Source organism: Empidonax traillii, unplaced genomic scaffold (assembly GCF_003031625.1).
Source record: "Empidonax traillii isolate 1590-97213 ecotype Southwest subspecies unplaced genomic scaffold, ASM303162v1 scaffold798:size368312, whole genome shotgun sequence".
In the NCBI taxonomy this organism is placed as follows: Eukaryota; Metazoa; Chordata; class Aves; order Passeriformes; family Tyrannidae; genus Empidonax; species Empidonax traillii.
The window spans coordinates 32,422-104,510 of NW_020955991.1; the positions used below are offsets into that span (position 1 = coordinate 32,422).

The 72,089-nt window shown below is 42.6% G+C and overlaps 2 protein-coding genes across 4 annotated transcripts in view; both read right to left on the bottom strand.

The window, feature by feature from the left end:
* The window catches only part of DDO (D-aspartate oxidase), an 8,809-nt gene extending 3,412 nt beyond the window's left edge, over nt 1-5,397 (bottom strand). The window contains exons 1-4 of the mRNA XM_027901556.1: nt 5,321-5,397; nt 2,291-2,498; nt 1,985-2,093; nt 1,010-1,186 (exon numbers count right to left, since the gene is read on the bottom strand). Coding sequence (XP_027757357.1) covers nt 1,010-1,186; nt 1,985-2,093; nt 2,291-2,462 — 458 coding nt within the window. The 5' untranslated portion in view covers nt 2,463-2,498; nt 5,321-5,397. The remainder of the gene's footprint in view (nt 1-1,009; nt 1,187-1,984; nt 2,094-2,290; nt 2,499-5,320) is intronic.
* A 7,633-nt stretch (nt 5,398-13,030) lies between these two features.
* SLC22A16 (solute carrier family 22 member 16) lies at nt 13,031-47,615 on the bottom strand. Of its 3 annotated transcripts, none has more exons than XM_027901553.1 (9): nt 47,462-47,576; nt 46,093-46,205; nt 29,165-29,641; nt 26,390-26,507; nt 23,961-24,510; nt 21,971-22,098; nt 21,481-21,590; nt 20,877-20,976; nt 13,031-16,034 (listed from the first exon to the last, which is right to left on the bottom strand). In XM_027901553.1, the coding sequence occupies exons 3-9, from the start codon at nt 29,599-29,601 to the stop codon at nt 15,822-15,824; spliced, it is 1,656 nt and encodes a 551-aa protein (XP_027757354.1). In that variant the 5' UTR covers nt 29,602-29,641; nt 46,093-46,205; nt 47,462-47,576; the 3' UTR covers nt 13,031-15,821. The 3 variants fall into 3 exon arrangements, with proteins under 3 accessions (XP_027757354.1, XP_027757356.1, XP_027757353.1); XM_027901555.1 differs by lacking the exons at nt 46,093-46,205; nt 47,462-47,576 and adding exons at nt 34,797-34,980; nt 36,087-36,188; XM_027901552.1 differs by lacking the exon at nt 46,093-46,205 and having other exon boundaries at nt 47,462-47,615.
* Between the last annotated feature and the right edge of the window lie 24,474 nt (nt 47,616-72,089).

Genomic DNA, 72,089 nt, shown 5'->3' on the forward strand with positions numbered 1-72,089 from the left:
CGGGAGTACTCCCATCCTGGCTGGCTGCTAGAACAAGAAATGCTTTTTTCACATTTTGCACTGTGATGAAAGGCATCCAAGTAACCAGCTGAGCTGGCTGGCAATTTGTACCTTGGTGTCAGTACACATCTCTTTACTTAACCTCAAATCAGTTTGCAGACTATTGCTTTCTCTCAATCAGAGACAGCTATTTGCTCACTTTAGAGGTACTTACACGGATTAAATACACATCCCAGGCGTCAAAGCCCTTTTAGATCTGCATCCTATCTCTCCTGCCATTCTCCAAAATCCATGTATTTTTTGGAAACTTCGAAATTTGGAAATTAGCAAATCTTCTAACTTTACTGTCAATCCAGGCATGAACTCTGAAGCCACAACTCCTCAGAGTGAGTGCATCACCAATTTTATGCAGGCAAAAATTTTCAGGTTTGTTACAAGATGATACTATTTAACATTTTTTTTTTCACCTGACTGGATTAAGAAATTACTCCAACTGTTGACCAGATTTGAGATTAATTAGTCCAGCCACTTCTTAAGTGCAAAGTCTTCTCAGATAAGACACCTTCCTGGACATGCCTATTCTCTCAGGGGCTGGATGTATCTTCAGAAACAGAGGGATATTATTTGGGAAGTTTGACAAATGAGGAGCACCCAAACATTTTCTTAGGATATGGCAGGTTCCTGATGTACCTTCAAGGTCTAGCTGGCCAAGCATGGCCCCTGTGGTTAGGTTGGTCCTTTGCCCAGGGTTGCTCACACTCCAAACCCCACTGTACAAACACATTGGGAGAAAGCAGACATTGCATAAATGGGGCCTTTCACATTTTTGAAAAATTGGGTATTAATTTCCTGTGCTTCTCCCTAAGGAAGAGCTTGTTGCATTTTCCCCAGTGGCAAACAGCATTTTTCCAGCTTTGTTCAAACCTAAGGTTCTCAAGGAGACCTTGTGTTGCCCCCAGTCCCTCTGCCTGAGTTTCTCTCCATGTGCCCAGCCTGCAGCAAAACCCACCTTTTCTCCAGCCACAGCAGGTAGAATGGACAGTCACATTTCAGTGTCGTAAAGGCTTGACCAAATCGGTACTGTGGGAACTTCTGGAGTTCTGCTTCAGACATTGGTCGAAATCCTAGGACAGCATCTGACCAGAAAGGTAACTCTTCCTTGGGAGTGCTTTTAAAGACCTGCCACCTAAAAGGACAGAGAGAAAAACCTAGAAAACTTCACTGCTAGCGCTCTGCTGTGTTATGTGTCACATCAATCTTAGCACAAACCCAGGAGCTGAGGAACCTGCTTCTGCTCATTGGTACAGCTCTGCAAGGTTAACAGCAACAGGGAAACATTGCTGCCTGCTACTGCAATACCTGCCGAGACAATTAGGCAGAGCTGAGCTTCAGGGTGACACTGGGGTAAATAAACTGCAGAGAGCTCTTCCAGCAATAGTGCATGTACAGAGTCCCCACATACAGTGTCCCTGCCACAACTGCAGACACCTGCATGGAGCTGGTAGGGCCACTTGCACACCTGCTCATGGTTCTTTGGGTACCCATAAAGCTAGAGTGCCCAGTCTCAGTACTCCCGAGAGGTGAATTTCTGTGTATGTAATAGGCAGCATAGAATACTCCCAACACAGACCCCCCCAACTGCATCCCTGTACCTAGTTACTGAAGCTGGAAGATCCTCCTGTCCTATTCCTATGAAAACCACCCCAGATACAAGCAATTGGTGGATGACAGTGAGGAAAACATCAGTTATTGAAATATAATTGGTGCTGGTCATTCTTGAATGGTTTTTCTGTGCACACCTATGCATGAATTTTGCCTAAAAATACATCATATCTGAGCAGTTGCAATGAAGTTTCTTGGGAATACGGTCACAAAAGCTAGTTCATGAAGGGAATGCACCTGAACTCCAGCAAGGAAAACCTCTCTGACTGCTCCAGAACGCAGCACAAACATACCAAAGGCTGCCCCGGGGGGTCATTCTTACCCAGAGACCAGGTGAATGCCAGCCTCTGACGCCTCGGCTGAGTTGCTGATGGCAAAAAGGTAAGTGAAAGTCTCTTTGAACCACTGCTTCTGCACGTGAATCGGTGTGCCTGGGTGTGAATGAAACCAAACATGCAGAGAGGAATAATGCAAAGAATAGAAGTGTACAAATGAGTGTCAAGGATATGGGACAGGCAGGGAACTCAGTTCAAGGTACTTGTCTTCCTGAGCCTCAGCGCATCGCTGCACACCCGGACACATGGCTGCTCAGGGTGCCATGGGCAATGCCATGGTGAACCGCACGAACCTGGGTACGTGTGAGGAATGAGCATCCCAGCAGCAGCATCACTCGTTGTGTTGGGGCTGAACTGGTCTGAAAGGACTGTCACAGAGCAGCTGGGACAAGTCTCCACAATGCACAGTGCTGTGGACAGGCCGACAACTCCCGCGCCGACCACTGCGACCTTGGGTGATGCCATCTCCAGGATACAGAGGCAGAGGACAAAGAAACCTACCTGCATTCGGAAAAAACATATCACATGTCACTATTATCCAGGCTGCACACCCTCACCAGGCTATGAAATACCCACACAAGATGTAACTTAAGCCCCCCGGAGCAACTCATTGAAGGCTAACTGCTGCACACAACCAAGGCTAAGGTAGGATTAAAAAAATCATCAGCCTTTGATCCGATGACAGATTTTTGAAAAGTACTTCATCCTCCGCACAGGGGCAAGAGAGAGATCTGTACATGCACCATTGGTGTTCTGACTGGTTTGTGGCAAGGTTTTTTTAATAAAACCCCAGTCGAGTTTTCAGTTGTGTCAGGTGCAAAAGTTATGGAGCTCTGGAGAAACTGGCTTTTTGGCACTGTAAGGAAAAAGGTTGCTGGATCTCCAGCAATGAGAGCTGTTGCTACCTGGGCAGCAGAAGCAAATCACGCAGGAGGCAAAATGATTACACTGAGCAAAGGGTCCAGCCATTGCGGGAGATGCTTTTCCTTAACATTCATCTTAGTTCTCCTGCTCCTGGGGGAGTGCAAGGCTCTTGCTCCGCCTCCGAGCAATGTGTTACCTGCTTAGCTCTGTCCTAGAAAACAGGAATTTTAAACATAATGTATATTTTCACGTGGTACAACCTGGCTGTTTACACGCCCACATCCAAAAACTGTTTGGGCCATGGTGCCTTGGAAGGAAAAGTACGGGAAGAGAAGCTACCTGTGTTATGCGGAGTTTTGTGCCCCTAGTGACTGGAGGTCTCCAAATCCATTCTTGACCCTTGTAGCTGCCAGCATGGCCCCAGTACCTTGGACAGATCTGTGGGCATCCAAGGTTGCCATGCTCTCTCAGCAACACACAGTGGTCCCCAGGAGCCAGCCAGTCTCGCTGCCTGAAGGGCCTGTATATTTGCCTCTCTCTGCCTTGCTTTATAAGTTGCTTTATGCCCTGGAGCAGCTCCACTCCACTTCACTCCTCAGAATTTTCGACTGCTGATTGCTACTCCAGGAGGTGCAGCATTTCTATTTTCCCTTGTCCTGGCCAAGTTTTGGAGCTTGGCACCTGTCCCGGTGAGTGGCGCACAGCTCTGGTCGGCAATCACCTGGCTGCCCATCCCAGCGAGATGCCAGCCTGTGTGCCTGGCCACAGCCGGTTCATAGTTTTCACACTGGTGAAGGCATGAAGTAGAACTGAACCATGCAGCTCAGTGTGCTCTGAAAACTCCCAGAAGCCAGGACTAAATGGGCCCAAAAGAGAGAGACTGGGCAACCTCAGAGATGATAAATCCTTTAGCAGCTTTGAACCAGGTGAGCTGGGATGCACCTGCTGGCTCAGGCACCCCGTCAAGCGGTTACTGTCAAAAGCTGAGCAGGGACCACAGAATCATAGAATCACAGAATATGCTGAATTGGAAGGGACCCACATGGATCATCGAGTCCAACTCTTAGCCCCACCCAGAACCATTCCCAAGAGTCACACCTTGTGCCTGAGAGTATCATCCAAATGTGAGGTTTCGTGCTGTGACCACTTCTCTGGGGAGCCTGTTTCAGTGCCCAACCACCCTCTGGGTGAAGAACCTTTTTGTAATATCCAAACTAAAGCTCCCCTGACACAACTTCAGGCCATTCCCTTGGGTATTGTCACTGGTCACCACAGAGATCGGTGCCTGCCCCTCCTCTTTCCCTCACAAGGAAGTTGTAGACTGCAATGAGGTCTCTCCTCAGACTGCTCTTCTCCAGGCTGAACAGATCAAGTGCCCTCAGCCACTCCTCATACAGCTTCCCCTCAAGGCCCTTCATCATCTTTGTTGCCCTCCTTTGCACTCTCTCTAATAGCTTTATATATTTCTTGTATTGCACTGCCCAATACTGCACACAATATTCAAGGTGAGGCTGCACCAATGCAGAGCAAAGCAGGACAATCACCTCCTTCAACAGGCTGGAAATGCTTTGCCTGATGCTCCCCAGGACACGGTTGCCCCTCCTTGCTGCCAGGGCACTGCTGACTCATATCCAACTTGCCATCAACCAGGATGTAGGGGAATAATCTCCTTTGGCTGTGGCTCTATTTTTTCCCTGGAGCATACTGTCTATCAATATTCACTCTTGGAGAGGATGCTGAGTGAGATGGACCTTTGGTTTTGTGCTCTTATGATTCTGCTTTCTCCTATGGGACTTCCTTACCATTGACTAGAAATCCAGCCTCACTAATTGCTTTCTGAGAACCTTTTCTGGAAACCAGTGCCTGCAGTTATAATGATGGGCTGATTTCCCATCTTCCTGGGGCTTTTGGCATATTTGATGTAAATTTAGGCAAGACAGACTGTGTGGGATTATGATAGGTCAGGTTTATTTATGAGATCCCTGCTCATAACTCTTCACACAGCTTCTCACTTACCCCTGAGGTTTTACTACTTAAAATTTCATGTCTCTACTAGGTAGGAAGGGAGAGAGGAACAGTGTTGCTCTTAACAAGTGTTGCTTGTCATTGCATTGCTTCTGCATCACAGCCAAGGGTTGTTACAACCCATATTCTTCCTCTCAGGGCAATGCTTAAGTTTCTTCATATTAATTATCACATCTTCTTTCACAAGCTGACTATAGAAGTGCCCACACAGAGGGGAAAGAGGATACAATGTCAGTGGGCAAATGGACCCTGAACCACAACTGCTGGCCTGCATGGCTGACACCCAGAAACTCAATCTGGAAAACTGTTGGGGGAAGGAGAAGAGAAATTAAGAATATTAGTAACAAGAAGGGGGGGGGGGAATGATAATTCTGTAATTACTTAGGAAAATTGGTTCTGGTAAATATATTTAAACACATTTTTTACTAACAAACCTTCTCACTCAGCACTGGCAGCTGTGGAAGTAGCGTGTGGCTCTCAGCACACCCAGTGAGCCTCCCAGCAGTCCATGGACATGGCTGCCCTGGAACATATGTGGTGGGTACATTATGCATCTGCCAGAGATGTGCTCTCAGTTGTCCCTCACAACTCTCCTTTGCTGAAGCCCTTGGATCGTGATGGAGATTGAATTTCTGGACTGACCTCCCTGTCCCCAGGGAAGAAAGAGGAGCTGTGGCTTGGTGGAGGCTCAAGTTTCAGAAGTCCTCCCACTTTGGATAGGATTTTTGCAGATGAGACGGTTCAATATCAACTGATCCCAATGTTGCAAAATCCAATGAGGGCAGGAAGGGGCTGCTGACAGTGCTGGAGTCTACAGGAACACCTCAGAAGGCCACGACACACCCGTTAAATGCAGTGTTTTTCTAGCACTTTACTGCTGTAGTTCAGGAGTACATCAGCCTTCATGTGCTAATGTGCCAAAAATTAACTGGGTGCAAAGCAGAGCTACACACAGCTTGCACCAGCAAGTGCAGCTCAGGCTTTGTGGAACCATTGGCCATGCTATGAGTGCAAGGCTCACCTATGGCTCTGCCCTGGCAGCACAGCCTGCCTGTATCTTCATGGGCAGGGGGCACAGGAGGAGAAACTATTTTATGATGATGTGGGAACCCATCCTAGTCCAAGCAGAGGGACACTTCTTGTCCTGTCAGACAGGCCTGTACTGAGGGTTTTGCAAAAATCAGCCTTTAAAAGGCATATCGGTTGCAGTAACTGCTAGGGAAGGAGGCACATGGTATCAGGTACTGTTTAGCTCTCTGTCCCTTCTTAGTGTCAGAAGAATAGGACAGAAGCCAGAGAGGGTCACCTGGAGCTGTGATTCCCCAGCAATGAGGACACCAGCTGCCTGATGTGGGTTTCATGCCCCTGCCACCCTCCTGCTTCTCCCAAGCCAGAATGAATTCTTTTTAAAAATACTGAGATATTTTGTGATGTGTCTTCATCTCCCGACTCAGGCAACAGGAGAGAAAGCCAGCCTCATGTGACACAAGGGGGTCCTTATTCTTTCTTGCCTCCTATAGCTGTATGTCATCACTAAGTGCCACAAACCTTCAGCTGTAATGTCACCTTAGCAGTGGATAACATGATCAATATGGATAAATATACCAGTCTCCAGCATACACACACACACACACACACACACACAAGCATGCACAGCCACTGCCAGCTGCAGCTGCAGCCTGCAGACACAGCAGGCTGACCACTCCGAGCTTGTGTCGCAACCCGTTTGGCCTACCAAAATAAGCATATTTACACGCCCAAATAAACAGTGGAAAAAGCCCAGCTGAACTGTTGACCAGAAAATGGAACAGGAAGTAACTGAAAAAAACCAAAACCTGCTATATATAAGTTCTGTGGGTTTTTTTAAACTAACTCTCACCATAATTAAGTACTGCCATACTTTTTTTGAATTGCTTAAAGCCTGTGGTACCAGGAGAAAAAAGGCTCCAGCCTTTCTGAACTGCTGGAGGGGCTCCTCACCCCCCATGGCAGCTGCAGCCACTGTCCCTGTCAGTGCCTGCCATGGAGCACTTTTTCCCTTCCTTTTTTTTTTGCTGATCACTTTTGTTTATTCACTTCCCCAGTTTACAAGCACCCCTTGGTGTTGCTTCCCTTCGGATGAGCCCACAGAGGGTTTTTGCCAGGCAAAAACATGGTGCTCACGATCCACTCTTGGGCGTTTGCTGAGGAGGAAGAAGTACTGATTTTGTCCTTTTGACTCTGGCCTAGTCCCTTTTCTGCCATTTCTGCCATCTGTGAGATTTACATTCGGGAAGTGACACAGGAGAAGGCGAGAATGCTCTCTCTTCAGCAAACAAGGGCCCGCTGTCAGAAAGCAGGTGTCACAGGGGACCCCGGGCCGACCAGGGAGGCCTCAACTTGCCCTGCACGGGAAACATCCCTAAGGAATGCTAGGTTATACCGCCGCCTCGGCTACCTGCAAGTCGCCTTCACCAGCAGCACCTACACGCCGAGCGCTGCTCTTGCTTCCCTCCCAAACCGGAGAGCTCTGCGGTCCCTGCTCCCCCGGGGGCGGGGGCTGCCGAGCCCACCGCCTGTCTTTGCGGGGACGGGGCAAGCAGGGAGAGGCTGCGATCCCGGATCTGCCCCCCAGCCAAGCCCTGCGGTTCACCCCTCCCGCTCCGCTGCGTGTGCTGAGCCCTCCCGGCCCCGGCTCCGGGAGCTGGGATGGGCCCGCGGGAACTCCCCGGGGGCAGCGCCCAGTCCCTGCGGCCGCTTCTCCGGCCCTCGGCAGCAAAAGGGCTCCAGCATCCAGCATTTCCCTCTTCGGCTGGAAGTACAGTCTGAAAACAACCCAAGCGGGGAGAGCAGGCGATACCTGGCGAGGAGGAGGCCCCCGGTCGTGCCTGGAAGAGCCGCCCTCCCGGGCAGCGCGGGGACGCGTGCGGGAGCGGCCGGAGCGCCTTGCCGGGGGAGGTGCGGGGGCTGCCGCTGCCCCCCCTGCCCCGGGGCGCCCCCGGGCCGGGCTCCGCGCCCCGCCGCCGATGAAGGAGCTGTTTGTGCCCGGGCAGAGGCCTCCCCCGGCGCTGGCGGCGCGCCCGGAGCGCCCGGCGGCCGCGCGTTGGCCCTGCCGGGGCCGGGGCCGGGCCCTCCGCCGCCTGCCAGAACTTTCCCCCTTGGATATTTCCCCAGCGCGCCCCAGAGGAGGCTCAGCAAGACCCGCTGTGCTGCAGGGAATACATTGTCCTTTTTTCCTCCCTCACAGGCAGTTATGTTCTGAGCGCTTCTGAAGCTGCCTCAGGGTTGCCACAGCGCTTGAGCAATCGTGCGAGCGGGCCGGGAGGGGAACTCCAGCCGTCGCAGGTCGGCGAGGGACGAGTCCCTGCCAAACCGCAACCCCCTAATGAGCACAGCCAGGCAGGGCTGTTTTCAGCGGAAAAACACAAGTTTGTCAAAAAGCAAACCTCTCTGCAGGGTCGCTAGGATGAAATCGTATAGCATATACCCCGGTTTATCGCCTCCAGGGCATTTGCCGTTGGCAGGACGTTTTGGCTAATGTTTGACGGCCTGAGCAGGACAGTGTTTGCCATCCACTCCTCCTCAGCCCCGTCGAACGGATTTCGCCATGGATCTTCCAAGCACGTGCCTTTTCTTCGTAGCCATTTAAATACAGACCAGCAGACATCCGAAGGATATCTCTATGTACAGCAACAGTGTGCACAAAATTGGGCAAACTGTTCTCTCCTCCCAGTCTAGCTGTGTTAAATGCTAAAACTAAAGCCATGATACATTACACATGAGTAGGCATAATGCCCCCAAATTATAGTATAGTTTGATTTTTCTGAGTGTTCTGAAAATAGGGGATTAAGACAGGGAAAGCAGCAGAGGAACAGAAGTTTACTTGTTTAGAAATGAAATTTTTGATGGGCTTGGTGCACTGATTGTAAAATGAACACTATTCTAAGTCATTGCAGGATATCTGCAGTAACTTTGGAGAGAATCCTTTCACATATGGAAATTTTCCTCAAATATAAATGGAGGTCATAGTGCCAGCTAATATTAAAACTGCGTGCTACTTCTTCTCCTGAGATTCTACTGCTTATTGCTTATAATTTTGCCAGATTTGAATGATTTGGATTGAAATGTTCTGTGACAGATGTTTGTACAAGGCTGAATATTTCACAGAATTCCCGATGTATCTTTTCCTGAGAAAGAGATGCAGAAAATTCAAGCTGGTTTGGGATACCAAATCTTATAATATAACATAACAAGAATCTTCTTTGGGCTAAAGTATTTTGGAAAGGTGAACACACTGTGTTTTGCAAAAGCACCCATAAATAAAGTGCAACATACTTTAGGATGAGGAAAAAGCTTTGTTCTATGTAATCTAGATGTGTGACTTCCTACCACAAATGCTTATTTATCCATGCAGGCATCTATAGAGGGAAACAATTTCAACTCTTTAGTGCTGCCATTGATATTCATACCTCTGCACTTCCCTGAAATGAACAGCACAATATAGAGCCTCTAATTCCCAGAGCCCTGATAAACTGAAGATCAGCCAATCTGTATTGAGGCCTTCAAGATACGAGAAGTTTTTTGCTACAGATGTTGATGGGAAAGATGGGAAAAAGGACAAGAACAGAGAAGAAGATCTGTGTAACAGCCCAACTGCTAAAGATCCCCTGGATGTTTGTGTATGTATTATTCTGTCTATTGTGCAAAGAATGTCCTTTTGAACTAACAAATAATTGGATGAATAGTATTCCAAGTGCAACATTCACCTATTTGTAGTTTAAGAATGCTCCTAACAAACTCTGATTGTATTGTATGTGAGTGGCTATTGTATCCTTTAACTTCGTGCAAGTCATGATTTGGGCACTCAGGAAGAGAGCACCAGCCTTCTGGCATAGAACAAACACAGCCCTAATTGTACTTGGAGCTCTTTCTGAACCGTGACCGGCAGTGGAATTCCAGCTCAAGCAGGGCTGAAGAAGTGTTTCCCTTTACCTTCGCTTTCCTTTGCTTTGCGTACTTTCCTGAATAGAGCCATAACGATAAGCAGAAACGACCTCTCTGAAAACAGAAGTGCTGACCTGCTTCTAATCTCGTGAATGACAAGGATCATTTTTGTTCCACTTCTTTAACCAGTTCAAAGATCAAGTCCAGCATCAGTGTCCACGGCAAGTTACCATTTCAGCAAAGAGTTTAAGCTGTGCCTCGTTTTGCTGTTTGCCCATTACTTACTTAGTTCTGGAGAAATTCTCTCAATATGAGGAAGAAACCAGCAGTACTGACATTCCTTTTGAAAAGCTTTGTGAAAATATTTACTGAGAGATTACCCAGTCATCTCTGGTTCTTTTGCTATGTTCATGGTGACCTCAGTCAAAACTTCTTTTTATTCTCACCACTGTGGAGAGAATTTTTGCAGGAATCAGCCCTTGATGTTGTTTTTTTCTTATTCCTATGCAAGTCTGTTCATCCCCACATGTAACATTATGAGGCAATGTTAGCAACTAAATGCCTGTAAGCACTCCATAGAGGGATCCTACTCATCTACAACAAACACCTTAGCATTATCCAAGCCTGTGTGCTAGACAGGAATTCAGAGAGAGAAGAGTTAGTTTGTCACTGAATGACATATTTCCCATTACTTGTGATTATTGATAAACCTAGGTTAGTAATTTCTTTGAAAGAGCTTGTTTTGTGCACAAACCTCTCTGCAATCACTTTTTATATGCCAGTTATATTACAAAAAGGGTATTTCCCCTTTTGAGGTGTATACTTTTTAGGCTTGATTTTTCTCAGCTTGATTGAACTCAGTGCTCTTGAAATCAGTGTATCAGGGATGATTCAAATTTCTCAACTTTAGCAAACAACTATTTGGACCATTCATTACTGTTACTTTCAGGGAGGAACATAAATCACCTGGCAAGGACATATTAAGCTTTCAAAACACAAATGGTGAAGCAAAGTGATGGGTATAACTCAGAAAACATAAGATTAATAAAATAAGCCTAGAAAGTTGAGTTATTTGCACCAATTAGAGGAGTGCCATGATCTAGTAATCACAGTGGGGCTGGATCAAGGGTTGGACTTGATGATCTCAGAGGTCTCTTCCAACCCAGTTAATTCTACGGTCTATGATTTAAGGGAAGTGAAGAATAAATAGGCTCCTGAGAAAGTCTAAGGGCCAAATAATGAGGAATAGGGCTATAAATTGCTGCAATTCTTATTTTCCTGGCACTGCCTGCCCACTCCAGTGCCTGCATGAGGAAGCTGCAGTTAATCTTCACGTCCACTGAACACCAAGTGGTTACATAGACATTGTTCTGTCATTTCTGTAGTCATCTACTCTCTTCTGATAATTCATACCCATTCTACAGTATCTGCAGCTATTTTTGTCACTACTGAATGTGTCTGAATGCCCCAGTCAGCTTATACAAATAAAGGCAAAAAAAAAATTAATACTCTTTCTGTAACTAAAATGCAAAATATGTCACATTTTTCATGCGCATTCTGTCATAGCACCATCTAACGCATTACCCAAACCTTGGTTTACACCTGCAAACACAAACAGGGAAAAGACATACAGATGATACTTGCTAGCCTAAACCATAGATGGTTTTCACTGTGGAATGCCAAAACACCAGCCAGGCCTCTATAAGATAAGGGACTGTGAACCAAACGGACAGTTGCTGATAGGAGTTCATTAAATTAGGTGAAGGTATAAAGATCAAAAAATGTATGTCTGACTTTATTCTTGCCCATAATTGCAGATAATAAATACACATTTTAAAAAACCCATTAAAATATATTGTATTAAATCCACAAATTCTGGGCAAACAAACTCCTTCCTGTGAATACGTACTTCCCCCATGTTACCAAAATGCACACTCTACCTGGTACAGAATCTTGTACAAAATTATTAGGCTACCAGTATGTAGCTATGCTTTAATCTTTCTTCCTGTGAGAGGTAACAATGCAAATACCAATTGACAGCATTTACTAGAATTTTCCCCGATAGAATAAATTTGTTCTCTTGTGAACACTAATTTTTTTTCCTTAAGTTTTTTAGTTTAATTTCTCCCCTAGGAATCTGTTCTGGGATTCAGACAAGCATCTCTAAGACGTTTGAAAATGGCATAGGATGAATCCAGAGCCTCCTTTTTTGCAGGCACGAATGCCTTCCTGGCATGAAGCTTCCATGACCTCACCTTTTCCTCAGCCCTTGCAAAAGGCACTCACAGACCTTGCCTGCTGCTGAGCCCAGTGCTGTGGAGGCTTCCTAAGGGACTGCACCTAAGGAGTTGGTAAAAATAAGCTGTGAAAGATGCAGGAGAATGCCAATGAGTCCTGCACTCCATCCCAGAGCTGGGATGTCAGAGCATCATCTGTTTCCACAGAGGCACTACATAGCCTTTTTTTCTCTACATAGTTGTGTAAACTATAGAATTTCGCACATAGAAATTGAAGGGAATTGTTAAAGTAGAAAATACATCTTTCACAGAGTTTTGAAATAATTATTCAAAATATCAAACTTATTTACTATTTTTCATTAGTTATTTAACTAATGATAATTGTTCTTATTCCTATATTTAACCCAGAAAGTATGTCCTTAACAAACTGCAAGACTGTCTAATAAAACTGGATATGAGATTTAGGTCAAAAACTTTCGTCATCATGCAAGAGTGACCAGCAATTAAGACAGGTAAGAATTCAAATTCACTGTGTCATAAAACCATTATGTAACTCTAGAGACACAGATCAGCACAATAAATTTGCACTAAGGTAGAGGTGACAAATACAAACATAAAAGAACTTAAGAACACAGACGAGAAACTATAAAAAACAATTCCTTTTATGAGCAGTGAAATGAAAAGATGCCCCACAGTTACAGAAGCATTTGTTCTCAAACTCAGTGCTCTCTTGCAAGAGGATTTAGAAAATCTATGAATATTTAAAGGAAAGAAATCAACTCACCCTGATTTTGCTACATAGTGCATGACTAGTGTTAAACATATTTTTGTCCAGATGGAAAAACTAATCAAACAGAAACGCTAGAGACATACAGACACATGCTGTTTCCTGTTTTTTTACTTCCTTTATGCTTCTTCAGGTTAAAGAATAGGATACCCCAAGGCATCCTCTAAGTTATTGATACATAAAATCACAAAAAGGTGTACCTGTAGATCAACAAACTTTTTATTTCCAAGGAAAAAAAAGTAACATCATTAGTTCAGGGAAATTCAGGTGTCATTTGAATCAAAGACCAAATACCAACTGACTTCAGTGACAGAAGGAACTGGCTTTTGGTCTGAAAAGCCACCAAGCTACTTGTGGTCTAGAAATATAATTAAAGTTTAGTTTGTAAACAGTATCAGTATCATTGTGCATTTAAGTTTTTTTCTGTTTCTTTTCTTTACCTTATGTATACTGATTACAGATGACCAGGTCCTGAATCCCTCAAGCCAAAGGAACACAGAACATTCATTGACTGTTCGTACCAGGGTAACACGCAAATCAGTTATTTGGCAAGTAAGGAAGTAGAAAAATTATTTTAATTGTTCATCAGTACTTTGTTAGAATTAGACTATACTGCTCCCAAAATTCATGACTAGTGAGTTTTAAGATAGATGTACTATTAAAAGAGGGAGTATCACTGTGAAAGAACCCCAAAATAAGGAAAGAACTTGGAGCTCTGTATGTGAGAAGGGTTGGTGTAATGGAAGACAGTACCAGTTTATTTCCTTGTTAGGTGTATTGCATGATATTTTCTTTTTTACCATGGTTAAATCCTTATTTAAGGCAGGGCATGCAGGGTTTGGCAATAGATCTTGCAGATAAAGATCTACTGTTCTGCTCTGATAAGTGGAGGGAGATCTTCCACTCTGAAAGCAGTGGAAGAATACTAGGTCTGCTCTTCAGCAAAATGAAAAACCACAGCATGTGAGTAATCCGATCTTCAGTCATCAAAGTATGTATTCAAGTTGTTCTCTGAATAATGATGGGATTAGTCACGGGGGTAAGGTTAAGTGCTTTTGCTGAACTATCATATCTGGACATAAGCCAGAGTATTCTGTGCAGGTCTTCTTGGAGGTTTTCTCTGCAAACACTGGAACACCCACAGAACTGTAGGGAGCCTAAAGATTCTTTTCTATGCTTTCTATATAATTATCTCACAGAGACTCCCTGAACTTAAACTTACTGAATTTTGCTTGCTTCAAAGCATGTTGATCCTTGTATAGGATATTATTTTGTTCTAATACCAGGACCAAAATGCTACTTGATACTCCAGGACAGTGCTGTGAAGAATAAATCTATTATAAGGGGATATAAACCATTATTCTGTTTTCAGAAGTCATTGGAACTAATGACTGTGTGGATATAATTGAAAAATATGACCATTAATTTCTACAGCATACAGAATATTCATCTGTAGTAACACAGATACCTTATTTTGGAGTACATAGCAAAGAAGCAAACAAAGGCTTGTTTGGATGAGATCATACCATGAGAGTAGGTCCCTAAGATGCTGATTTCAAACCAGAGAAGAGCAAGTTTACACAGCCCAGATAAGAGAGGGCTGTCTGAACCTCAACACGCAGAAAGCTGGTGTTCTGCTCCCCTCAAACCAAGGGTGGTCAAACAAAGAGGATCCTCAGGCAAGGAAGAAACCCCCAGGCCTGGAAGTAAACTGAAAAAGGGAAGGTGGGAGAGAAAACAATAAAAGTAGCATCCAGAATGATGCATTCCTATCTATCAGTTTTTTATGGTCCACAGTCATAAGGCAGAAACACTGCACCAACAAGTAAGGGTTGATGCACACCTGAGGTGTAGCAACAGTGGGATATTTACAGACACTTTGACTAAAACTACTAGAGTAACTAGTAACTCTTCTACTGATCAGTGTCCTCCAACTACCATTTTTTAGATTATATTTTTCTAACTGATTTTTTGGGGTATAATAAGGAAAAAATGAGTACAGATATTTGTGTGGAAACCGTGTCTACTAAAAATTCATTGATAACTAAGTCCACTTCTGTGCAGAGAGCCTGAGTAAGAGCCATATGCCATTTATTCTTTTTCACTGAAGACTGTGAAGACCTTGATGGAGGCATTTGGCAAAGTTGCTTGTGTAGCTCTTAAAAGTTATAAAAAATCTGAGGCTAGATCTGAGCTGAAATAAGTGAGAAGGGGAGCACTAAAATAACGGTCTGGAATGAATACGACTTTTAAAGGGATCAGGCAGTTTAGTTTTACCTAAACTGTGACAACAGTAGATCCAGTGAACACTTTTTTTCTAAACCACTAATAAAAATACAATTGCCATTCATCAGAATGAATATACAAGCTATTTGCACATTTTGCAAACTTAGTATTGTTTTTTCAGTCAGAAGCTGTGCCATAGAATACTTTCTTCTGTTAGCAGTGGCACCATTTCTAGTAGAAAACTTGAAAAAAAAAAAAAAAAGAGAATAAATTAGTTGAATTTTAAAAGTATTGATATGACTCGATGCAATGTTAAGGTTTCCCTCTTGAATTATAACTGAGTTTACTGCTTTGAAGTCTCAAACCTGTAACTGTCAGCTGCAACAATGAGAGCAGACAGGGCACTTTATGGTAGGTTTACAATTCTAACTGCAGAAAATGTGAAGCAAAGGATTGGCATAATTTTTTTATATACATGTAATCAGGTAGTTTCTGACATTTGGAGTAATCATTCCAACTGGTCACAGCAAGTCAGGTTTTTTAAAGTCTGGGTAAGTTTGACAAGGGATCTAGATATCCTATCAAATTTTCTGCAGTAACTCAGTCCCATGGAAAAGGTTTCATATACTTGCTCTATTGAAAAGGCAAGACTGGATACGAAGTAAAAGGCACAGATATTATAGAACAGTCACATTTCTTGAATACAAAGATCTTATAAATTAGAGAAATATTAAAATTGGGAACAGCCATTTTGCTGCTGCTTTATTTCTCCGTGCTGACTGTTTCTTGACCAAACATCTCTATCTTTTCTGATGCTGCACCACCGTGTGCTGGAGGAGTCTTTCCTGAACAGCTTTTCTTGCTTCTTCCCATTTCTGTAGCTTCCACCAATGTGTTAGTCAATGGTTTTCCCAGCGTTTCTGGAAGCATTATGGTTAATATTCCACTCAGAAGAGCCATGATTCCAACAAGCAACTGGAAGAAATAAACAGTAGCTGTAAAGGTAGAAATGTCTTTCAAGTTGTTTGTAGTTTTGATCTTGCTTGAGAGCATGTTTAAAATAAAGCACAAGGAACTGTAATGTAAAGATCATAAGTCTTAAATATTGCCTGTATAAAATATCTACCTTTTTTTTGTTGATTATGCAGCACAATCAATGAGCAAATGAAGTGTTTTGTTCCCAAGGGATCAATACAGTGCAAACAGGAATAATTCTGTCTGAGAAAACAATATATATTGTCTTCATTTTGTATTTCTGCTATCAGGCATGTATTTAAGAACTGATTGTAGGATTACATACATTTATTTTTATATGGATGTTCCCAGAGCCCCAATTTCCCTGCCACCTGTAATCTCAATTCACTCTCCAGCTCCTGTGGAGCTATACCTGTACCTGTGTGCCTGTCCCTCCTGCATAGCCAGACTGAAATTTCTTAGTATGGCCCATTGGCCTCAAGCTACAAAGTGCACATCTGTGCTCAGGAGAGCTCTCAGAGCATCAGCAGATGATGAGCTAGCTCTCGAGAAGAATACTTTGCTAAATTCTGTTTCAAAGAACTGTTAGGAGTGCAGGATAGTTGCACTGGGATCACGTTTTGGATTTGCCTGTGGTGTACACAGTTCCATAACAACAGCTTACTTCAGCATGAGTGGTGTGAGGATCAGGATAATGTGTGTAGATTTAGAAGCACACATTTGCTCCAGGAATATCTACTCTTCCCCTTCATTTCTATGTCTTGTTCAAGGAGAACAATTCACACTTTCCTCCTTTGAGTATAAAACAAGATTAAAACCCTGACATTCCTCCAACACCAGGATATAAATGACCCAAATCTGTCCTGATAGAAATGCTTTCACACAGTACATCATGCCTGGTCTCAGTGTTTTTCCATTCTATGACTCTGTACTTTGATACTGTATTATCCTTATCTTGCACTACGCTGATTCTCAAGTCTGTCCTGTGTTTAATATATTCTTTCCAGATATGAGAGAACATTTGGAATTATTGTGCCTATGTTTCTCACACGGAACTTGAGACAAGAACTGGCCAGCTACCATCTGCAGCTATGCTGGGCTTTAAGCCAGAAAGGTACTTTAATATTCAGAAGTCTCTGTTGTAACTTTGAACAGTGCTATTTTCATGTACATGCACTATGCTTCCCTTCCCCTCCAAAAGAGGAGGACAGTTTTTCTCAAGCATTATTTTGAGAAGCAAAAGTCATACTGTTGCATACAGTCCTCTTTTTATACTTGCATGAAATATAGAGGCTGACAAAATAAAAAACAATAAGCAAAATACTGCTAAATACTGAAAACTACAGTGAAAATAAAATAGTTATGCTCTTACCATGAAAATTAAAAAAAAAAAAAATCCTAACAGTAATAGAACCAGAGGAAATGGCACAAACAGTGCCTCAGTGACAAGCTGAGGGAAATTCTTGCAGACATATGTGGCAGGAGTGATATTTAAAAACATATTCCAAAACCCTAAAATCTCATCTCTGTGTGTCAAAATTCTTCTCTACTAATAAAATATGATTTTCTGCTACAGCAAGATGGATGAAGTGACACATGGCAGCTATTCCACAGTAACCTCTCTTATGCACATCCTTTAGGCTTCTCATAAGTTTATATTTGAGGATACTGCAGTCTGTAAAGAATATTGAATCTTACGGACATAGATTTGGAGTGTATAAGAACAAGGTCACTACTTATACCCAACAGAACAAGGTTAAAGCAACCCTGTGTGCTTTAAATATGTGTGTCTTCTCTGTTTCAGTTAGTCTTTTAGACACTTGGCATTCTTCTCATGTTTTCCTTCCTCATGAACCTACCTCTTATCCCCCTGAGAACTCTCACTATTCTGTAGGCGTACACTTCACATTTTCCCTGCCTTTTCATCTCAGCTCTCATAACTCTATTCCGTCATGTTTTCTTCTATTCTACATGAAAGCTGATGTATGCTGAGTAATTTATAAGGCATCTGACATAATTTAGCCCTTTGCTTGCTCATTACAAATATGTACATTTTGTATGTATGTACCACTTTAAACATACAATTCAGTATCAGAAAATGTTCTAATATAGTCAAATGCTTATGGAATAAAGTGTACTGTTGTTCAAGGTATTAAAGTACATTTAAGCAGCATTGAAGTTAATTTGACAGGTGTACCTTCTTAAATGAACTACATTTTCAGGGCCTTAATTTTTGAAATCTGGCTTTCTGCTTAGCCAAACTCTCAGAGTACTCCCAACACTTCAGTACAGCCAGCAGCTTCTAATATCTACCATGGAAAACTTCAAAAAAAATGCACCATCATTTTTCAAATGTCCTCTGCCTTTCCTTGAGCAACAATTATAATTTCACAGTGGTCTAAGACTAGGATTTAATATATTTAGTCTAGAACAAAAGGCAATTTGAATTAAGTATCCCTAAAAATAATACTTTTATTTATGAGAACAAATTATTATTCCAGTCAGTTATTTATATTTATATTTACATCCACATGTGGTGGCTTTGAACCAATCTAAAATATAACGTTATTGACAAATTTCCTACTTCAACAAAAAAGCTAAAATTTTGACCTGAAAATCCATTAGTATTAAACACAGGATTTGCATTCATTTAATTTTACTGACTTCATTGGGGTCTTTTTAAATTTCTAATTTATGTTTTTTCTGAGAGATAAATCCAGTCTGTTAAAGGGCTATTGCAACATAATTCTTACCAGCCAAGAAACAGAAATAGGTTATACATGGAGCAGTTGCTTTACTGTACGTTTTCTATAAAGTTGTCACATAAAAAACATACTTGTCAAGTTATTCAATATTTATAGCCATTCCAAGGAGATACTTGCAGTACTCACAGGTGGCATAACTGTACACGAGGCAGGCTGTCAAACAGCAGTATCAACTGCTCGACCATGTGTGGTGTACACAGTTGATCGGTGTGATGCATATTGGTTTACTTACAAATATAATCCATTTTACTTCATTTCCATTCCAAAAGGCTTACTTGACCTGAGACTTGGCACGCTATGCTCCAACTCAAGACAAGCCTATTTAATAAGCTGACAAATGCTCCACAACAGGAGCTAATAATGGAAACATATTCACTGTGAACTACTACACAACTCTACAAATACTCTGGATAATTTTTGTACACTGAGAGTTGTTCATAGCTGAAATAATTCCTGTGTTTATACTGCCATTTGCACTGCTCTCCAGCATGTTTGAGCACTCCCCATCTGTGGTTGAACTGCAGCACTTCTGCAGATACTAAAGCTTATCTCATCCAGTAAAGGCAAAATGCTGACAAGAGAAAAAGAATGTTCTCCCATGATCTCTCTGCTGTGCAAATGTTTCTTTGTCTTTTCTGGGTTGATATTTTGGTTTGTGTGGGGCCATTGTTAAGAAAGAAAACATTTTTAGGAGCTTGAGGAGATAAATTAATTTGTGGTCTCCTTCATCCCCTTAGTTTTTATCTAAAACAACCAAAAGTAATTAATTTAAATAATGAAATGACCTTACAAGAATTCTCTGAAACCAATCTCTAGCATCTATAATTGAAGATTTTATAGTTACAAAATCAAAAGGGCACAGTGCACTTTTTCAGGAAACTCCAGTGCAGTGGACAAAATTTGAGTAAGAATCCAGGTTAAAGACACATCCCCTTACATTTTCATCTTCTGAAATGTATAATGTACATAAAACATCAGTGTGCTAGTAACAGTGAGTCCTAAGGGGTTTTTGAAATAATTAAAACTATTTTTAAATCATTAATAAATTCTTCTTTACTTAAAATTTTAATATAAACTTTGTAATTCCTTCTGGTTTTACATATATAGGCATAATTATCCTTCAAGGACAAGCAAATGCTTCATAACAGAAGTGCAATGAAGAATTGTGATTCATCTGTAAGCAGGAAATACTTAAAATATTTTATCCAAAATGGAGCTGCTACATAATGCAGACAAAATGCCCAAAGTCCACAAAGGAATGGTCCCACCTCTCTTTTCTGGGGCAACTGGTGGCAGAAGACAAAACCTAATGAAAACATCAGCTGGAGTTTCCTAAAAAGTAAGGTGTGCCTAATGAACACAAGGTTCTGTTGCTTGTCATAGCCACCATGAACCTGATCAACATACCATTTTCTTTTCTGTTTCATTAATTGTTTTGGTCAGTTCTTCTAAATGAACACAGAAAGGGACCTTTGGGGCAGGTTTGAAGACCAGGTGTAGTAAGCAAAAAACATTCTTGATCTTTTGGAAGGCTCTTCCAAAGATGCAATGTCCCAGGGAAGCCATGGAAAATATTAAGGCATAGTGTAAGAAAAACCAGCCACCTGTGGTGAGTTCAAGAATAAAAGAACTGTGCCTTTAAAGAAGGGTGAGAAGAAGTCAGGAGCATGGTCAAAAAGTACTAGGCCTTCAACAAAGTATGGACTACGACACCTCCTAAATGCTGCATGGTAGATGCAGAATATTTTAATGGTAAATATTTTTATCAACTTTATTCTAGGATTCAGTGCATAAATATTTTTCTGTCTCCCATCATAAAAACATTTCAAAATATTTCAGTGATTCAAAGTCTCCCTTTTGCTTTAGTTGCATATTTTTAACAATATGAAGTGACTAATCTTTGGGATTTAAAGTTTTGAACAAGAATGGCTTACTTAATTTTCTTTTCAAAATAAACATTCAGCTTTTGGTTCCTTTGTCATGTGAAAAACATACTTGGCAACTTATTAAAGAGAAAAGAAGTGACACACACACCTTTTCAAAACCAGAAACATTCACAATTGAAATAGATACTTACAAGGGGCATAAAAATCCAAACACTTCTCAGATATACACAGAAAGGAGCAACCACACTTCCTACACGGCACATCATGCTTCCACTTCCAACAGCAAGGGATCTAGACATAAAAAAATTTGATTAATGATTCTAGCAGATAAAGGAAACACTTAGAAATGCACAGACACTTAAAACATCAGTAGGATTTGTGTCTTTAAGCAATTATACTAGGAAGCTGTCGCTATGCCAAGGTAAATTTTTGTTATAGTGAAATTCAGCTGCTTCTGTAATTGAGATTAAAAATATAATAATCATTCAGCACAGATCACAGGATGAATAACCAGGACTTGTAAGAAAGGCATAAAAAGTGTTTAGGAAAGTACTGAGTATTCTTCTAGCTCCTCAATGGAACCAATCAATGCACATGGAATGGGAAACTAATTAAAAAATGAATAAAAAACTACGGTACAGCCAAACACCAGACAACTCTGAATTCATCCTATCCTAAGTCTTTCAGATCACCTCTACTGATGCCAAGAGCTGCTGGATCAGGTGCAGAACAATAAGAAAGGGAATGAAATAACATCCAGTTAATGAAAAATACATAACTGGTAAAGGTTCTTACCTTACAATTGTTGGGTACAGTTCTGCTGTGTAGAGATATATAAGGCCAAATGCCACACCTATTGAAAATTTTCCAGCCATATTTGCTAAAATAATTAATATACTGAAGTCCTATTGAAAGAGAGCACAAACAAATATATCACCAGAGAATAACACTATCAAACATAATTGAAATTCTTCAGAAATTGTGAACCTAAATAAGCAATTCTTATTGCTTGCTTTTTTAAAAATTGCTCAGTAAGTTACCAATGTCCATATCGCTCTTTACCAGTCCTGGTTCACTGAATCCTGGCAACATTTTACATGTGACTCCAGCAATGACAGTGAAACCTGTACTGAAAATGCAGAAATCTATCTTAGACTGGCAGCTGCAATTTAAAACCAGCCTTTAATCAACTACACGGTTTAGAGAGAGCAGCTGCATCTACTGACTTTAGAGCGTTTAAAATAATTTTCTGCTATAGGAACACTTTCAACAATACGTGACTAACCTGAGGTATGAACATAATTAAAACACAGATCAGTGCACTTAAAATAAGGAACGGAATGAGTGTGTTTCTCCTTCCCAGTTTGTCCATCGCAACGCAAGCAATGATATAGCAAGGCAACTCCACAGCACCTGTCAGTATGAAATTATTTCGTTTTAAGTCATGGTTACACATATTCATGGTATAACCCTAGCGTCCTCTTTATGAGGATTAATTTAATCTAGGGGGTAATAAATACGTAAAATCTAGAGATAACCAGTGTGTTGGGCTAGTTCATTTGGTAACCGAAATGGTGACAGGAGGCAGAAAATGGCCTTAAATACGGTAATGAGAGTGGAGAAGGACAAGGGAAACAGGTTTCACAGAGCAGACCAGCTCTAGTTCTCCTTGGGATGGAAAATTACAGAAAACAGCAAGGCCACAGTTCTGCTTTTAGGACAGTGGCACTTGTGTTTTAAAGCTGTACATTTTCTGTTCTTCTCCCGCAGGTATTTTCACAACAGCTTAAGTATGCACACAAGGAATATTGTTAATGTCATACTGACACACCTCTAAGGACTTGCTAGCTTCCACCTGGACACAGAACTGAAGGCACGGGTGCCTTCCCCAGGTTCAGCTCAAAATCATCCCAAAGTAAATGGCAAGCAAGGTCTCTCCAAGTCCAGTTTTTCACTCAGCTTCACAAATAAAGACTGCAGTTCGAGCTTACTCTCTTCTCCATATAAAAGAGGGCAGCTGCTTACAACATCCCACTCTTAAAACAGATTGTGTCTTCCTAATGTCTCTTTCTGGAGAAAAACTTCTGTGGGAAGGAACTGGCATTTGGCGAGGACTGTCCACAAACACTGTGTAAACATGATTTGCCTCAAGACAATTATATTGAGCCAGTTTGGACATGTTTTAAACCAATTTGCTCATGAAGAATGCTACTATGTCCAATGTAAAATCAAGGAAGAACATAAGATACAGCCCTGAACAAATGTGCTGCATTCCTTTATTAAGTGTGTATGGCATGTCAATACAGCTGTAATATCAGGAAACAATCTTTTGGGCTTGTGTTTGTTAGTCTGCTACAATATTTTTAGAAGAAGTGGATACAGTGTACTCCAACCTAACAATTATGTTATCTGTGCAATATTAGCTTCCACTCTTCAACGCATCAGTCTAACAATACACTGTAATAATATATGACAAAACAAACTGAATTCATGAGAGCCTCAATCCTTCCATGTGCTTATGTACACGATCAGTCACATTCACTTCACTGAGAGTACTCAGTTGCACAAAGCAAACCACATGATTTAATTCTTTGCTGGCTCAGAGCTACATGTCTGATCTAGAGTCTTCTGAAGTCAATGGAATATTTCCACTGATCTTAACAAACTTTGAATCAGGCCCTGAATGCACTGAACTGCCTTTATAAACAACAAACAGCTTACACACCAGGGAAAGATTATACTCAGAATGATAAAATTAAAATATTATTACATCTTAATAAAAATATACTTTTGAGAAAACTCTTGCTTGTGAGAATTAAGAATCTGTTTTTTACACAGACAAACTCAATATATCATGACTGTAAGGGATAAAAGGAATATTTTTTTCTCCTATTTTCCTCGTTTGTGCCTCTAACAGTGCAGTGTGAATTTTGTGTTGCTCATCTGTTTCCCCTGGTGTTTGTGAGGATCTGTTATATGCTTGCAGGGCAAAGAGGAGACAAGCAGAATGTGGTTTTACAATCAGAAAGACAGATAGAGAAGAATTTTGTACACCATCAAATTTTACATTCTCTTTTTTTTTTTTTTTTGGCTAAAAAGTGGAGTGAATGTTACTCCTGTGTTAGTCAACTTTATGAAGAGTAAGCAACAAACTTTTTGAACAAGGTTCATAATTGAATGAACAAAGTAAAAAAATTGGCTGTCAAATCTATAGACATTTCTAAACGTTATGTTCCAGTTCTGTCATTAACAGAATAAGGTACAAAAATATTTACCTATGAGAAAGAGATTTAAATATTCATTGCCTCCTAGACTGACAGAACTGAGGGAGAAGACGTAGTACCCCAAGCTCCCAGTGAACCAGATCAGCCAGACTGTGATGGTCCTTCTTGCAATTTGCCAATTACAAAACAGGTCTAAGATGTTGTGCTTCTTTGTTGAGGACGTGTCATTTTCACCTGTTCTGCCACTGTCTGGATCATCTTGTTGGACTGAGCACAGTTCAGAAACTTTGCAGGGAGTGTTTACTTTATTCCATCTTGCCATTGTATTAATGACTTTTTGTGCATCTTCGTATCTTTCCTCTGACAGGAGCCAAAAAGGTGTTTCTGGGAGCATCCAGCAGCACAAGACAAAGGGAAGAGTTGCTATGGAGAGAAATATCTGATAGACCCACCAGGTTCGAACCAAAAATCCCACGAGTGCCACAATCATGATTCCCATAGCAAAAAAAGCATGGACATGCATAGAAGCCCAGGTTCGTCCTTTAATGCCAACAAATTCAGTCACATAAACAAAAGCCACAACCAGATAGCCACTTGAAACCTGGGGGTGTGGGAGAAAGAAAAGAAAAAAAAACAGAGTGAGTTTTGTACGTGCTCTCCTTGTGCACCAGCAGTAAAAACAAAGAGTAACAGTGTTCCACATTTGTGTACGCTTAATCGCCACAGTGCTGGCCTGTCTCACACTGACAGAAAAAAGGCAACCCTGAGAACAAATCAGCTGGAGGAAAAGTTTGCTCAAACCTTCAGACTGCCCAGACACTGTATTTAGAAATGTGAAGTGAATTTGGATGCATCTCTGTAGTGGGGGACAGCCAGCAAGAGACACCTGAAAAGGAACCTAATTTGCTGATGTCATTAAGCCCTTCCCCTCCAAAAATCAGGTCCCTTAATGACATCACAAACCGGATGCTCCGGAAAATGAGATCCCCTGAAGTGATCCTCACTTCTGAAAATCCACTTGACCTTGGCTTTTAAGTAGACTGCTACTAACTTGCATATCGAGGAACTGCATATTTACTGAGAATTACCTTCCACACCCTCCTAAATGATCTCATTAAATCAAAATTTTTACAATGTTTTATATATATATATATATATACACGTATATATATATGATTATAGGTTCTCATGTTATGCAGTGAATGCAATTACTGGAATGTTCTGCATAATAGTATTTTTTTCCTTGAATATATATATATTATTAAATATATATATTTCAGTTTCTCTAGCAACATCAAATTCATGGTCTCTCAAAACATTTCAAAACACGGTTAGAAAATATAAACTAGAAAATATTTCAGTATATTGTTTTGATTAATCAATTTTCTGGTTGAAAATATGAATGTTAATAATCTCTAATTCTGAACCCAGTGAAGTTGATAGGAAAGTTGTGCTGATCACAGTAGTTTTAGGCCTGCATCTTGCAAATCAGTACCAATGGCCAGTTAAAACCTGCAGCATTGGTCTGGTCAGTGAGTAGGAAGTGAGTAGAGGGACTCTCTTAGATCTCACTGTTCAAGGCCGAAATTATGCAGTTTTTCCTGCTAGGAAATTCTTCTAAGCTCTCATCAGGCAAAGGGAGCTCCAGGTGCAAGGTTCTGTCTTGACTAATGCACTGTCAGCAGGAATAAAATAAATTACGTGACTATTCTCAAACATCTAGCCCACCTTAAATAAGTTACATGATTTTTTGTTTTTGTGATGGCCTTCTAATTTCTGTATGCATTATGTAGTGAAAAGCTACAAATAGTATATTTTTGGCTGTAAAACAGTTATTTAAAATTGGTTAATATATATAAATATTGAATATATATCAGGTATGGAATATATACCACATATATATATATATATATATATAAAAGTATGTGTGTGGGTATGCATAAACACATATACTGAAATACTCTTAAGTACAGTATAGAACATTTAAGTGTTAAACATATCTACCTATGTATTTAGTATTCCAGATACAGCTTAAAATACCATAGAGATGCACAGAAGAGAAAATGTGCATCTGTCCTCCATCACTCAAAATGGTAGAGATAAAAATAACACTTATTATAGATTTGCTAGTTTAAGAAAAACTATACTCCATTTCTAACAATGAGGAGAAATGCAACTGCAGCTGCAATGCAGAATCCAAAGTTTGCTGCTCACACTTGGTATTTAATTACCAGTCCAGCAGAGGTTGGGATGGAGGAAGTACCAAACACTGCTTCATACAGACGCTTTCTATTAATTCAAAGAGGAAAAGTGCTGTGGTCCAAGAACATTCAGACTCTCCCTGCTCTGCTGAAATAAGTGCAACAGATGGGGCTTTAGAATAATGAAGTAGGGGAGGAAATAATAATAAAAGGGAGGTTTTCCTGATAAGGGGTAGGAAATGACACGTAAAAAGAGCCAGGGTGATCATCCCTTCTTACCATAGCAAGGAGAAAGCGCACAATCACGAAACTGTAGTAGTCAAATGTGAAGGCCACTGCAATGCCAAATACAAACTGACCGGCACTTGTGAACCATATAACACGCTGTCTTCCCAGTCTGCAAAGCACAGCAGGAACAAAATTATGAATAACCACACGATTCTATTAAAATGCACCTGCAACTGCCCAGAGAGCCTAGGTGGAAATTTAACAACTTGCCACAGAAACTCTGGTTTAGTTACCTGCATTAATTTTTCAGTGATTCCAACTTCCAAGGAAAAGGAAGTTCCTATGAATGGCATGGCAGTGAGCATTACGCATGTTCACCTCCAGTTTCAAGTTTAACTTCTGCATAACCAATCTGCAAATTTAATCTGTTTCCTTTGTGAGGACATAAATCACTTTTTCAGATATTTTATATGAAGTAGCATTTTGTTAATGATTTCTAACAAAAGTTAACTGTGATAGCATGCCATTTTTGCCGAAGTAACAACCAATTTTGATAGTAATGAAAGGCTTCTGTAGCATATCTTTGTACAGTTATTTAAAATTGAATTCTCTAATAAAGGGCGATCACACAGTTCCCCTGAATTTTCTGATTGCATCACATCACACATGCATGCATATACAAATACAGAAATCCAAGAAGATAGTATACTAACAGCAAAAAAAATCATGTCAAATAATAGCTTCCTATCAACACATAGTAGTTTCCAGTGTAAAAGAAGGGCATTTAGTAAAAAAGAACTTCTATTTGGTTTTTTTTTTTCCTTCCTGTATCTCAGGGACAAAATATCCAGAGTAGGGCCAGTTGTCCCTGTACAAGTGAGCACACGCTAAAGGCTCTATTGAGGATTCAGTACATTCTATCTACAAATGCTTTGTAGTACAAAAGGTGTGGAATCATTTTTCTTCCCTGATAATATTTTCTTGGTCTCTTACTATCTACTCCATTGCAAACAGTTTTTCACAAATGGAGATATTACTTTTGGACAGAGAGGCTGAGGACTTTCAGGGGTGTGGGCTCCTTTGTAATTTTCTTTTTCTGTGAGTATTTGGTACTCCATTAAAATTCTTCCTATTCTTCTCCAACCTTGACCTGAAGTCATGCAAATTTCGTCTTTGATTCCTGCCAGAAAAGATCCTAGTGAGTCTTAGCTATCAGAGCTCTTCTGTTGAGAAATCTGTTAATTGGTAATGGGAGGAACACACAAAGTTATTTCCCACCAGCCAGGATGTGTCCGAAAATAATAACTCTCGGCTTTAAAATCTACAGTTGTAAATCTGCAACTCAGAATGTGTGTATTATCTTAACTAGCTGTCCATGTCTTGAATTAATGGAAATGAGAACAATATGATCCTAACCTTATAAATCATGTCTGAGTATTAATTTAAAAAGTTATGAATGATTTAAAAGGACCCAAAACAAATGTTGGCTTTATATTCTGGTTTTGTATTAAATAGGGTTTTACAAAGCCCTGGAGTGAGAGGCAGATTGATTCCATGTGTTCTAAAAGCCAAATTAAAAAAAGGTCATCATTAGCTTTGCATTCCCATGTTGTAACTATCACACTGTAGTGTTGTGCTAATGAAGGAAAATCAGAAAACAACAGGCCTGATCTCCTTGTTCTGCTTATACTGTCCGATGTGGGATAAAATGTCATCCTACACCTAACAGAACTCTCAGTCAACAGGCTCCTTTGCAGAAAAAACAAAATAACTCTAAACCAGCCTTCAAAGCAAAACACAGATACATAAAGTGCCTGAGACAAAACCAAGTACAAATGTAGCTTGGATATTTGCCTATCCTATGGATAAAGGGGCATGGCTGAGTGTTCTTCTGAGGCAGGAATAAGTCTGTTCGTGTTGAGAGAGAAAACAAACAGGAACAGGAGGATACAGACGTCCATCCTGAATCTCATTGCTTCTGAGTCCAGCTCTTAGGTGCGTGATATGAGATAACATCCAGGGAGGAAGCATCAGACAGGAATGGGCTGAAGGACACCCTTGGCACCGTAAGCATGAGGCTGCTTGGGGTGAGTCCCTCCATGGACTGACTCTCCTTGTGCTCAAACAGAACTTTATACATGATATTAAATAAGAGAAACTACAGCACAGCTCACTCACACCCATTTTTCCTATCTGGACTAACCTTCAAGAGAGTGAAGTTTAAGTTAATTATTCAGAGAAAAACTACAACTGGACAGCAAGGAAAAATAGTGCATGGGTGTTTATTTTAAGAATGTAGGACTTGATCAAAGCCTCGAAGCATTTTCATCAGCCCCACTGAGCTGTATTCATGACAGAGGTTAGGAAATATGATTTTAAAATACATTATATTTCATCTTCTAGAAGGCATACAGTTGTTTATCATCCACTGGGAATCTTTCCTTGTGAAAAATGAGGTGAAAATCTACTCCCGGGTTTTACCATTGATATTACAATGAGCTATTGCTATTCCTGTTAAAAATAAATAAATAAATGAATAAATAATCTAAAGGCAAATAGTAACTGCACAGGGGAATTTCAGGGATCAAGGGGTAGAACAATAGAGGACATAAAATACAAAAAAAATTCTAAAAGGAAATTACTTGTGAAGACATTTTAAAATTAGCACTTGGTATTGGAAAAAGATACTGAGTTAAACAGATCTTTGAATAAAAGAATATCCAAACTTCTTGAATTTTGAGCACATAATTATGAGTGCAAAGTGAGTGAAAACAACAAAAACACATGGAATTACTGCAGTCTGAAGATCAAAAGATAGCACTTTACCTGTCAGCAATGTCACCAAAAATCACTGCTCCAATCAAGACTCCAAGCATGAATGTAGGCTGGATTAATTTTGCAAGCCATTCTCGGTCACAGACCAGATCCCACTGCGTAACAACAGTGCTCTTCCACTTTGTATCATCATAGAGAAATCCATCAGAACACAAAAATATGGACTTGTTGCCTTTGTATTCATATGCCAGATCCAAACTGACTTCTCGTTTGGATCTGCTGCATTGATTAATTTCCCAAATTTCTCCATTTTCCAGCTGGACTACAATGTAATTTTCTGTTGATGTCCATAGTGTCCAGATGTCCTGTATACTTGATGCAGAGGAGTTGTGTAAAAGAATACTACTCACATTTCCAGGGAACCCACATAGAAAGTTAGGAGTAACAGCCATGAACACAGATGCTAAGTAATGGATACCGCATGACATAGCTTGAAAGACAGAGGCAAAATAAACACATGCTTGAAATCTGTAAAGGGAAAGAAAACATTTTATTGAAGAAAAGCCCTCTATACATGGAAAAAAAAAATCAGCATAATTGTTTTGGAAGATCAGTAAATGGAGACATCATTAGGGTGTCTAGTGTTTTGTTGTATAGTGCTGCTTCAATATTAGTAAAGACCTGCAAGAGACCAAAGATGAGAAAAAGATCCACAGTAATCTATTGCCAAGAAATAAATGCTGCCCTTAGTCATGTGTTTGGTCATAGAGAGAAGACCATTTAAAATGAAACAATGCTGAACTTAAGCACTTAGTTTGAAGTAACCTTCCACTCTCCAATTCTCTGTAGCACATCCCCTTAAAATAGGGCCTGAGATTACTTGAATGGTCAGAAAAACCAAAATGTTACAACTTCAGGTTCTTAGGGTTAGAGATATGTGCATCAAATAAAACAAAAGAAACACATTATGCCCCTCATTTAATCTATCTGTATCTCTGTAACTGTATTCCATCTACCATCTCTCTTTATTGCCTCCAAAAGACAAAGAGAGAATACATGCAGACACAAGTAGAAGAAGATAGAATCTGAACAACGTGAAATGTTTTGTACCAAAACATAGCTGTGAAATGGGTTGGGTTTTGGCTTAAACAGGGTGTGCAGTTATCCATTAAAGATTGTATCATAAAGCAAACATGGTAAAAGAATGTTTTATGTGTAGCCTGAATTTTGGCATTTTAAACAGCTTATTAGATGTGTTTGAGATGCAAGTAAATCTTAGTATAAAAATTGCACATGTATTCTGAATTTCAAAAGGCTTGCAATGAACTCTAGTATCACTGTCTGCAAATTCTGGACAGTTTCTGATAATTTAAGCATAAGGAGTATTTTCCTCAATTAAACGTTTAAATTTTGCATATAATTAGTACAATATCTGTTCATAAAAAACCAAAATAGCTTTGGTTTCTCCTCCCTTTTTTATTTCCTGAAGGTTAATCAATTGCAATAATTTGAGGAAGTATTCAGTGAGTTTCTATATATACATCCTTACTGCAGTATGCAGTAGGCCTTAATAGTATGAAACAAAAAGGTTTTGTTTTTTAAATGATCAGAGGCTATCTCTGCTGAAGTGATAGGAAACGATGTCTAAAACTCTGTGACCTTGAAGTGTCTTGTGGGAAAAATCAAAGCAATTCCAATTCCTGTAACAAATGCAGTCTCTAGATACTCCTCTCCAAAAGGTATCTAATCTAGCCTGGAGTTCCCATCATAAAGATTTCAACAGTACATAGCCTAGGACTTTTAAATCACCTACCATCACAATTTCTAATTAATTTCTAAATTATCTTTTAGCAAAGTATTTAAATAGAATTTGCTGGATACATTGTCCTAATGTCCAGTTAACCTTTCCAATTAAAAAGTTCCCTTGTATAACAACACCTCCATTCACCATCCTCATTCTCCTTTTCCTTTTACCCTGTGATTTTTATACATTTCCTTGGTAAATGTAAACCCAGTTGCCTATCCCGTTCTTCCAGTGACATTTGAAATTGTTGTTGTTCTGATGCCGTGCTTTTTAATCCCCTTTCCCCTTAACAAAAGCTCTATTGACTTTTCCACAGCAGTCTGAGGAGTGGGTTAAATTGCTAAACCCACCGTGGCAGCTCAAAAGCTGGCTCCACTTCCTTCTTGAGGATACTTCAAGGCAATCCTCACACAGGTGCTGTGCTGCTCTCTCACAAAGAAACTGAGAGATGCGGTCAAGAGAAGCTGAATGTAACCACAGCAACCCTCAAGTCTACCAATTCCCCTCTCAAGAGAACAGCTTCTTGCAGACTAAGTAGCTAGCCATAAACCAGAGCAAGGCTGAAACGACTCTGAAAGGCTTTTAGGCTATCTTGGACCACAAAAATGCAAAGGTTATTTTAAAAAGTAACTTTTGTCACCCTACTAGTGCAGACAAATATGGTCAACAACATTTTTTAGTTCCTCTTCTCTAGTTTCATTTTAACTGTTCCCATCAAAAGACACAAATTCACTTTAAAAATAGCAAAGCACAACCAAATTCAACAACTCGGGCTACTGTTGCTGTATGCAGAATGCCTGAAATCAGGACAAGAAGACCTCTAGAAAACTGATAAATTAACCCCCTAGAAGCTGTGCAGTTACATCTTCTACTACACGTGGAACCAGGTTCCCCAGTATTTGCAACATCTGTCATTATGCATCAGAAAACTGCAGTGTCAGATAGCCCAATTGATATTTCCCAGAGGAAGAAGGAAATCATTTCAAACCATACGTACTTCTTGAGTTTTCTAATTAGTTCTTGCAATACAAGAAATATCATGTTCATAATTTCTCTTCTGCCCAGTAAGAGTGAGTAGGAAAAATATATTAATGCCCTTTTTTGTTGGAGATGCTTGAAGGAAGATAACAACTTGTAAGGATACAGACTGAGAAGATGGCATGAAACAATGCACTATATTAATTTTTAAAAATTCAAATCCCAAGAGTATCACCAGGGCTATGATTTAGAGCAGGTCTAGTTAATGCTCTAACCCTTGAGAATTTTGTCTTAACTCTTCCTGAACACTTCCTGTGATCATATTTCAGTAACCATTTTGACAGGCTGCTCCACTGTCAAATCTTCCTGTTGGTGAGTTTCTTATTAAATCTAATTTCCATGTCCCCTTTTCAAATGTAAGGCTATTACTAACTTACCAAACACCCTTGTACAACCTTGAATAAATCTTCCTTGTCTTTTATCACTTCATTGTACAGAATTATCAGTTATTCCCCTCGAGTTACTTTCCACAGCCATACAAATTGCAGTCCATTACTCTTTCCTTTTCTTTGTGTCCTTTCTTTATTTCCACCACTATAAAGAGCAATAGAGGATTCATTTTAAAGAAAAGAATAAAGAGTCATGCCATATTTCACCCATCTTTCAAGGGTTTAACTTAGCACTAGATATAAGTGATTATTGTAAAAACATTCTTCCCTTTCCAGTGTTATGAAAATCTTATTCAGTTCCAACAAAGAAATTCACTCTGTACCATTACTTTCCCCCCTAATTTCCAGTACCAATGCTAAGCAAACACAAAAAGTCAGACAGAATTCCAGATATACATTAATAGACATAATTTATGCCGCATATGACTTCATTTAACAACAGGAAAATGTGTTTTTATAGCAAAATGACCGTAGTGTTGCAGCATTTTATAGGATGGATTGCACTGCAGTTCTTAATGTCTGACTGCTCAACAAAAGAGCCAAGGAGCAAGCGGAGGGAGCAGGAATAGGGGAGAATAAGGCCAGATGTGAAGTTAGAAAAGTATTTGGAAGCACCAGTGTCTGAAGACATTCCACACCACACTAATGGGCTGCTCCCCTGCCCGAAGAAAGTATTTACTGCTCTCTCCAGTAAAATTCCACACTGAGCTGGCTAAGCCTCTCTCAGTATATACACATACACAAAACACACAGAAAATAGCCTGAAAGCCCTGTTTTGCTCAGAAGGCAAAATTCATTGCTGACTATAGCAGCGTTGTAACAGCATCCCCACTGATGCTAGATTGAAAAGCCCAATCATAGGAGCTGCTGACTATCTTCTGTGGGTAGGAAGAGGTTTTCTTTGAGAAAGACCAGTGGCATAAAGGTCAAGAAACTCCTTAACTTGCAAGGTTACCAGAAAGGAATTAATCAGACCGTTAGTGACAACATATAGAAAGTATGTAGGGAGGATGATACATGGAATGGAAAAATACTACAGGTGCATGGAACTTTGCTTTCCAGAACAGCTGAAGATTGAAAAGGGACAAAGATGCAGGTCCAGCCTCATGGTAGACAAAGGTTTGCTGGAACAGAGGTTGAGGCAGCAGAGAGTGCTGAGTGAGGAGGAACACAGAGCTGCTACCTTCTCTATGCCTAGCCTGCGATCCCTCCCTTTAAACCTTTGGGTGCACGAGTTTCATCTCAGACCTCTTGTTGTGGCCATGTTGATGCTTTTCCCCAGTTTTAAAAACCCTGGAGGGCAGCCTCTTGGCCCTTGGCCCTTGCTCCTGCGGTGGCTGAGCAGCTTCTCATCCTCCTGGGAGCAGGCAGTGCTGGGGGAACAGAGCGAGTCAGGATCAGGCAGCCTGGAGCAGCCCCCACGGAGGCTGTGCTGGGGAAGCAGGTCATGGCAGAACCTACACAGGTCATGCACTTCATTGACCCTGAGGCACAGGGTAAAGTCTATGCTGTCCTTGACGCCTACTGTAAATTATTAACTCTTTTCCCAAATTCCTAATTTAAGAACGCCAAACTGATAAGAATGCCCTTAAAAGCTTAAATCTCTCCATTGCGGACAAACACATATTGTAATCCTTTCATTACACTCATCGTACTCCATTATAAAAGTTAGATTTCCCTGAGAAAGAAATACTGTTGCTCATGCATCAAAATGGTAAGAAAAGACCATTGCAGGAGCAATAAGTACTATTTAAATTCATCAAAAAAAAAAAAAAAGCAAAGTCTGTGATTTATTTTCCTGGACTGATATCAAAAAGGGCAATTTTTGACAATGGTATTTTATGTGCCAGTCATCTTCCCATACACACATTAGATTACACAACATATATTGTTGTAAACAGTAATTTTCAGTAACCCATTTTACAGATTCTTTAACAAACAAACAAACAAACAAACACTTTTTGCAATTTTTTAAAATGTTCTGTGAACATGATGACTGTCCTAAAAGGTATGATAATTTCTCTCAGTGTTTTTCCATCTCTTCAGTGACTTGCCATGGGAGATAATTATTTGGCAAGTACATTTTGTCACTCTTGCCAGGAGTGTCAAATATAGAAGTTAAGAAGACTTTATAGGTTACTGCTCCAGTATAGAGACGCTTAACGAATGCCAGAAGTCAAATGAGCCTAAAACTATCTTCACAAAAGCCTGAGCAAGACACAACATGAAAATGTTCCAGTCTTTCTTAAAATATTTCTGTAAATTTTCTCTACAGTTTTTTCTTTTTTTTTTTTTCAGTTTGTAGCTCATAGTAAAAAAAAGATTTTTACATTTTCTATTTCCTCTGCACAAGTTTTAAGATCTCACCAGTAAGAAAAGCACTCATAATATTATGTCAGTAGCAGAACTGAAGAAATATTCTTCCACAAAGACAATGAACTAGTTCTCATACCACTGCTGCTCTGGCTGTAGTCTTATGACACAACATCTCTGTGGCATTGTCACTGCAAAAGATTTTGTCCCTTCTCTTTTCCCACTGTTTATTCATCCCCTGAGACACAGTGCACTCTACCCTCAGTCATGGTGGTACTTTTTTTGTGGACCATCTGTGAATTTTGTCTGGGAAACAGATCTACCTTGAATAAAAAAGTCAAAATAGATGCTGTATTAAAAAAAAAAATACAAAAAACCCCCACGCTAGATTAGTTGCTCAATCTAATTTATATTGCATCTGTGCAAATAATCTGCACCACTCTCTTTGAAAGGTGGTACATCTGACATGCAAAAATACTTGAAGTACACATTGCCATATATACTTTGGAGAATAAACTCCCAGCCTTAGAGTACTTCTACCATTGTCAGTTACTGCAGTGCAGAGCAGGGACAAAACTTGTTGTCAGACACTAATTTTATGTTAAATAACGTGGTTCTGATAACATTTCCTTGTCTGTCCATGAATGAGAGAAGAGGGGAATTACTAGATACTCATCAAATGCTAATATAAACATTTGAAAATCATTTTACTGTGGAATAGACTTTCAACACTGTTCTGGGATTAGCAAAATATTTGTACTATTCCACTGGCTTTACAAGAACTATTTTTACTGTTTCTCTTCTCAACCATCTCATTAGTAAATTGCTTAAGTCAGAAAACACAGTAAGTTTTTGTTGTGCAGTGTACAATCAACAGGATGGGTTCAGTGGAAAGAAATTTCCAGATATTTACTATTTCTGAAATAATTTGTGTTCAGTAACCACTTTAACCTCTCTATTTCATCCTGATTTTTTTTTTTTTTTTTAATGTGAGAAAAGCCATTCAGCATTCTTTCCACTCTAAACCAAAAAGCTATGATGCACTTCCACATTTATTTTTTGAGAGCTGAATGTGACTCAAGAGTATTTTGGCTTTGGTGCAGTGATGCAGATTTGGAAGCAACCTAAATATACAACATGAACATCTTTATTTGACTTCTGGTGTCAAGAATAAACTTGCTTCCCTCCTAAGGGCAGTTTAAACTATACTAGGACTTGGTCTCAGTTCACATGAAAAAGGTGATTATTTCCAGAATTTGTTTTCAGGGGCAGAAGATGTTGTGTTGGATGTCCAGTTTAAACATACCAACAGCACAGAGGCAATAGGAATAAGGAAGTCTAAGGAGATCAGGAAGACCCCAAGAATTATATATCATCACTGATGACAATGTGTGCATCAACATGCAGTCACCAAACACCAGACACTTACCAAATCATTGTTACAATCATTTAAAATTGATTCTCTGAAGAACTCACTTCTATCCCATCAAGCTTATGCATGCTTCTCTTTGATTAAGACAAGCCCAGTATTTGTTCACCAGAGTCAAGAAGAAAAATATATTAGTTGCTCACTACTGCACATTTGGTATAATAGCTTGGATGAAGTCACATCAATGTGAAAATAAAGAATTAGTGCTACAGAATTAAGGGTCATCCTTTTAATACTTTTTTCTTTTTAACTAAATAGAACAGTTCTTAATTTTTTACTATCTAAATCAGGCACATTAGGTTCCTGTCATCACCTGTAACAAAATAATCTAGTTGATTAATATTGGTCGGTTTAAATAGCTTAATAAGTTCAGCAGCACAGCTTACACCTGTGGACTCGCAGCAGAGAGGGAAGCTGCTGTTAAAGATGCTCTGATGTTTCTTGCTGCCCCCCTGCCAAGGATTACTGCCCCCAGGGGAGAGCCAGACAGAAGGATGGTGTGTTCACGGCTCAGCCTCGCCAGTGCAACGCCCAACCTTCTCGCTCAGATGGAGTGAAACTGGGCAAGACTCAAAGGCTCTGGATTTGCACCAAGCTACACATAAACATTACGCTCTTGACTTTCCTGGGAAAGTAGCCTCTGATTAAGAGGAAACACATCATTGGCAGCAACAGCAGTCTCCACACCTTTTGATGGCAAAGCTGGAGTCAAGTCTATTTTATTGTAGTTACCCACTTGTCTTTCCTGCTTTAAATGTGTTAAGGGTATATATTAGGCAATTTAATTAAAAAAGAACATGAACATGCAGTTTGTAAGTTATTTAGCTTTGTTTTGGAGTTCTTTGGCCTAGTGTTAAACACAGCAGAGTGGTTACACTTGAACAGTAGTAACACTTCAGGCTCTATACTTGGAAGTTTCTATTCCGGGAATGGCATTTCTATAAACATCTACCATTTAGAAAATTAGCACGTACTCTGCATGATATATTACTAGCATTACTTCTCACAGGGAGAACTCAGTTCCAGTTTCTCTGGTAGCAATGTTTTCTCTTAGTCAGCCTCTGTTTTGTGGACAAATCCAAATTAGGTATTTCATTCCTTTCCATGCTGTACCATTTCCATCAGCTTAAGTAAGCAAATCGTTTCACATTATAATCTGTAAAGTGTCTAATAGGATTTACATGTTTTTATTGAGATTCCATCTAATTATAGACACAGGCAGTACTTCATGTATAAACTATTAAATTTCATTCTCCCTTTCCCATTTAGGAAATAGAGGTTTTCTGCTTGTTACATTGCTGACACATTGGACTGTGTTCAAACTATGGAAGTTTACTTCTGTTGCATCTAGATTTTTGTTCTCTCTATAATCCTGAAATAAAACTAACTAATTGTCATAATTATGTTCTCACTTCTTTGTTATTCTATTTACATATTTCTCTTGCAAAACTCTGAAGCTGGTGTAGCTGAAGATGCAACTGAAGATACTCCATTTGCAACTGTTACAGTGTTCTTTGCTAATTCTGACTTTCACCCCAGCGACTCTTCATCACGAGCAAAACAGAAAAGCTAAAGCAGATACCTTTGTCTTATTAGCTTTTGATGAATATTTCACTAAAACAAAATATCATTTAACAAGATGCTACATTTAGGGAAATAAGTGTCAGATAATACTGTCTTCTAAAACAGGGTACAAGTCAACATATAAATCAAGGCATCCCTTTAGAAAAGGCAACTCAGTTTCAGCCATAGATTCTTTTCTCCCAGAGAGAATATTGCCAGTTGCAATTCTACCCATACAGAATCCTACACTTGCATTTCTGCAGCTCTACAGCTTGAAGTAAGGGATTCAATTTAATGCACAGTCTAGTATGGTCAAAGTACTGTCTTATATTAAACTTGGGTTTGCTTATGTATGTATTGTTTAAGCACATCCATATTTAGTGGCTGTGTTCTACATTCAAAAAGAAATTAGCCTCCACACCAACAGCTTTTCTCTCTGTGTGTAACAGAGTAGCTTGTGTCTTCAACAGACGTTGCTAAAGCCCAGATAGGACACGGAAGAGGAGTAAAACATATCTCCTTTGTTCCTCTCTTTTCAGGAGTCTACACTCATCAGCGCTTGCAAGGGCTCGGATTAGTATCCCTGACAGGTCATCCCCTCCAAGGCAAGGCAGGTTATCTCTAAACCCACATAAAAGAAGGTTCCTGAGCACAACAGGACTTTCCGCTTCTTTTGCAGGTTCGTAGCTCACCTTCCCTCCAAACTGTACCTCTTCACTGCAAATGTGTAATCCACTCTGTGCCTAGAAGTCCTCAGTTCTTCTCTCTGAATGATCATGGGAATCTGCCCCATAATGAGACATTATTCAATGATTAATTGCCACTGGAGAACTTTCAGTTTGCTTTGTTTTGATAGCAGCCTGGTCATGAACTTCTGTCCAGTATTTGTTTATTTATATCCCTTTCTAGTTTCCGTCCTGGATATTGGTTCTGCTAGCCTATGCCTTCACAGGACAAGAAAAATATTTCTGCCTTCTCTGCTCTGAGAGATTTAGACATTGTAGAGTATATAAAATAGTATGAAATGAAAAAAATCTGTTTAATAGATCTTGGATATTTGATATACTGTCTTTGACTTTAACCAGACAAAGAGTTTTTCTACAATCTCTCTAAAGAAAACAAGTAAAAGTCTCCATGACATTACTGACCTTCTCAAAGAAAAGTTGTTTCATAATTTTATTGATCATTTATCTCTTCCATGACCAACAGACAGAGTTATTTTATATTGTTCTTGATTTCTTAATGGAAAGCAACCTTTTCCTTTCCTGTCACTCAAGGAAGGTGATTCTACTGCCTTCCTCTTTAAACTGTTAAAATTGGAAGTAATTTAAATTAAAAACAAAGAAATGCAAATTACAGATTTTGCTGTTTCCAAGGCTAAGAATGCACTTTGTCCTCTTCTTATATATACTCTATAATGTGCTTTTACCTGATTATAATTCCACAGTATTGTCATGTTCTTTCCTTGAGCACCATTTCTCTTATGGTATCTCATACAAGGGAATGATCTGGAATAATGCTATATTCTAACGTTACATAAATATTTGCAAACAATATACAGGTCCCATTCCCCACAAGAATAAAGAAGTTGGATGCTGTTCAGACCTACCAGGATTCTTCTACATAAATCTACTTTTCACTAATTGCCCCCTGTATTCTCAATGGGTGAGACAGAGCTGAGGTTGGCTACATTGATCTACAAAGGAAGACAGTTCTCCGAGGAGCCTAAAATACACGTGTAAATGAGATAAGGTCTCAGTTGCTCTGACCCTGGGACTTACATGAATTATCTCTCTCAGAAGGGTTGAGCTGTAACAACTTTTAATTTTTTTTACTGTATTTCACCAGTTCTGAAATGCAGGAAAAAAAAAATCAAACAACAATTTGTTCTGGAATATGAGACATAAATATAAATTATTTAAATGAAATGTGGTATCATCAGTATAATCACCATATATCCAATGGCTTTGTGTAAGAGAATGCTTTTGGATATTGCTTTATCTATTATTGCTCATTTTTCACATTTTGTAATTGACTTTCTCTCTTATACTAGACAGACATCCACCAAATGAGGTATTACATCATGGTGATGGACATGGAAATATTTATTTATAGAACAAGGGCTAAATGAATACTACTAGTAATATTTTCTCATTTTTTCATTTTCATTATGCCTGCAATTGAATGACTAAAAAAAATCTATTTTTGCCTACTCCATGGGTTCTAAGTGATGGCAAAAATCTTCCTTTTTCCTTTTCAGAAAGTTGCAGGGTTTATTCCCTCACTCTCTAAAAACTGAGGATTTCCATGTTTTCAGAACAGGCTTGATCTCTTATTTCTCTGATCTTAATGCTCCCCACTCAATTCACCTAAATCAATCTTTACTGGAATTCCCTGTATCCAAGAACCTGAGAGCAAGGATTGCTGATGGAGAGCCAATGTAGCAAGCATTGTAACAACAGTACTGTTGTGTACATGACAGATTTTCTGGTGTGTGACAAAGGGAAATGCAAGGATCTCGGTATCTGCTTCAAGTTTCTTGAGACACCGGTTAATGCTGTGACACAGAAAGTGTCCTGCCACAAGCATTTCCCACATCCCAATCTTCTACTGAAGACTTCAGTAGTTAATTCAGGTTGAAAGTAAAGAACCTGCATGTACACTGTACACTTGGATGCAATATCCTGTGTACAGTATGCAATCCATATACATTTATACTATTCCTTTAGATACCTTTTTCACTCTATAAGGAGCCGCAGACAAGTATAGGATTTACCTTGTCCTAAACCACAGATGTAAAGTAAGACAGATGGATCGTGCCCTTAATGGTCCAATTGTCCCTCCTGACAAGGTGATTAATACAGATATCTTAAGTTTACACTACACAGGGAGATGAGCTCACAAGTGTCTTGATTTGGACAGCTATTTCCCCACACAGCTAGAATAGACTTATACAAATAGAAACTTAGATCGTTCCAAACCTCTTTCACAATTTAGAGGAGAAAAAAGTCACAACAGACCATCACATATAAAATCCATTTAAATGGCACTGAGCTCCACCCAAAGCGTGATGATGATTGCTTTTTATAGAGCAGCAAATTATTGCCAGTCCTTTGGAGCACCTTTTCAACACTGCTTTTCTACTTCTTGTTGCCTTATTGGCCCTTCCATCTATTCTCCAGGGTTTGTTCTTGCCTCAGCACCACTGCTGTGGTTGCACCTCTAATGCTGCCACCTAATACTAATTCCTCCAAGTAATAGGAACAAGAAACCTAACTCCACCTCTGGAAAAAAACATTTTCTCGAGGAAAGGGTTCAGTCTATGATCCAATGGATGGTACTTCTAGATTCCTCAAACCTTATTTTCTTTGCATGTGATTTTCAAAGAACATCTGCTCTGGGTGAGGTGAGCACTACAGTCTGGCTCTCAGTGTGTGATATTAAAGTATACATTAGCGCTCTAGGCAATTTCAGTAATATTCAAAGATAGCTGAGATTTCTCTCCAAGTATATGGACAGTTTGACAGATCAACCATCATTATTAGTACTTGTACTAACTTCTACAGTTTGTCATCACGTTTTTCCTTGTCTTGCCCTTACAACCAAGATATAGCTGCTTCAGCAGTTACCTGCTCTGGCTTGCTAATTTTTCCATATTTCTGAGAACCTGAGACTCTCATGTTCTTGCTCAGCTGCTATAGCTTCCTGCCTCAAGCTACCTTAAACATTTATCTGTATATATAGAAAATATAGAGCTCTATATGTACTCAGTTCCATTAGTGTTGTGTAAAGCAAAATGGTGGCACAGACATTTCAACAGAATGTGCTAAAGGCTTCTGGGGCCTTAGAAAAATCTCTCTAAATGTAATGGTGTTTTCTACTTGTATGATTTTACTTCCTGCAATAAACTGGTCAAACTTTCAATGTGTAAGGCCTTTTATAAAACATTTCCTTTCAATTTTGGGATATCTTGGTACTGCTGAAAATCATGACTATTATGAGAAAATTATTGACAGAGGTTTTAAAGGAGTGATATCCCAGTCCCAGGCATTTTATTACAGGGAACACAGTGTCCAATGCATTATGTATTTCATTTTCACTCACACCATAATATTTTGGGATGAAACAGCTGATCATCAGCTCCTTGATGTGTGTGATAATTGTCTTATGCTGCCATAGCTATGTCCATGCTACAGCTTTATCTAGAAGCCACCCTGGGGGGGTTGGCGACATTTCAGAGGTGCAGTCTGAACCTCAGCAGCTGCTTTGCAAACCAGAATTGATTTACTAGCTTTAAGTTTCAGTGCTATTTGCACTGCAGGTTTTAGCCTTAGAGAAGTAATGGATAGTTCAAGTGCAATTTCATCCTCCTTTTATTTACTCATTTTTCTATTATTATAATCTAATTTTAAATCTAGTTCTATTACTATAATCTACTTTTTCAATCCAGAAACAGGCAAGGCACCTGCAGGCTGAGGTTGCCAGCACACTCTGAGGCAGTGCATTTTTGTCTATGCAGATTTTGCTTTACACTGCCTCCAAGACGACCTGGATCCCAGCAAATACTGTTAGCACCTCTTGCAGACCACACTGTTAGTGCATTGTCACCATAATCCCAGAGCACTTGCCAGTATGCAGTTTTGGCTCTGAGTCTTGAGAGTATTTCCACTTTTGCCTAGTCAGGCATAGATAATAAGACCTTTGTTTAAGCTGCTAGAGTTTGCTCTCTGAAAACACATGGGTTGTCTCGCTTCTCCAAGCCATTCAACCAACAGGATTAAGAACTATTTGCAAAATATCCAGACACACACACCCCAAAAAAGGGAGAAAAAAAAAAGAAATGCAGCCAAGTCCACTTATTTTATCCTATGAACATTTGAGATGAGCACAGGCTGACTCAGATGCTATAATATAGCACACTTAAGAGATGAGGAACACTTATCAAGCATTTCTGTCAAACATCACCCCTGACTAAGAGCCAAAGGAGGACTTAGATTTGAGATTCTTCTGTCTGGCACATTCTAGTAAATAGAAACAGCTGTCCACTGATACATTTTGAAAACTGAATGACAGATATGATGCAATAAACTTTTCCACTGTATAAAGTAGCCAGTATATGGGGGGAAAAAAATATTTTCTTTGAAAACAGTCTCTAAACCACAACACTTTTTTCATCTTCAGGAAACTACTCAAAGCTTAAACAGAAATTCACATTATATTGTTTAAAAATATTGATTTTGTGTAGGATGTACTAAATACTTAATGTATCAGAATTTCAGAAAAAATCTTGCAGTGCTTCCATTTTCTAAGTTAAGGCTAATCTTCTGTTCAAATGTGATTGCCTGTTTCTCTGTACTAACTTGGAAAAAGAAAACCAATTTCTTTGCAAGCACACTTCTCCACTCAAAAATAGATTTTTGTTGGGAAAGAACCTTTCAGGACAGCTGTAAAATACTTGAGTTAGAAAAATCATTGCTTGAAAATGTTCTTACTTTCCTTTTGTGAAAAGAAGCCGTTTGCATGATCTTTGAGATACTTGGGACTCTTTGTTATTTGATACAAACCAAGAATTTCTGGAAATAACATGTCCACAGTACAATTTGCAGAAGATGTAATCTGATCACAAGAGCTGTAAGCTATGGAACAAGAGAGAGGATAAGGGCATCAGCATGAAAGTAGGAGCCTGGGAAAGTTCCGAGGTGTGAAAAGATTAGACCATTCAGTGTAGGGCTTTAGAAGTGAACCAAGAACCCTGCAAAGGAGGGAGAAGTGGCATTAATACTGGCTGTTCAGGTATTGCTACTATGGCACTGACCAGCAGTGCATGCACTGTAGAAGTCCACTGAAAGGATCTCTACAAAAGCCAAGCCAGTTTTTGAGCTAAGCAGAATCTCTTGTCTCTTTAAACACTAGAAAAGTTCCAGGGAAATTAACAGAAAAAGTTGAAACTGTTGGTAAGTGTATTAATCTCTACTAAAACTCCATGTTTGGCTGAAACAGGTGAGTGTTCCATCCAAACAGGCAGTCTGCCCCTCCTCCTCACAGCAGCCATTGCTAATCTTGGTTTTGCTTGCTTCTAAAGTCCAAATTGTAGCAACTCCACTGACCAGGCAACAGGTTTGTAGAAGACAACAATGTAAAGATGTCAAAACCTGAATACATAAACATTTCAGTAAAGAGCAGAATTTTTTAATTTACTGGATGCTCTAACTGCTGGTAAAACATATTGTTCATAAAACCAACATGTGAAAATCTAGATAACTTACTCAACTTGGTAAAAGATGGAATATTCCAAAAGAAAAGGCAATCTTTTAAAAGATTCTGGAAATATTTCATTACAAAACCTGGAAATAGTGTCAGTGACACCCAATCTTCCCCTCTCTCCCTGACAGTTTTCACCACCTGCTTTTAACTAAAGTATAAGCCAAGATTTGAAAACTGTTAATCACAGGGAAAACACTACATACCATGTAAGCTGCATCTCATAGCTACCAGACGTTCCAGCTAGGAAATCAAATCCTTGCGATCATCCACACTTACCATAACGGGTATCTTACCAGATTTCCCTCTAGACAGCTATTCCTGATTAGATCATGTCTCCATTCAGCACTCTGCTGTGGTGTAGATCAGAGCTACAGAATATATAGCCAGTTTCTCACCAGCAACCAGATAAGCAAGTTTGCTGTCCTGCTGGTAGATTAAAGTCACTAAAGTTATTTAAAGTCCTTTAGTTTACCTGGGAATTAGATGTGCTAGCAGTGTGAGCCAGCCAGCCAGGTCCTAAGGCTCACCTACCTACTGTGCACACACTGGGTTACCAACCTTACCCCCATTAGTCATGTCTCCCCTTTCCCAGCACGGGGCCTGCAAGTCACAGCCAGTGTCTGTGCCTGGCTTTACCTGATGGGCCCCTGAGAGGGTTTTTGCAGTTGGAGTGGGTGGGCACAAAGGCGCTGAGGCAGGGGGCTCAGAGGGAGGGCCCAGAGGTGCAGTCTGGCGGGAACTGCTGCATGGGAGAAAGGTGCAGTTCACTGCAGGTAAACTGGGAGTTTTAAGGCCTGGCAGGTCATTAGAGATGAGGCCATCCGAGGCAGAACTAATTTTTTGTCATTCACCTCTGCAATAGTGAGCAGTAATCTCATGCTCCAGGGACAGATTCAAGATCCATGTTTAAAATAACCATCTTGAATTTATAGGCCACAGGTGCTACCCGTGCCCAAATTCAAAAGAGGCATAAAGTCTTCCTCTAATGGCAAAGGCTACAGGAGTCATAACATCTTTATAGTTGTTCATGCATGTCTCAAGACCCCAGTAAGAACTATGGCATCACTAAGACTTGCGAAGCAAAATATTGATTGTCAGCATCCATGGGAATGTCAATTCTGTAAAATTCACAGTCTTAATCAATGTTAAAGGTTTATATATTAAGTGTATATTAATAACTTATTTAGCTATATAGTATTATATTACATATATATAATGCATACATACTGTTTCCATATTTATATATGTATGAACAGCTGCTCATTCTCTACTGCATCTGTCAGATTTTAGGAAAATCAAAACAGTCTCAAAATGCTAACAGTCATGCTTGGATTGCTCAGAATCTGACTCTGTCAAATCTACAAAATCTATATATAGTGCATATGTTATATGGGCCTCATGAGAATTGCTTGAACTGAGGAAATGAATGACTGCCTATTTATCAGTGTCCGGATGATGCAAATGGAACAGAACGAACTTCATGGTTACAATTAAGAAATACTTTTTCATATGAAGTATGGTCATTTGCCCAGCACTTTGAAGGGATTAAATAGAGTTTTTTTACAATATTTTTAAGTGGTCCATCCACCATAAACTACTGTTATACTTACTATTATACTATACCACTAATGTGGTCTTTGAAATCTCAAACAGCCATGAGTTTAACAGGACTATGCAAATTTTGGTAGCTTGCAGTTCGTCTCAAAGCTTCTAAAACTAAAACAACCCCTACTGAACTGCATATCAAATAATTTGGTCCCTAGATGTGAGGTTATGGCTGTAGAATTGTTCTGGCTTTAATTGCAAAAAGTGCTTGTAAAAACTTTAGATAAAGCATTGATAAATATTCTCAAGTAGGAAAACTACTCCAGTGATTGAACCAACTACTTTTGTGTTACTTCAGTATTCAGTGTCAAGTGCCTGCTTTCCACAAAGAGTACACGAGACAGAAGAGCAACAGCGGCAGCAAAAATAATTGATTGCTAGAATTTCTCTCTTAGGTCACACAGAACAAGGTATTTTTTGTTGCTGACCCAGAACTGACAATGAATGAGATATTGTTCAGATAGATATGCCTGTAAGTCACAACCTAGTCAAGCATGTAATTTAAGCACAGGTCCCAGTTAAGGAGAAAAAAGTCTTTCCATCCTAACAATCTGAAGAGGCTATTGATACCCACCACTACTGCTTGCACATGATATTAAGAGCCTCTCCTGCTGCAGAGTTCAGGTATGCACTTCTACCATTAGCAGGAGCTCCCGGCTTTGTCCAAAATGCCGCTCCTGCCTGCCCCTGAGAGAAGATCAACATTGTGGGTTAGGCTGGCTCACTGGTCAACGAGCTAGAAAGCACAACACTGCAATTCAACTGCTTCAACTCGTAGCCAAATTGTGACACATGGGTCTTATTCCAGCCATCTGCTCCAAGGAGCACGTGCCTGCAAAACCCATGATGATCAGCACATCGCGGAAGTGCAGGACAGAACTCACTGTGAGGGTGTGCACCCAATAGTCTTACAATTCATATCCTCTAAAGCTTAATTTCCTTGTCAAACATTTCTTTTCCATTACCTGCTATAAGCAGAGTCTCTTCTATCTACCCTGCATCCACATCTACAAAAGCACCCCCCCCACACACACACACACCCAACCACCCCCCCCATCTGTGTACCCCATCTAACAAACCCAGGATTGTATACACACACCCCGCAGCCACAAAGCACATCAAAGGAAATTCTCCACAATGCATCACACCATGTACCATATGGATAAACCTTTGCTGATAAGGATGTATACATGTACTTCATATCCATGTGTCACATGTAACAAACCCAGCTCCAATAAAAACACGTCATCTATCTCACCCAACAACCCCGTGCCCCTACGCAGAAACAGCCCATCTGAGTGCCACACAGAACCCCCCCGCGTGCTGCTTGTGCCCTTTTGTCACCTCTGAAGTGCGCAGGTTGTTCCATACCCTGGAGCTGTGTGTGTGTGAGTACACTCGCGTGTGCGAGGGATGTGTGAACATTAGCCGTCTAAGGGTGTACGTACGTGAATGTGTGCGACTGCATGCACGTGGTGCCCACGGCTGCGTGAGCCCGTGTGTGAACGGGTGCTGTGCGGGTGCCTATGTGACCACGGCACATACAGAGAGAGCTGTGAGCGCGCAGTGAGCGAGCACACCGGCGGATCACCGCGTGGGGATGGAGCACCGTACATGGGGGTGTGTAGAGCGCTGCCAATACACGCGGCAGCGGCTGTCTGTACAGTGTGGTTCGCACACCGGGGTGCAGCGTGTGTAACTGCGCGTGTAGTGCCTGTGAGAGTTTCTCTGCGTGGACAGCCTGTCTGTGTGTGTATATGTGTGGGTGTGTGGGTGTGTGGGTGTCGGGGTGACGGTCCCCGCGTGTGCGTGCGAGTGCCCCGCAGCCTGCGCGATGCTGTGAGTACGCGCGGAGCACGGTGCTGCTTCCCCGTGCGGTGGCTGTCGCACCCTGGGGATGTCGGAGCGCGACAGCCCCGGTGTCCGCCCGCCCGTGCGAGTACCTGCCGAAGTGTCCCAGGGAGTCGAAGAGCCTCTCGGAGCTGGGAGCCATGGCGGGGCTGCTGCAGAGCCGGGAGCCTCGGCGCCGCTGTCCCGGCGCTGCGGGGAAGAGGCGCTGTCCCGTCCCGTCCCGTCCCGTCCCGTCCCGTCCGTCCCCCCGCCCGCCCCCTGCGGGCGGGACCAACCGCCGCCCCAACGGCCACCGCTGGGAAGCGGGAAGCGGGAGCCGGGAGTCCGGGAGCGGGAGTCGGGAGGTGCGGGCTCGGCGGCCCTGCGAGCCCCGGGGCGGCGGGAGCAGCGCCCGCGGAGCGCGGGGAGCTGGACCGGCCGCAGCCCCAGCGCTGCCGCCCTGCGGGGCTCTTTTCGCTGCGGGGCGGAGCGGCCCGACCCGACCTCCCGCAGGCACCGAGCGCCTCGGGCCGCTGCTCCGAGAAGGAGCAGCCCCCTGCAGCCCGCGCTTGTTTTCCGCATTACAATTAAAGTAGAGTAGGCAATTATATGCTTAAACCGTCCTGCGACAATCCAGTAATCCAATATATTTAGGCTGCGGTGTATTTCACTTGGACGTTTTCAATTAAAGGAGGGTAAAACCATTTGTTTTTTTTCCCCCCACAGCACATTATTTGAATCATTCTTATTAGCCTTATAATTTGCTCTGTTATTTGGATATATTACAGGGTTTTTCCCCCCCCCCTTGCAAAGTTTTAGCAGTTAGTGTAAAATAGAATTATTATTTAATAAAGGTGAAATATGCAATGTGTCCCGTATCTGCTTGACTGTCATTAGTTCTCCAATTTGTAATGAAGCCTCAATTACATTTGGCCTTATTTTTCTGCCTTGCCCAGAGTACACCAAGATAACCAACTTGAAATTGTTTGAGGATTAGCAAAGCGGGTTGCAACAGAAGACCTTTGTAATTAACTTAGCAGTGGGTTTTGTTGGAACAGATACCCTCCAGCAGCCAGTCACTCTGGGCTCTGAGAATTAGGCAAGATAGAGGAAAAAAATCCAACAAACTGTTGCAGGTGCTCCTCTCATGCTTAAAGATTTTTCTTCCCTAGAGCGCTTTATTTCCCTTCTCTGGTAGATTCAAGTTGCAAGTTGCCCCTGCTCTGAGTGAGGAGATGGACCACGTCTTCCAACCTAAATTATTTTACGATTCTATGATGAAATGCACATTTTTCCATCAGCTTGCATGATCTCTAGGCTGCTCTTTCAAAAAACACAAGAGGAAAAAAAGAAAAAAAAGAGGCAATCAATTCAACCTTATTACATGGATACCTTTTTTTTAAGGAAGCTCAGAAAAAGCTAAGAAGTAAACCCCAGTTAAATCACTTGAAGTCAACCTTCCCTTTCCAAAACCTGACCCAAACCCTTCTGCTACTACACCCAGGCTCCACCACTTCACGGGGAAATGTGCCTTTAAGAGGCTCTGGCACCAAGCAAGCACAACTGTTCCTCCGCACAGAGCAGATGTTGGGGCTTCAGGGCAGCAATCTGTTCCAGTGTAGACCTGGAAAAAGCAGATGTTTGTCAGGCTCCTTGGCTCCGAGTGAATCCTAACTGGACCAGCAAAATGAGCAAATAAAAAGTTACACAACTAGGAAACCGAATAATAATTTCAGCAGAGGATTGCTCCTCACGTCTAGGGTGTTGTCAGGCCCCGCACCTCACTCAGCAGTTCTGAAGGCAATACTACATTTGACAAAGCTCCCCATACTACTCTGTGCATCTGCAAAGGACTTTTTTAACACGGAATCCAGAGTTTGTTGCATTTGCTTTACTGAGGATATGTAAGCCAGGAAGTCTAAGGGTAGATTTGCTTGCTTTCAATAAGAATTTTTTAGTTGCTTGGGTTTTACCTTGTAAATAGGTAAATAATAGCATTAAATTTAATAATTCTGAGGGTTTTTTTCTGGAGAATAGTTTTCAGGGTCAAAATGTTTGAATGCAGCACAGGTACTTTAACAAAGCATTTCTTTCATCAAAAAGCCTCACTAGTTAAATAGTTATTTGCATAAACAAACACCAATGAATAGTAAACATTCTGGTTAAATATTGCATTGCTGGTCATGCGCCTGTTTTTGCTGTCTTGCTTCCTATGAGTAAGTTCATTAGTTTTCAACAGCATTATGGTATGTAGGGAATATTATTTTTGGTGTAAAAGTCAAGCACAAAAGAAAGATGAATCCCTTTCAGGGCCACTTTTTAAACCTAGAAAGATCCATAGGGAGTTTTGTCCTTGTGGAATCTCTCACAGGCATTCCTGCAAACATTTCTCTCTTTACGCTTGCCTCTTTGATAATATCGTGACTTTACTGCCTGTATCAGAGTAAAGAAAGGAGGCTTGCACACACTCCTATTAAAGTTAATAACAAACTCCTACGTTTGCATTTCCAAAGGTTATTGATGTAATGTCTGCAATGTCTGCTTTCTTAAACATGGGGTGGGCAGAGATTTGCCTTGTTTCTTTCAAGTTTCAGAAGATGCACCACACGCTTTAAGCCTACCTTTCCTCCTATCCTGTTATGCCAATGCTACATGAAGAAGCATTTGCACTTTTAGTCACCATTGTTCCTCACTGAGTTGTTTTTCACCAGTAGAAATAGTAGAAATAGTCATAGTACTGTTCACATACAGTACACGGCTCTCTTTCCAAAGGATCATGCTGCATGATAAACTCTCGTGGAACAGAAAATACAGGGAATATCTAAAGAAGAAATTACAGATTCCTATAATTAAAGTGCATCAAGATGAGGCCATCTACACCCAAGGTCTACTTTCTTCAGAATTTCAGGAATTCTATTAGCAGAAGAAACTGAAGGGAAGTTCTGATCCCTGCAGTATAAGGCCTTGAGAAGGAAACATCAAGGGTGTTCACAACAGACAAACACTCTTCAGGATATTCCAGAGGTTTAAAATGTTTGTCTTTTAATCCAGCAAGGGGAATATGCAGTGGCTCATCACAAAAAACTTCAGTTAGCCTCATTTCTGGCACTCACAAGCAGGCTGTTCAATAGAGACATTCAATATTGCACAATCCTTGAGGAAGAAGTGACCTTAACAACTTGTAACAGGAGAAGAGATGGCTTACAAAATAATCTCCTTCAGTCTGTTATTCCCAGGAGGAAAAATCCAGCATCCACTGGTAAAGGCTGTTCCTGGTCTCCCCTTTTTTAAGTCAAATTACAGTGTCATCAAAATATGAGAGACATTTGAGGAACATGCCTGTAATGCAGTCCTAACACCTTCATATGTGTACACTGAGCTTCAAACGGTAGCTTAACCCTAAACACCAAAGTGGTGTGGATGGCAGATAACTGGTAGCGTTGCCAGCATCGTCCCCTGGACACAGATAATGACTTCTTAAATAGTGCCAATTTCTGATCCATCTGTTTTCGCACTCCTTTTGACAAGGCTTGTAACCCAGAGATGAGGAGCAGTGCAGGAACTGCAGCTGTGTCAAGCCAGAAACACAGATGATCTCCCTACTGCCACCAGCACTCAAGTCAAGCATGTGGGTGAGGTCCATCCATGAGTGGTCTCTGACATCTGCTTTTGTCACACTAGTGAAAAAAACCCTCACTGAAATCAACAACAACAACATAGCTTTAATGTAACCTCTCACCTGCTGTTCTGAAGTTGGCAATTTTTGTGCCCTTCCAGGGAATAACCTGCAGGACTTTTGCAATTGTGTTTGTCAATGAAAACACAATGGAAGCTTCTAGAAAGTAAGCACAAAACGAGACTTACTTGCCTAAATGTCTGTCAGCCATTGAACTGCTGGTGTTGAAAAAGGCTTGCAGAAAGCTTGTCTTTAAAAAAAATGTAAGGAAGTAGTACAGATGTTGCTTTTGTCTTCTGGAAAGTAAAATAGGGCATTATACAAGTCTTACTTTGGTGATTTGGGAGTTTTGTTTTGCAATGGCATTGTAGTAGCTTGTGCATCATTATACATTTAACAGACTTGAAAACCATGGTCAGCAGTATAGTAAGCAGGTTGATAAAGTGGATCAGCATGTACACCCAGCTATGCGAAAACTTTTGGGAGTCTTCTGAACTACAAGGAAGGAACTCTGCAATTCCCTGATTTTTCATGAGTCCAAGCACTGCCTCATCAACCTGAAAGAACTAGAGCCATAGTAAGGTTGACGGGAGAGCGGTTTGTTGGCAGCTGCTACAGACAAATATGTTCAATGTGTCTTATTTTCCTCCACTCAAAGAGCAGGCCAGGCAGGCACAAGGCAGTTTCAGCAGTTAAAGTCATTCACTATGGTTTTGGCTAAATTTTTTCTTTCACTTCCTCCTGGACACTGAAATAATCACAAGAGGCTCCCCTAGAGAACTCACTCAGGATTTATATTCAGTGAAATTAAGGCCCAGACAGGATTTTGGAAGCCTAGTGAGTGCCTTGTAGTTGTGCTGGGGACATCTCCAAGGATGCATCTAACTGCGTGATACTTCAGTGTGGGCTACTGCAGCTTCACCTTTTCAAGAGCTCTTCCTCCACAGTATCCTTTTGTCTGGAATTATTGCAGCCATACAGATGCTGAATGTGCATGAACAGAGTGTTTCATAGTGGAATCTTTCCTTATTGGTCCAATATGAATAAATATCCTTCTTGAGTAGTCTGAAAATAATACAGATATTCAGAAAAACAAGCTGGATGTGCAGGAAAACAGCGAAACCTTTATAGGTCATTACTCCTCGACTCTCTGAGGTAATAGAAGCCCATTACTCTATAAGGAAGTGGCAATAGGAATTTATCTGAATATTGTTTCAGTTTTGAACTACATCAACAGGGTGTACATATAGAATTAGCCTTCTAAAGAAAGCAGAAGCTAAACTGTGTGATATCTTCACAACAGAGTTTTTCAGGACTGCCTTATAAAAGACAGAGAAACCTGATAGGCAGCATAAAAATACCTTTTAGCAAAAGTTTAAAGAGAAATTCCAAAGAGAGTGCTCTAATTAAGCATACACTTAATTACATAAATACACATAAATACACACAAAATCCCATCTTTCACTTTTATTCAATCATTATGAAAGAGGGCAGGTTTAGATTAGATGTTAGGAAGAAATTCTTTACTGTGAGGGTAGTGAGGCACTGGAACAGGTTGCCAAGAGAAGTTGTGGATGCCTCATCCCTGGAAGTATTCAAGGCCAGGCTGATTGGGGCTTTGAGCAACCTGATCTAGTGTGAGGTGTCCCTGCCCATGGCAGGGGGAGTTGGAACTAAATGGTCTTTAGGCCCTTCCAACCCAAGTCATTCCATGATTCTATGATTCTATGGTTATTCTTCTAGCATGTTTCCTCCCTTCCTGTAAGATCAGTGATCACATATTTGCCAGGACACAGCATCAGTAAGCATGGCAGCGGATACCGGGCTCAGTGGCAAAATCTGGGCAATATTGTTTCAGCTCTATCTGCTCTAAGGTTTTCAGCACAACTTCCTTGACACTGATGTGTCACTGATGTGTGAACTCCCCAAAGCCCTCCTAAAGCAGCAGCATGTATAACTGCAACAGCAGCGTTACAAAATTGTTCTCTGCCAGTCTGTATTTAACTGGGAATATAGAGAAGACCTCTTTAGAACACTGAGAATATCCTGCATTTTATACTGGTTGTGTTTTGATCTTTAGTACCTTTTCTTACCAAAACGTATAGGAAAGAAATTGTTTTGAAGAGGGTGAAGGGAGCTCACAGTTCAATTCTGTAATCTTGTTAGAAGTAAAATAAAGAAGTGACTAGAATTTATGCTGCATGAATAAGGAAGAAATACAATAACTAAGTGGCCTTATACACTAGCAGAGACAGAGATAAAATAAACCAGAAGCTGAAAGTTAAGGTCAGATTCATTAAAACGAGAAACAAGGTCCATGTTCATAGCAGAAAGTGTAAAACATTATTAAAACCATCAACCAAAGGAACTGATGGATTGTCTACCCCTTGAAATTTTCTATTCATTAAATTAGACTGTTTTCTCTTTTATAGAGAAATAGCTGTCTGTTCATTTATACTGAGATATTCTCAGTAAATAGAAATATTTATCAAATGAGTTAGACAATAAAACAAGTTGAAAGTCTTCATCCTTCACTCTGCAAATGGTCAGGCAGGCAAATAGTGCCCTTTAGCTTACAAATATATTCAGAGAGGAAATTGATGAGGTGAGTTTTTTTGTTGCAGTTGATTAGTTAAACCCTGCTGGCAGTTACTGAATTCCTTTCAATACTGCCATGCCAACGTATGGAGCTCTTTCTGAAAACTGGAGTTTCTCTGAGACCTCACAGGCAAGCATTGTGGCTCCTTAACAGCACAGAAAACCCAGCAGCATATCATGCTAGGTTAAGCTATTTAGCACGATTAACCAAGGGTACAGATCTGACAGATTTAGATGAAGTGACTGAAGATGATACCAATACCAGGTGTCTGCTCCATGCCCTCTGCTTGATGCCTCAGCAAATATATGGTCTGTGAAACAGGCTGGCTGAGGTTCAGATTTCACATTATTTGGCCCTCTCTCTGTTGGCAGAAACATGGGATGGACCCGAGTGCCAGCAGCGTCTTAAACCCCTGCATTTTGGACTCCCAGATCCTGTCTGTTGGTGGTCTCAGCAATGAGGAAGTGGCAGCACAGATTTCAGAGCAGGAAGGGGGCCAAGAACAAGCACCTCAGGGATCTGGAATACATACTGGGTGTACTGTACACTGCAAAATAACACCCTGGCTAATAAAGCAGAGAAGCAGAAATTACATTCCGTACATCAGTAGGAGATACTCATTTTTTAATGAAGGATGACTTCAACATAAGGTGAAGAGCAATGAAGTGTAACTGAAATTTTTGAGAAAATAATTACTTCCTTACTGGAAGAAATATACTCAAAATGAGAGGCATATTTTGCACGTGTTTCACAAAAAAATCAGATGTTGACTACACATGGACATGAAGATAGGTATTATCAGGTACTCTCAGCAAAAATTCTCATTTGAAGGCAAAATCTTTAGACAGCTTTGCAAACAGATTAAAAAACTGTTGCTACACACAAACATAGAAGCACCTCTATTCTGCATACCATTTAGGAATACAAAATGCCACAGGGTTTGCATTCCCTGGACTGCTTGCATCTAGGCTATGAAGAGTCAAATTAAAAAGAGGCTGAATTTCCAAAGACATGTGCAAGCATCCCTCACTCAGAAGGCCCAGTGTTAGGCTGATGTTGGCTACATAAACACTGTAAAGATTTAAAGCTTACTGCCAGGCTGAGCCAGGTGAATCTGCAAGTGGCTAGAAAGCAGATTCAAACTCTAATTCTAGAACCTTGCTGAAGCACAACCCCAGAGTACCAAGTACTAGTACCAAGTCCTGTGGCCACATGCATCATATCTTAAGAGGTATGGAGTAGCCACTCTCCTCAAGCAATACGCCAGATGGGGTGTTCCACACAAAGTTAGAGCAAGGGAGGCAGAAATAGGTGAAGATAGTGTCAAAGCCAAGCAGCACAGATAGCAAGGACCTTTCAGGACAAGCCCTACCAAGTGTTGGTCTTGTCTCTGCTTTGCAGGCACACCACCACTCCTAGAAAAGAGAGGCAGAAAAAAGAGACGCATTTGGGCAAAAATTGCTGATAATGTTAGATATCATGCCCTTAACTGTAACTCTTTGATTTCCTGTACAAGGTGATTTATGTCTGGGTAGAGAATCCCAGAACACGTCATTTCATGCTCTAGAGCTCACACCTTGCACCAAAAACCCTTTGCATTTCCTGTGTCTCTCCCCACTTAAAGGAGCTATCAGCAACCCCCAGCACTTTAACTCAGTACCAGCTGAAGCTGTTCCTCCTTTTCACCTCTGAAATTGGCACATGTGGTTGTTCCAGATTTGCAGAGTCCTGTGCTCTTTAAACAAATTTGAAAGTATAATATGAAGTTTGGTGACATTACCGGAGAAGCCAGCATCCTCAGGGCGTCTCAGCTGCTTTGTTTTCTCTTTGATACACTTGGCTTTTCAATCTAGCCGTGGAAATAACCTGGATTACACTGGGGAGGTTTTTTGCAGTTGCTTTTCTCCCATTTGACTCAGTTCCTTTCCTGGGTGTGCTGATGCCTGCTATATGCTATAAGACCACAGTGAGGCAGGTATGCTCAGCAAGTTCTTTCCAAGCTTTTGGGATTAACAGTTTGTTTAGTATTCCTCCTACACCCTGTCATGCTGGCCTATGTGATTTGAAGCAGAAAGCAGTGATTATTCAGAATGCGGCTCCTGTTACTTTTGAATTTGTTTGTTTGACCCGAGAGGGATTGAACTGAGACTGCACAGGCTCAAGGACTTCCAATCCTCTCAATACAATTATTTCAAGGTCTAAATATTGTTTCTGTTCAGAAAAAAAATCACACAGGATGCACTGCCGAGATTTCCAAAGAGCATAATTAAAACACACAAGGCTTAACATAAGCACTTGATTGTAAAACCAAATCAAACCACTCAGTATTTTGACAGCTGTAGAACCAGCAACTCAGGAGACTAAAGGAGTGATTTAGTGCACTTACTATACATCTCGTGCTTCTCTGAAATTCCCCAGTATACAAACAAAAAACCATCCCTGTCAGGACAGTTACTCCTGACATAATCTTGGGTAGAGGGAAAAATCCTGTCTGCCATTCTCCATTGCTGCTTCAATTCAGATGGAGAGAATGGACAAAGAGTTGTGAAATGAAAGAAGTAAAATAATGAGGCTCTAGATTTTCTTCCATTTATTGGAGAAACATCAAACTATGATTGATTTGAAGCACATACGAAGAAGACAGAGGGGACCAAAAAAAAGCCAGTTTCTGGCTTTGGATATGTTACAACAGTGCTTGTTCCAACAAGTTGTGTCTCTTCCCCGGTGAAGAAAAATGAGCTGAAATAGATTTTTCACAATAATTTGCCAATTCAGTGATGTTGAAACATTTTGTGGAAAGGCTGTGACTTTGGCAAGGTTCCTGCAGAGCCCACACATGTCCTGAACAGTCCCTCTGCACCACTCCTTGGCCTCCTGACAAGGAGCCATGCGAGAGCAACACAAGTTGCTCTATTTTCAACTTCTCAGGAGTCCACAGGCCCAAAATTTCAAGGATGTAAGGCTTGTTACTTTTCCTAGCACCGAGGTTGCAGTCCCTTTCATGGAAAATCTGATGTAATGAAGTTTTGTAGCTAGGTGGAGCAAGACCAAAATATCAAAATGCCCTGTAATGGTGTCAGATGAGGCTCCTGGCAAAACCTCCTAACCAGCACAACATTGGCTGCTGGGCACTTGCAACCTGGCATGAGCAACAGGCATTTCTTGTGCAGGGATGTGGGCTGTGACTGTTGTGGCACATTGCAAATGTCAAGTAGATTGAGGAGAGGGAAACAGCGGTGATGGATGGACTGAGAGGCTCACTCTGAACAGTGTTTTCTTGAAATCCAGAGATATTTCTCTTTGTTTTATGATGGCCTTTTGCAAATGGGGGCAGATGATGGTGCTTAAAGAGAATTCATAATGTCCTCAGCAAGAAAAAGCCCAAAACACTTAGAGATGTGGTGGCTCTTAGTCCCTCTTCCCTCTGACTACCTTTTAACTGGCAATCAGAAGCAAAGTCAAGATTTAGTAGGGCGTGATGATGTCTATCCTAGAAGCGCACGTGACCCACGTGGTGGGTGCTGTTGTACATAGGAATTCCTCTTAGCAGTATTCAAAACAACAGGTCCAAGTAGCTTGGGAAGAAGAGACACATCTTCTGTGCAGCTTTACTGACAAGTGACACAAATGCATGTGCAGACTGTTTCTGTCCTTCCATCTGGGCAGGGACTGTGCCCACACTAAAACCTGGATGCTGGTAGCTGCAGCAACACAAAGCTCAGCCTAGGCTTCAAAACCCACCCAGCAAGCAGGGAATGAATGATCATGTAGGAAATAAAGCTGTGTGCCTATATTGTACTGTAATCTCCAGGGTGGCTGTCACTTTGACATGTTCTCCATATGATCCAAAGGTAAGGTTTTATTAGCAGGCTGAGTCACATAAATATTTTGAGGAAACAGAGCAAGAGCTGCTGTTACTGAAGGGGATCCCTGACCGCTACTATGAAATCCTTGGGTGTTCTCCTCTCAGTTTCCCAGCTACCTTCTGATACCACTTCACTCTGTTTCCTTCCCATCATCTCCCTTTTTCCCGTGCTCCATCTTCCCTAGGCCTGGAAGGTGCTGGTGAGCGCTGGTCGAAGACAGACTAGGACTGTCAGCTGCTCCCCTGGGGAATGCAGGTGGTCCATTGCCTGCTACTGCTGGTCAGACTCATGGGCTCCACTCTGTGAGCTCAGGAAAAGTGTGCCCACGTCACATGTCCAGCTCAGCACCACTGCCTATACACCATCGCTTCTCACTGCCTTCAGCAGACGGGACTTGATAGGTATGGGAGCCCTTGAGCAAAGAAGATCCCATCCCTAGCACTATTCCCTCCATGCTTGTCTAGCCGTGCTCAGGGTGCAGTGCATGGGACCCCATGCCTCTGCTGGGGCCTTTCTGGAGAGCACAAAACAAGCCATGGCTGTGCTTTCCTCCTCTCTTCAGGCAGCAGCAGAGTTGTGGGCTGTGCAGCACCCTCCCTGACACCAGGAGGTGAACTCTACCTCCTGCCTGTCCTCCAGCTCACCACAGCTGGTAACAGCACTGGGTGATCTCAATGATCCATCAACACATGTGGATCAGAGCAGCAAATAGCACCTTCCCATCTTCACACACCCCTGCTCTGGGTTCACTGGTCACTTTGTTGCAAAGGGCACAGCAGAAATAGGATCTTTTCTGCACTTGACACCTGGCTCTGACAGCCTGGAAGGTGCCCAACTGGCTGGAGTCCTTCATGGCTCAGAGACCTGAGCCCGTGTCCTGTAGGAAAGGAATGACTCCTTCCTTGGACAGCGTGGCTCACGGGCACAGCCTCCATTTCTCAGGCAGTGATGCCACAACCGCTCCAGCCCATCAAAACACCACCCAATATGTCATGCAGACCCTGGGAAAATAGCACCAGAAGCATCAGTCTTGCCTGTATACACAAGACCAAAAGGTGGGTACAACCACAGCAAGGATGAGTGAGAAATACCCTGCCAGGTTTCAGCTGCTCTAATGCAGCCAAGGGGGCTGTGAGACACCTTCCTTTCTTTGGATCAGGGCTCTCTGCATCATCTCACACTTGGCAAAAGCACGGCCAATTCTTTCATCTTATTACTTTCTGACATTTTCCACCGTTATCCTTTCAGTCGCCAGTAGATGGTGATACTTTATCTCCATCCAAGATTCATGTGTGCATTGGAGAGCAAGGGAGGCAGTATGACTGCCTGCTTGAGAAGAGATTAAAAAATAACAATACATCCGAATGTCAGGCTCCAGACAATCTTCTGCTCGTGCAGGCACTGATTTTGGATATCCGGCTAATATCCCCAAACTCACTTGGGGATCCTGGCTAGATTTCCAGAGCTGCGAAAGCTGCAACTTCAGCTATATCACTTGCTTTGCAGTGTTATCCTTTGTGTGTATTTGAATGAGCACATGAGAGAGAGTCTGAAGGTGCAGCTCTTCACGGAATCTGCACAGTCTGAGCACCAGAGAGATGAATAAAATTTATTTATCTCCGAGAATGCAAATAACCTTCTTCCTCATCTCTAGCATCGCAAAATCCTGGAGGTATTTGGCCATCTCATTCTCTCAAAAAGCTTCCTTTATTTTACAGACTTCTCTCCCCACCACAGGTGAAACATAAATCACTGATCTACATAGCCCTCTGTGGAAAATGTAGTCTCACACTTTCAGCTGTTACAAATTGCCTTCAGAGCTGCACTTGTGCAAGAGCTACTCTGGTCATAAAAAAAATTAAAAAAAAAAATTTTAAAAATAGAGCAGATCTGGCTAGCTGTTGCTCGAAATTGCACTGGCCATATTTTTGTCATTTTTGATTTATTGGTCTATCATTTACTTTGGGGCAAGACTGATGTGGTTATGAATTATGTGGTCCTAAGCACTGACTATAGATGGCAGGGTAAGAAAGCCCTGACTAACACTAAGCCTCATGGTCAGCCTGCCACCTCATAGGCATGCTAGGAGTGACTGAAAAAATATGGACCACAGCAGACCTTGCCCCTGTTATTGTCCCAGTTACAGACCTGATCTTCCTTTCTCAGAAGCTCTGTGGGTTACATACATGAACAGTTTGTCCGTCCTAAAACCATTGCTAACACACTCTCACCCATTACATAGCTGGGAGCCATTTTTTGGCAGGTGCGTTTCTTAGATGTTCCCATCTCCATTGCATGAAGAAATTACTTTGCAGCCTCACCAACTCGTCGTTGTTTAGACTAGATCCACTCCACAGGTTCTCCAAGTTGTCGCATCAGTGCCACCAGCCTGTACAGGCATTTCACGTCTTGGAAATTGTCCGGCTCGTGGCCTGTGAAGGGGAACAGCAAATGCCAAACCTGTGGACACCTCATGATAGGGAGGGCAGGGCACAACTCAAATATCAAGAGGCTGGGCTCGTTTCTGTGGTTTGCATGGAGCATTAAGAACCACAGAATTACAGAATGGGTCAGGTTAGAGGGGCGCCATCCGGCCCAACCTCCCTGCTCAAGCAGGGTCATCTTAGAGTACAGGATTGTGTGAAGGTAGTTTTTAAATATGTCCAGAAAGGGAGACTCCACAACCTCTCTGGGCAATCTGTTTCAGTGTGCAGTAAAGAAGTTCTTCCCCACGTTCAGGTGGAACTTTCTGTGTATCAGTTTCTGCCTGTTGCCTCTTATTCTATTGCTCGGCACCATTGAGAAGAGCCTGGCTCCATCCTCTTGACATTCTTCCTTCAGATACTTGTAGACATTGACAAGGTCCCCTCTCAGTCATCTCTTCTCAAGGCTGGACAGACCCAGCTGTCCCTGCCTTTCCTCATAAGTGATGCTCCAGTCCCTTAACCATCCCTTTGTTTGACCCACTCCAGGAGCTCCATGTCTCTCTTGCACTGTGGAGCCCAGAACTGGACACAGCACTCCAGACGTGGCCTCACTAGGGCTGAGAAGAGGGGCAGGATCACCCGCCTTGACTGTCTGGCACTTACTGCCCTGCTCCCTCCTCACACGATTCTGAACTCCACAATATGAGCCAGTAGCATTCTTGGCTACTACTAATATGAGCCCATAACATTAGTATGAGATCAGGGATCTAAAATCAGTTCTCCCTCTTGCACTAAGAGTACACAGAGCCCAGCAAAGTGGGCATCTGAGAAGAAAGAGGCCTGAGTTGAATCCCCCCAGCTAGAGGACATAGCTCTCATTTGAGTTCCAGGCTTACCTACTGCACAGTTAGCAGAAGTCAGCAGTATGGATTTTCCCTCAAAGTGCAATTTCCAGACAACTAATTTGGACTCAAAATATCTCTCTCTCTTTAGGGTTTGAGAAGACAGAAACACAAATTAGAGAGGAGCTGTTCAGATTTAGCAAGAGTCTGTAAACATTTCACCCAATGAAGAGAATAAACATCAGCCAATAATTTTAGAATGCATAAAACAGGCAAAAGCCACCCAGGCAGACCTCAGAGAAAGACTTTCAAAATACACGTACAGAAATAGGAGATAAAACAATGAAGAACAGTCAGTTCCCAGAAGCTTCGGCCCAGCACAGTAAGGATGAGTTTATGCTGGCCAGGTCCAGGAGGGGAAAAAAAAGAGCAGTCAAAGCTCCAAACACACCCTGGGGCGGTAGCAATGTCTGTCAGCAGCCCCAGTCTGTGTGTTTCTCACCTTCTGTGAAACGAAGCCCCGATTTGAGCCTCTCCTGCCTGTGTGGGGAATAGCTAGCTGACTGCAGCAGCTGGTAAATGGCTCTGGTGAGAGTAGTAAAAGGCATCATTAAAATTAAAAAAAAAAAAAAAAAAAAAAAAAAAAAAAAAAAAAAAAAAAAAAAAAAAAAAAAAAAAGTGAAAGCAACAGATACATTTGACAGAAAAATCACATCAGAGGCGGATTATGGGGAAATGCCTGTGGTGAAATTGCAGCTTCGGGCTAAAGAGGCACCTGCTGTGCCCACTGTTAATTAATTGTCACGGCATAAGATGGTGCCAGAAATGGCTCACTGTGGCTGTGCAGCATACTGAAGTGCTATGAGATGCACCTTGCCTGTGAAAAACTACCACTTGGGGCATCCCTCCAAGCAGCTTGCTGAGGAACAAAACCCCTTGAAGCCGTCTGGTGGCATAAATACTCCCAGTTAGCCTGGATCCTGAAGTCCTGGGACAGGTGGAGGTTCAACAACCTGTGCCAGGGAGGCTTCCAACCTTCACCACCTTAAATCAGTGGTCTTGACCCAGTCACAGGAGGAGCTCCTGGTGGGAGATATTCCCCATGTAATCACTCCACACTGCCTTCATGTTTTTGCACCACTTCTTCAGATGATGGACCACATAATGCCGTGATGGATGGTAGAGCCAGGCCAGCCAGGAGTGAAGGCAGCATCTCCTCCCAGCTCTGTACAAGGCTGTGGATGAGAAATGTGAGTTCACAGACGAGTCACTCAGACCCAGACCAGCAGCATCCCCTTCTCTGGAGGTATGTGACATTGCACCTGTGAGCCAGCAACTCCTGCCTTCCTTTCGTGCTGCCTCCCATCCTGCTGTCAGCGGAGGCTCAGTCCACCCCTTCTGCTGGACAAAGCCTCAGAGCAGTCCCTTGGGCCAGGCTCTATCCCTTCCACTCTCTCCCTGTCCCTCTGTGTGAGCTGCAGGGACTCCATTGCCCCCACCTTCATCCTTGCTTATCCCACTCCGCATCTCACAGGCCCCATGTCCTCACTGTCTTTGTCTGGATGGGACAAGCAGTTCGCAAGGAGTGGAAAACCTGGGCCAGCACTATTCAAGGGTGCTCAGTTCCAGTGCAACATCAGGAGCAGCATCAGACCTGTAATACCTTTGTCTTTCCTTCTCGCAGCACCAAAGATTTTTTCATCACTTCCATGCCACTCAGCTCTCTTACCAGTCACCCGTCTTCTCTCTTAATTTTAGCCATGAGCCTCCTATCCCCGCCTGTAAAATACTGCCATGAGAGCAGCTCCCACCCTGAACCCCTGCCACATTCCAGGGATGCAGACAGCCCCAACTCTGTGGCATTTCAGCATCAGATTTATTATTAATTATTGGTGTCATTATTACACAGCACCTACGAGCCCTGGCCGCCTAGCAAAGCCCTGCACAGAATATTAAAATGCTAATTTCCCTCAGAGATGAGAACTTGCTGGTGTCTCTCTGCTCATTTGTTTGCAAATGTCGTTTTCCTGTCGAGGCTGTATTCCCAGCAGGCATGGCAAGGAAACGCTTGCATAAACAGACCCTGTTTAAGGAACCGTGTATCTCACACATCCGTGCATTATAGCCCTAACCGGGATTACAGTGACACTGTAAGAAAAGCGTTTCATTTTGCCTGATGCATTTTTAAGATTTTATGGTGCCTTCAGAACGCCTCAGTGCAGCAACAGCTTTAGGATATACCGCGGAAGATGCAGTTTTCTCTTGGAAAGCATGGGTTAGCTGGCTGTAATAAGTTATATTAAGGCACAGCTCGTTTTTATGCCTCTCTGTAAGTCTCCAAATGGCGCACTGGTGTGTGACTGCTGCAGCTGTCCTGGGTTTTGCCCTGGTATCGGGTTCTCACTTGAAGAGCGGGTGGCAGTGTGGCTCTTGGCAGTGATGGCTGTCCTGGGCCAGGTGCCAGCACCCACCAGAATCAATGGGGGCCCTTGCACTGCTGCCAAAGGGCTCGGGGGCTGACACCCTCTCTATTGACACGGGACAGAAAACCCTTTATTTTTCATGACAGCGATTAGTTTTTAACACTGAGGATAGCTAGGGGGAGAGGGGGCTCAGGAAAAGCAGAGTACAAGGCTGCAGCTCTGCAAGCAAAGCAAAGAAGTGCTGTTACTCCTTTCACCCCTGCACTGAGTTTCATTGGAGAGCTGCATGTGAGGTGCCAATCTCCCAAGCATCACCTTCCCTTCTCACTGCCAACGTATCTCCTGAAAACACCTGAATTCCCTTCTCCTCAGCTGCATGTTTTCCAGCAGTTGATGAGGCATGGGAATTGTTTCAGGCTACATTTTAAGGTAACCAAGCCAGCATTCTGTTATATGGCAAAGGGAGCAAAAGAATTTGGCAACAACAAATGCAAGTACGGCAGTTCAACTTAAAACAAACAAGCTAATGAAACCAGGATCTCTCCCTGCAGGTATTTTTCTGACAGCCTGCCATTATTATCCCTCTGCCATTGAGCAAGACTGGCAGTGTTATCTCAAGTTGTGCAATGCCCCGATATTTGGAACTATTTCAACAGCTCCGTATTGTGGGGAACAGAGAGACAGAGCCATAAAGTAACTTGGAGAGAAAGATGGACAGCTTTTACAGCTTTACAGCAAGGGTCACACAATAGCACAGGCCATTTCATTAAACTTCCTTTTATGGTCATGGTACCCATCCCACTTACAAATACCTACCTTACATTAGGATTACGTGTCTGCCTCCAGGTGCTGTTACGAAGTGATTGCAGTGGGGTTTGCTGCTGCTGCCAGATGGGATTTCATCTAGTGAGTAATAATCTCCTCCCCAGGTTAGGGATGCAATTGTTTTTGCAAGTGATTAAAAGTTTATTACAAAAAAGGCACGGCTAGAACACCTGAGTGAGACAAGAGAGTCAAACAGCCTGGGATAATTTGGCGATAAAAAAATCGAAGTTAAGATGAAGCAAAAAGCATTGCGGGTACCGGCTCCTGTAACTCTCAGGGCTAAAAGAAGTAACTGTCACAGGAGCCAGAGCTGATATCCAAGGATGCCTGTCTCCTGGTACCAGAACTGCTACCAGCTTCATTTACGAACTGCCCACACATAGCTTTAATTCAGAGATGGTTCAAAATGAACAAAACGGTCTGAGCAGACATATTGCCTGGCTTTGCATGGATGGACGCACTGCAATGCCACAAGCTTCCAGAAAACCTCCCCAGAATATCTGTCTCACACTGCTACCACTGCTCACAACCAGGGTCTGGCACTATCCCAACCTGCTCAGGCCATGATGGGCAATGCAGAGCAGTTTATTCCAGCCTGTCTTTTCACAGAAGAGGAGAAGGAAGAAGGGCAGAGAGAAGACAGACTGAGCCATGAGTACAAACAGAAGTTGAACCCCATGGGAGGGTTCTTGCTCTCCTGCTGAACCCAGCACGTGCTGCCTGGGGCTGCCTGGTGTCCTCACTGCTGGTGGGATCCACTAATGGCCTCCGCAGCAGAGGAGTGGGTCAGCAGGGTAGCTGTGAGCAGGGAAGATGGTAGGGAGCACAGAGCAGCCAGCTCAGCTACAGCAGCCCTGTGGCCTGTGAACCAATCTGCTGTGCCTGCTGGTGGTGCTAATGGTGCCTGACCCAGCAGGCTGGTCTCTCAGAGTGCCTCTGCTCCACACTTCAACAGTCTCCAGCATTATCTGACACCTCAGACATGAAGAAGCCAAAATACGTGTCAAGTAATCTGGAAAACAGGTTCCCTGTGCAAACAGCAAGACTCAGGCAAAACACTGATTATCTCCACGGCAGAGACAGGGGGAGGGAAGCATTTGTTGTAAATCACAGCGTTGTTCTTTCTGCACCAGGAACATGTACAGATCCTCTTTGCCTGGCTCCTCGGGTCCCAGACCGCAAGACCATTCTGGTACATAAACAGATTCAGGCACTGCTACTCAGAGGTGCAAAACTCCCAGTCAGCTCACTGACATCTGCCCCATCATGTCACCAAAGTGCCCAGCTGCCTGCCACCCCCTTGCCCAAACAGACCTCGTCGCTCTGCTCTCCCCAGCTGGGATGTTCAGCTGCTCCTTTGCAGCCTGTGAGAGGTCAGCCTCAGCTCCAGTGTTGGTCCCAGCACAGGCAGGTGAGGGGCTCATCCCAGGGGCTGCTTCCCTTAGTGGCCTTGCCCTGTTGACCCCACAGCCAATGCTCCATGGTGGCATCATCCTCATGGCATCCTTCTGCAGCCCCAGAGGAAAAGCACTGATGATGCCTGCTTTGGCAAGAAAGTGCCCTAACCCTGAATCTGGCACAGCTCTGGACTGCAGAATTGCAGAGGCTGATCCTGGGATGGTGGTCACTGTGCACCCTGTTGGAGGTAGGCAAAAGCTGGACACAAAGGCAAGATGTTGGCATCAGGATGTACCTGAATACCAGGAAATGGCAGATCGGGAGTTTCAGGGCTTCACTTTGAGGGCCACATATCTCTACAACCTGGCCAGAGCAATGGTGCTACGGAAACATGTTGGACAGTAATGCAGCCTCACCAGCTGGAAACATCAGTGATGGGCCCTCTGCCTTCAGTCCTAGCAGAAAAACAGTGTTGTCTCTGGCCAGAGTGATACAACCTAACCACAACAGCTTGCCTTTTCCGGCTCCCTCCTGGGCTCCATCCATCCCATGGGATTTGCCAGCAGATGGCAGGCAACCCCTGGCAGAGGTCCTCACCAGCCAGCCACAGAGGTCCTGGCCAGCCACACTTGGCTACTGAGCTCCTCGGTCCTATCAGAACAGCAGAAAGGTCTCCTCTCAGCTCTCCTGCCTCTTCCCCATTCCTATATTTAAGGAAAAAGAGGTCCATTCTCAAACACACCACGCCAACACCAAGGAGCAAACATATATTGCACCACAGACTTCATATCTGGGGCCCTGTACACAGGCCAACATAACCCACATTTACAAACCCCATCATAACACCATGGAGGCTGCTGGCAGAGAGACTTGCCAAGCAGAAAACGGCAACAGCTAGGGACAGGCATTTCATTTTCAAGCCTCAAGAAGCTGTTTGCAAAACCAAAGCCAGGATGCAACGGTTCTGCTCTGAAGCCTCCCAGTGAAACCAGTGACAAGTCTGCTCTGAAAGGCTCAAGGAAAGGAGTTGGCTCAGACCTGTGCTGAAATTATTTGTGGTTTATGTCAGAGTATTTAGCCAAAATCCTGTAGAGAAATGTGAATTTCACATTTGTATGTAGCTGTCTTAAGAGGGGAAAACCCACAAAACAAATCTTAACTGATGAACAGCACCATCTTCCTAAAGAGCCACCCCTCTCCTGGCAGGACTGCAAACCCTGGCTTTCCCAGGTTTATCAGGAGTTATGGCTGGTACTGGTGGTACGGTGCTGGCTCTGTGGCCATTTCCACCGAACAGAGCAGCCCCAGCTCTGTGGGCTGCTGGGCTGAGCAGCAGGGATTCATGGCTCTTCCCCCTCCTCCAGCCTGCACCACATACTCTCATCAGCTGCCAAAGGGCGTCATACATATCCTGTACATTATTCATGCCCTGGCACCTGGGATGTGCAGGGCCTGGGCGCTCACAGCCTGAGGTGTTTCTCTCTGCCTCTCTCCCTTTGCAGGTGAACATGGAAAAGCTCAGAGTTCAGCATCTCTCTGTGGACCCAGCAGGCCAGTGGATTTTTGCCCTCCCATTGGCATCGCCAGGAGTCAGCTGGCGTGTGAGGGGACTGCTGAGCACAGCAGCCACCAGCCTGGCTGCCTCTGTCCTGTCCACACACACACAGTGTTCAGGCTGGCATGTTCCCAGTGCAGCTGAAGGTCTGCTCTCCTCTACAAGCGTGGTGGGAGCTATGGCACGGCCCTCACAGGGCCAGCTCTGCCCACGCAGGGTGTGTGTGCTTCCCCGGACCCCTCATGTTCCATACGTGTTCCCCCAGGGGCTGCACCAGCTCCTCCAAGCCTGGAAAGATATCACCCCTGCAGTGGTGCCTGCTGGGCTCTCCTACAAAGCTGGGGTTTTGAGGTTTGAGACAGTGACAACTCTACTGTCCTGACGCCTGAACTGGCTGCAGCCCACCCATGGGCAGCTGTACACCACGTCTCCATGTGAGGGTCCTACACCTTCGGGCTAGCAGTGGCTCAGAGAGACTTCAGGCCTTTTGCTCCCAGGCTCAAGTTGCTTCTGAAGCTTTCAACAGCCCTCCTGAGACAGGGGGCAGGGGCTGCACTTTGTGATGTACAGCTTGACAGAGCGGCTTCTGGTGAACACTGTCATAGTGCTGCTGTGAGCCACACCACAAACATCTCTCTTGGCCTGGGTGTGCCCCCAGCTGAGGTTGTTGCCTTGGAGTTGTGCTCCCCTAAACATAGCAGGGTGAGATGATTATCCCATCTTCTGACTCCAAATCCTCCTCCCAGGCATCTTTTTGCACTTCATTATACAACAGGCAAGAAAATTTTAGTCTATGTGTCTCTGGACAGTGGGTGGGAACCATGGCAAAGAGTATTGTGCCTCGGGGCTCTGTCCTGGGACCAGTGCTCTTCAATATCTTCATCGCAGACAATGAGGTTGAGTGCACCTTCAGCAAATCTGCAGATGACGTGAAGCTGAACAGTGTCACTGACACAACAGAAGGACAGGATGCCATCCATGGGGACCTGGACAAGCTTAAGAAGTGAACTCATGAGAACCTCATGAAGTTCAACAAGTCCATGTGCAAAGTGTTACACCTGGGTTGGATCTATTCTATCCCAGATATGAGTACAGACTGGGAGAGCAACTCACTAAAAACAGCCCTGCAGAGAAGGACTTGTGGGTTCTTGTGGATGAAAAGCTGGACGTGAGCCAACAGTCATAGCATCATAGAACATGCTGAGCTGGAAGGGACCCATCAGGATCATCGCGTTCAACTCCTGTGCCTACATAAGACACCCCAAGAATCACACCATGTGCCTGAGAGTGTTGTCTAAAAACTTCATGAACTCAAGCAGGCTTGCCCAGAAAATTTGTGGCTGCCCCATCCCTGGAAGTGTTCAAACCTAGGTTGGATGGCACCCTAAGCAAACTGTTCTAGTGCAAGGTGTCCCTGCCCATGGCAGGGGAATTGGAACCAGATGATCTTCAAAGTCCCTTCCAACCCCAGCCATTCTGTGATTCTATAGGTCTGTGATGACCACACCACCACTGAGGTCCAGCAGCAGTGACTCTTGCAGGCTCATGGTACCCACCTACAAAGCAAGTAGGACAAGCATGCTGGTGTTCCAAAAGTCCAGTGAAGGAGTCAAAAAGGGGGTCCTGACCCCCCACTAGAGAACCTTGTGTATAAAACAGAAGCTGTGAGAAACTCTTGCAGAATGGCACTTGCTCACAGTTCATACAATCCTAGTTCACATATCATAAAATCTTAGCATCACTTAGACTGAAAGAGGGCTTTAAGATCAGCAAGCCCAACCATGAACCTACCACTGCCAAGTCCACCAAGCTGAGGCAAAGTCAGCCAAGCCTGTTCCCTCCAGGCTGGCTCTATCTTGCACGCACACACAGACAGACACACACACACGCACACGTGCACGTGGCTGTTAAAGCATGTTCTGGTGACAGAACTGTGGGGTGATTCAAAAGAAAATAATGAAGCCACTCCCACCTGCCCATGTGAACGTGACTCATGGGCTCAAACCCCAGCCAGATCCAGATCAACAGATCACAAATGAAATACAAAAGAATAATCCCCTGAGGCCTGGCAGCCTCCTCCACCTCTCTCCCCCTTCTAGGATGTCAGTCCCTCTAATGGATTCTGTCACGGTTTGTTCAGATCCTCCCCAAACGACCCCTAGCTCATTCCCTGCCAGCATCTGCAAAGGGAAGGAAAAATATACATTTTCAAGAGTTTTTCCCAGAAGAGGGTCCAGCTCTCACCCTGTTCTTACCAAGCGGGAAAGTAATTTGTGTCAGTGTAGTTTTTAGCTGAAAGTTTTCTTCCAAAGTAGCTGCTACCTGAGACTGCAGGTCAGGCTGCAGAGGGAGGAGGCCAGAATGATGATGCCAGTGGGGTGCTGAGGGTCCCTCTCTGCAGAGCACAAGGTGCAGCCAGTCCCCTCCTTGCAGTCTGAGGCAACAAGTCATTTTGCAGCACTGCAATGCGATGCCAGAGACCCCCTTCCTGCTTCAGCCCCTCTGCTGCTTCCAGACAGGACAAGGCTGCCTGCCCAGCAGATGATTTAAGGAGGCAGCAGATTCCTGCTGGCAGGGGGCTTGCATGAACCACTCCTTGCCTAGCCTGGATAGGCTGTCAGGAGTCCTACATGAGCATGGCATTTGCAGACTTTCTTTTGCCTGCCATGGCCAAGGAATTCGAGTCTCCATCAGACCTTTCTTTTTGACTTGCAGGTCAATGAGAAGCACTGACTCAGCAAGACTCACGTTCTCCAAGTAGATGGTCCAGGTGATGCCTGCCATATGCTGAACTCACCCACGGAGGACTATTCTTTGCAGCCTCCTCAGTAGTCTCCCACGAGGCACACAATGTTATAATATGTAAGAAAATGTGAAGACTATGATCCCAGGAGGGATCGTGCTCTCAAATACATGCTGCCACGTTAGATATCCCGACAAACATCAGAGCTGTCAGACAACTCTGCAGGACAGCCAGGACCTAGACAGCATTGGCAGCAGAATATCCTCCGCAGCAGTAAAAGCAAAGTGAAACAAACCACCCAGGGGCTCTCTAAATACACCTTTTTTTTTTTTTTTTTTAAAGCACCTAACATTAGCCATAAAACAGTCTCCTTGGGTGTAGGCTGCCAGGTGTCTGGAGAAGAGAGGGTTTGTGCAGGACTGGGCAAAGCTGAGCCATGATATGAAAAGGGGCATTTTAGCCAAAGCTTATAGCAGCCCTAGCAGGTGAGAACGGGGCACAGAAAAAAGATTGGAGGGGATTAGACTTCCCACCAAATCCATCCAAATCCAGTGAACTGCCAGTTACTGTGAGACCCTCCTGAGGGACAGCGCATAAGCACAGCAGAACAAGGTCTGTATCTGGGGCACTGCAGAGAAGTAGGAGAACACATTTCTGAAAACTAAACCAAGTCCTACCCTCACCCACGTGTGGGACTCGTCAGACTCTCCAAGAAACTTCAGGGCCTGAAACGTGTTGTAAGATGGGTACTGCAGGCCCACGCCATGGAGGCACATAACCACGGAGCTGGGCAATTCAGTGTGTCACCCTTCCACAGTCAGGAGTGAGCTGGTCCTCACGTGGCACCTTCCCCCTCTACCTCTCCCACCTGGAGGCCTTGGGGAGCGGCGTGCGTGGGGGGAGAGGCAGTGCACAACATGCCCATCACGGCGCTGGCTGGCACCTCGCTGCTGGCTCCAGTCTCTTTTGCACTTCAGCAGCTCTTGCTCCAGTTTGCAAGGGTGGGATTTGCCACAGGGCTCTGGGAGGTCTAGAGAGTTCTTCTGAAGCACCACGGTGTTCCCAAAGTGTCCAGGAGAGAGGATCCCACCTCCAGACCCTCTCCGTGCCAGGAGGGAGGGTGGCACACCGGCAGCGCCACCCTCTCCCAGTTTGCCCCAGGCACTGCCGGCACCTTCCCAAAACGCCCACTGCTGCAATGTGTGCGGACAGCTTGCGTAAGGTAGAGGCTCCCAAGGGCTGGGTAATCTTTTCTTCCCATCTCCACACGTGGGCCCCACGTTGGATCCGCTCCACGGTGGCACATTGCATCCACCACCCCTCGCATCCACCGCTGCGGCTGCAGCCCAAGAGGGGACATCTGTGCCCACCGTGTCCAGAGCCTCTCAGAGGACCAACTCAGTAGCTCACACAAGGCCACAGTAGCAAACCTCCACATCAGACGGGTGCCGTGGTCTGTGTAGGGGCTGAGAAATCTGCCCATGGCACAAACCACCTTCTCTTGCAGGAGGGACAGTTCTGGCCAGGAGGAGGTGGGTCTGGGTCAGGTAACTGCGTTCCCTGCAGGGCTGGGGGCTGGTCTGGCACCCAGCTGACGGAAGCGATCATGTTGCATGGTGGGGACGTCTGGCCCCGAACATCCTGAGCTGTGGTACGTGGTGTAAACCTGAACCCTGCTCTATGAATGTTCAGCACTGTTATATTTAGGATGCATAGCTATTCTGGCTACATGGGGTATCCTGTTTTCTCAGGGCATTTTTGGGAAACAAATTATTCCTTAGCTCCACATTTGGATACGTATGTGAGAGGAGCAAGTCATAGGAAACTTGCTTAGGTTTTTTGGTTTTGGTGTTTTTTGGGGTTTGTTGTTTTTTGGGTTTTTTTTTAAATTTAAGAAGTGACAGTTATTATCAATGTCAACACAGTTTTATTACCCATGCTGGCCTAAATAAACTAAGGACATATCCTAATAATTTAAATGAGCATAGTCTTAGAATTCATCTCTCCGGCCAAGGTGTGACTTCATCAAAGCAAAAACGTGTTTTGTTTTGGCATTCAGATGTAGCATATCCAGAAACCATCCCTGATCCCACAGAACGGGCATGTCCCCATCGTAAGTATGCCATGTCACACATGGAATCTCAGCCCACACAAGGACAAGACTGAATACTGCTATGGTGCTCTTTTGATTTGATTTTCAAGGTAATGTGTAGAGTATGCATAGTCACAGACCGGTGAATTGCTGGTCTCCCCACAGCCTTGCACAAAACAACCCAAAGGAGGTAGGTGGAATACAAATGGCTTACCACATCTCCGATGCATGAGAAGCTGCAGTGATAACACAGTCTTGGAATAGCACAGCCACCGTGTATTAATAAAGGCATGACA

What these genes read in the sequence shown, in the direction of transcription:
- SLC22A16 (XM_027901552.1), bottom strand. Translation starts at nt 47,511, where the DNA reads ATGGCTCCCAGCTCCGAGAGGCTCTTCGACTCCCTGGGACACTTCGGC. An exon ending in TCCCTGGGACACTTCGGCAG is followed by an intron (nt 29,642 to 47,461) that starts GTACTCGCACGG and finishes TTCCCTTTACAG; the next exon opens with ATTTCAAGCATGTGTTTATT. An exon ending in TGCGCTTTCTCCTTGCTATG is followed by an intron (nt 24,511 to 26,389) that starts GTAAGAAGGGAT and finishes CCACACCCCCAG; the next exon opens with GTTTCAAGTGGCTATCTGGT.